The sequence below is a fragment of the Podarcis cretensis genome (genome assembly GCF_951804945.1).
Source record: "Podarcis cretensis genome assembly, chromosome: 6".
NCBI lineage: Eukaryota > Metazoa > Chordata > Lepidosauria > Squamata > Lacertidae > Podarcis > Podarcis cretensis.
The window spans coordinates 17,689,815-17,761,903 of record NC_137175.1 but is presented as its reverse complement, the minus strand read 5'-3'; the positions used below and the strand labels follow the sequence as shown (position 1 = coordinate 17,761,903).

General features: G+C 41.4%; 1 protein-coding gene and 1 long non-coding RNA gene across 6 annotated transcripts; one reads left to right on the top strand and one right to left on the bottom strand.

The window, feature by feature from the left end:
• Window positions 1-20,241: 20,241 nt before the first annotated feature.
• On the bottom strand, window positions 20,242-53,375 carry ZNF217 (zinc finger protein 217). 5 transcript variants are annotated; one of them, XM_079978992.1, is made up of 6 exons: window positions 52,904-53,375; window positions 32,152-33,917; window positions 29,324-29,449; window positions 26,829-28,367; window positions 24,107-24,233; window positions 20,242-22,896 (listed from the first exon to the last, which is right to left on the bottom strand). In XM_079978992.1, exons 2-5 carry the CDS (start codon window positions 33,551-33,553, stop codon window positions 24,124-24,126), a joined length of 3,177 nt encoding a protein of 1,058 aa, XP_079835118.1. In that variant the 5' UTR covers window positions 33,554-33,917; window positions 52,904-53,375; the 3' UTR covers window positions 20,242-22,896; window positions 24,107-24,123. The 5 variants fall into 5 exon arrangements, with proteins under 5 accessions (XP_079835118.1, XP_079835120.1, XP_079835116.1 ...); XM_079978994.1 differs by lacking the exon at window positions 52,904-53,375 and adding an exon at window positions 52,349-52,577; XM_079978990.1 differs by lacking the exon at window positions 52,904-53,375 and adding an exon at window positions 50,513-50,610.
• Window positions 53,376-63,819: 10,444 nt separating this feature from the next.
• Window positions 63,820-70,666, top strand: LOC307218186. The gene is made up of 2 exons (XR_013839865.1): window positions 63,820-63,994; window positions 70,418-70,666. It is a non-coding gene; the product is annotated as an uncharacterized lncRNA (long non-coding RNA).
• Window positions 70,667-72,089: the final 1,423 nt, after the last annotated feature.

The following is a 72,089-nucleotide window of genomic DNA, read 5'->3' as shown; positions in this document are numbered from 1 at the left end:
GCGGCTTGCAACAGAACACAAAAATACAATAGTCTATTAAACTTTAAAAGCTTCCCTAAACAGGGCTGCCTTCAGATGTCTTCTAAAAGTTTGGTAGTTATTTTTCTCTTTGACATCTGGTGGGAGGCCGTTCCATAGGGCAGGTGCCACTACCGAGAAGGCCCTCTACCTGGTTCCCTGTAACTTGGCTTCTCGTAGTGAGGGAACCACCAGAAGGCCCTTGGCACTGGACCTCAGCGTCCGGGCAGAACGATGGAGGTGGAGACGCTCCTTCAGGTATACTGGACCGAGGCCGTTTAGGGCTTTCAAGGTCAGCACCAACACTTTGAATTGTGCTCGGAAATGTACTGGGAGCCTACACCAGTGTAGGTCTTTTAAGACCGGTGTTATGTGGTCTCGGCGGCCGCTCCCAGTGACCAGTCTAGCTGCTGCATTCTGGATTAGTTGTAGTCACCTTCAAAGGTAGCCCCACATAGAGTGCATTGCAGTAGTCCAAGCGAGAGATAACTAGAGCATTCATCACTCCAATGAGACTGTCTGCAGTCTGAAATGCCTTCAGCTGGCCCCAACTTGCTTTCCAGGTTCCCTTCACCATCTAAGAGCAAAATAGTATCCCTGTTTTCATTGTAAAATATTCAAAGGTATGTATGTATTCTTTGTCAACCTCTCATAATAGCTCCAAAGATATTCCTAAACTCAGTTCATGTACACACACTCAAACACACACACACATGCACTCCATGCCCTTAGGTTGTTAAAATCCATATCTGGCGCTAGTTTTTGCACTTACTACTACTGCAGAATTTACGAAGCCCTGCTTATGTGACAATGTATTCATTATTTTAAAAGCGTGTTCAAGATTAACACATCTTGTTTCCTTTGAAATCTGAAAGGATATTAAAAGACATTCTGAAAATCAATAAGTTAACATATTAATGCTTCCCCAAAAGCATTTACAGGGGAACACTGTTAGTCAAAGATATTTCCAGCAATATAAATGAAGGAGAGCTATCTTTTTTCTTTATTACTTAACAATAAATAAAGTGCCATATGTACTAAGATATTACTTAACAATAAATAAAGCACCATATGTACTGGGATATAAATACTCTAAGCAAAATTAGACTTTTACAGCAAATGTTAATTTCACCTTCCCACACAAATGGATAAAAAAAAATCCATCAACAAGAAAAACGTATATATAAGTAAAGTCATTTCAAAAACTGCTTTAAAACTTATTTCCCTTTAGAATAGATGAGTGAAAATACATGTGATTCCTTGATGTAAGGGTATTTGCATAGTCTGACACATGATGTTGACAATTTGCATTTTAGCATACTAATGAACCTTTTACCTTTCTGAATTCCAACTTCTGTTGCCATTAAATAATTTTTGTCTGACCCCTTCATTTCCCAGACTTCTGAAAGTTTCAGTAGATGAAAAGACTGGAGGGGAAATCTTCAAAGCTGTAATTTTCTGACAACAAGAGAACAGATGTTAATTTTAAAAAATGATTACCAACAAACATTATATTTAGATTTTTTTAAAAAAAATCTTCCAAGCACCCAATCAAACAAGAAATTAATATTTGCAAAAAGGAGGTTGAAATCTAGTGAGCCATAACTTATTTTTCCAGAGCACTTGGCTCTGGAACTATATGTGCCTCAAGGTGTAAGTTTCAATATTGCAAAACATTAGTTGTTTAAAGCACATCCAACTCAAATTTAAAGCACATGACTTCCCCAAAAGAATCCTGGAAAATGTAGTTTCTCCAGGGCACTGGGGATCAGAGCTCTGTGAGGGGTAAAACACATTTCCCAGGATTCTTTGGGGCAGGCAATGTGCTTCAAATGTGAGTTGGATGGGCGTTAAATGCATGGTGTGAATCTGCCCAGCAACAACAAGGAGGAGGATGAGAACTCAGGAGTAGAGCACATATTTTGAGGGCAGAGAGCACTTGCATGAGAGACCCCTGTGGAACTGCTGCCTGTAGTGGTTAGAATGTCATACTAGGAGCTGGGAGACCTGGGTTCAAATCCCCCACTGAGTGGCCCTTGGGCCAGTCAATGCCTCAGAGCCTAATTAACCTCGTGGGGTTGTTGTGGGGCTTAAATGAGATGGGGAGAACAGCGTACGCCACTTTGAACTCCTTGAAGGAAAAGGTGAAATATCAATGCAATAAATGAATAAATAATAATACAGTCATAACTCTGGTTACGTAACCCTCTGGTTACGTAAACTTCAGGATGTGCACGCTGGAAACCCGGAAGTTTTTTACTGGGTTCCGCCATGCACGCATGCGCAGAAGCAGTCCTCAGGTTGCAGAAACCTCAGGATCCGACCGGACCTCAGGAACGGATCCCATCTGCAACCAGAGGTACCAGATGTAATAATAATAATAATAATAATAATAATAATATATTAACAACAACAACATTATGAAGGTTGTAAAGCAAGATGGTGTACCTATTGAATATTTCTCATTAATTCTAGTTACTATTTCAAGGCTTTGGTGTCTGGAACTCACGGAGCATTCAGGACTGCTAAATCCTGTGTAGACATTCTTATGGATGCCCCTTGTTGCACTGCAAAGTCTCATAGTCAAGCTGTTTGAGTTGCAATCTGCAATCCCCCAAAGAACATGAGTGAAAACTCAACGTTGACAGAAGAAGAATAAAAATAATTTTGATTCAACAGAATTATCTCGAGGTTATGCTTTACCTTTTGCAATTAAAAATATATATTTAAATTCCTGAGAAGATGATGTTGTAAGGGCAGGAATATCTTTACGGCAGAATTTTGAAAACGGACAGTCAAATGCTGTGAGGCTTTTTTCTTTTTTAAAATGCAGTTGGTTTTAATCCTTTTTTCCTTGCATCCCAGAAAAAAAGAGACTAGCAAAGGGAAAAGTTGAATGACTTCTGGTTCAAGACCACTAAAGCGTTTGGGAGCTGAACCCATGGGCTGACAGATGTTGCCAGACTACAGCTTCTATCATCCCTAGCCATAGGTGGTGCTGGCTGGGTCTGATGGGAGCTGGAGTCAACAACATCTGGAGAGGCACAGGTTCGCTACCCCTTCTGTAGCATTCAATGTCATTTGTGGCAGCCGAATAAATGTTTGCTGATACATTCTGCAGCCGATGGGCTGATGTGGACTGGAGAGGAATATGAAGGGGTATTCATTCTCACATTGGCTTCAATGACTGTACAGCCCTTGTACCTGTGTACACAATAGCTGAGCTCTCCAAATGAACAAGTGTGCCCTTTTTATTTCACACAAACAGCTTGTGCCTGTGTTCAGTGTAACCTGTGAGCAGCATTCCCTTCAACCATTGACTGAGGCCTCTTCCAGATGACTTGCTCATTGAGCATTCATTCCAATTTGTTCGTACAACGTTGCATCAAGCAATTTTGATATCCCATCCTTTCCGGTGCATTTCTCCATCACTTTCCTTCCTGCAAGAAGCCCATTTTCTACCCATTTGTGTGGCTTGGTTTCACAAGAGCACTAAATCCACTTTAATTGCCCAAACTGAATTTGCTTGTATGGCACTGAACCCCACCTGAAAACTAGCAGGAAGCACCCTCTGTCAGCATCACACAGCCCATACTGACAGTTGCCATCCCACCAGCAACTCTTTGCATACGTGGTACTTAACATCCCCTCTCTCCCCTGCCACTGTCCAGCGTTTGCTGCTAAGGACTATTTCCCCCATTCCCACCGATCATCCCTCCACAGTGGGAAGTTATGATCTACAACATACCACCTCACTTGTACCACTAGATCTTCCTGTAGCCTGTTGCTTATATGGAATTGCTACTTTTATTGACAGCAGAAGCCAGCATTATCAAGTCCATGTGAGGGGCTCTGAACTGGGACAGCTGCGCCGAACACCATCACTCCATAATACAGCACAGATGATGTATCTTATCTCGACATATTGGCTGTGTACACATTACCACTTACTCTGGCTGCAGCACGCTCCCACCCTGGGTGCGCGAAGCTGAGTACACATGGGCTCAGCCGCAATCCATCAGTATCCTGTAGTTTCTTGATAAATACTCAAGAATGTGTGGATCTGCATGTGCAGAAGACAGTTTCAGTGAATTGGAGTTGGGCATCAGGGGAAACCATCAGGTAATGGGCATCGTGTGAAGACATCCCTGCCCCCTTTCTGGTGTGAACAGCATCATTTTTTTTTTTAAGTGACTTTTCACATGCATGAGAGATGAATTTGCTGTGTTTCAAGCCACTAATGTGTACATAGCCGTTGTCTTCTATATAAAGCTTTACAGTTCTCTGTGGTGCAGAACACTGCTTCCTCCTTTAAAAGCTGGTCTGTTGATCAAACCGTTGATACTCTTAAAAGTTATTTAAATTTAAAATGACTGAGAAGTCACCCTGGACTCAGCTACATTGGTCAAAAAACAGAGTTTTAAATGGATTATAAACATGCAACACTAGATGGCACTTGAGAGCAAAAAAAATTTTTTGCGATTTTCCCATAGCGTTTTTCTTTTTTTTTGTATAACGATTTAATTTCTGACTTATTGATAGCATTTCCCCACCCCACCCCATGTGTAGATCCACCCTCTATCTCCAGGGCAGATAAGGCTGGATGGAAGCTTTATGTTTTTCACACCAGGCTCCTCTCCAGTTCTTTCTCTTAGTGAAATCAGGTTTTCAGCTGGTTTTACTAGAGAATAAGAAATCTAAGTCATAGGCTCTGTTTGAGTTGGCATATGGACCAGGCTTGGAAAAACAGATTTAGTGATGCTCCCTACATGCACTTTTTATTGAGTCCTTAATTCTGCAAATTGTATGTCGTTAAAATGAGCCAGCAACAACAACATCAACAGAAAAGCTTCTTGAAAATCCCAACGCAGATCCATCCCAAACAGGAAATGTATGTTTCACTGTTCAGGGATGGGAAGGTATGTGTGGAATCCTTTCAAAATATGCTGGGGAAGGGACAGATTCCTCTTGACAGAGATCTGAACTGATCTCTTGAAGAGCACTTCTGAAATCAGACCAAGGTCCTGCCCACCCATTTTATAACACTGTGACTTAATTAACTAGGGGTGGGGCTCAAATTTGAGAGCAGAGTCTCAGCTGAGAAACTGCCACTTAGTTATGCCTCTGCTGTTGAAAGTCCTACGTGGAAGTGTTTTCAGTAGCTCAATGATCCATATTATAGGCTGGGAGTGACTTACAAATTGACATGCTCCTATGTTATCTGCAAATACATATAAAATGGTAGAGGGGGAATAAATGCTTTGAGTCACATCAGGGATACCCAACTGTTGGTCCATGCGCTGAATCCAAATTCCCAGAAAGATGTTCGTAGTTTTCTTCTGGAGACTCAGAAAATTTAAATGGAGGTGTGATTTTTTAAAAAATAACTAAATATGCACAAATTTTTCTTTGTAAGGAACAGATTCTTCCCACTATCCATTTGTATCTAATGCTATGGGGCAGGAATAGCCATCAAAGTTGTGGGTCTCCACCTCCATTCCTCCCTGACCATTGGCCATAATCGTTGGGGTGCTGGGAGTGACAGCCCAACATTTGGAGGACACTACATTGACTATCCTAGTCCTAGCCAGGCCTAATTTCATGGTCCTTACCACAAGGGGCAACAACTTTATTATCATGGAGCCGTGAAGCGGGCCCATTGTGAAGCAAAATTCCCTTCTAGCACACACTATCTTGAGGTCTTTGAGAACACAGAAGTTTGCCATCCTTACCCAGCAACAGACAAAGCTTCTTTCTCCCCTTTAGGGTTTAAAGTCCAGTGTTTGGATTTATACTGCCATATAGACACAAATGGCGGGAACTTGAGTTCAGGGTTCTTAACTCTTGCATAACCTCTCGTACCATATGGCCTTTTGTCAAGCACATGGGTCTATCGCACATAATTATTTTAAGGTCTTTTATTTCCCTCCGCCCTCCTCTCATTCGTCATTCTTGTCTTGAACATCTCACAGTATGAATCATAAAATAAAAAACCCTTTCTTGTTTAAAACAACAGAGCCTCGCTGGAGAAAGCCCAGTAAAAACACTAGGTCCTTTCCAGCGCGGCACAAAACGCCTGCAGTCTTGTCAGCCAGCATGTTCTCTGTTGCACCTTCAGGATGCTTTCGACGACTTCTTCGAGCAGTGCTGGTAGACGAGCGAGTTCTCAAAAGAGCACTCCTCTTTGATCAGGTGGACAAGTCTGGGCCGCTCTCCCTCCATCCCCCCCCCTCTCTCTCTCACACACACACATACACACTCACACAGCTGTACAACTGACCCATCCAAGACTCCTTCCTCACCCCACACCCCCACTGAGAAATTACAGCAACTGTATCTGTAAGAATGTTTTGGTGCGTCTGCACTACTTTTGTTACAAACCGCATGCTGTATAGATTATATTGCTTGTATAATTGGGGCAATGTGTTCTGGGTGGAACGGGTGGGGTGGAGGGTTTTGCGGGGAGGGGAGGGGGCAAAAGGACCGGGGACAAGGAAAAGCAAGCTGCTTTCCTGTGTGCACTGCAGCTTGGCTGGATGGGAAACTCAAGCCTTTGATGCATTTTTTATACTGTACATATTTGTATATAATTAACTATATTGCCATGTTAATGAACACAGATTCCCCCCCACCCCACCGCCCCCCCCCCGGTCGCCTTATATTTGCTTGTTTCCATTTCCTACAAAACACAAAGTGTGTGTGTGGGGGGGGGGGGGGGGAGAGAACACCCCACCCTACCCTTCAACAAACCCTGGGCCATTATGCCTGCTCTTTCCGTTTTATCACAGTTGTGTTGTTTTCTTCGCTCATCATCTCTTAATTCCGCTATGAGGAATTGAAATGTAGCTTGTAGAGGAAGGAAGGAGAAAACAAGTCTGTATATGCATGAAACCTGCCCGGTTCTGGGGACAGGAGGGGAAATGATGATAATAAAAATAAAAACGGCGTCCAAGTTTCGCTTTGAAGGCATGCTAAACCTCCCATGAGAAAACTCATACTCATGTACAATTACCCTCTTTGTATTTTATCTAATAGTGCCTGAATTTATTTTATTTTATTTTCCTTAAAAAAGAAGGGGGGGAGGGAGTCTTCTCCGAAGAACAATTCGTAATTGTCAAAATTTGAAACATTAGCTTAATTTTGTTTTCATGACCTCACAGTCCTCCTTCTTATTTATTTTGTTGCTGTTCTAATGGGCCCCAAGGCCAGAGCTGACATTGTAGTACTGTTCCTCCACATTAAGGATGTTTTTAAAATTACGAAGATTATTGAGCCAACAGGCTGTTTTAATCAAAACCATGTTTCACTTGGTTTTGATGATTATGAATGGTCCTTACAGTTAAAATAAAAGGGGGGGAAAGAAAGGAAGGAAGAAAATGAAACCACAGGGCTCTCACATTTAGGAATACAGCACCACCTAGTGCTTGCAAATAAAATGATCTTGGATCTGAATCTTCCCAACATAAAATTCTTTTTTCCTTTTCAAACCAAGGAAATTTTTTAAGAGTAGTGCCCTGTTCAGCTATTGTAGGTGGCAAATCTCTATACACCTGCACTACAGTCAGCTGAATGGGATTCAACAATATTTTCTAATATGCCAGCAACTTTTGGAGAGGGTGGGATCACTTGCTTGGAAGATTCCTTACAGATTCCTCTTTTTTTTCTTTTTTGCTTCAATTGCTTTTTACAAAACAAAATTATTCTCACTGCTGATAAATCAGACCCAAATTTATCTAGGCTGCCTATTTGCAGGCGGATCACTTTCCCCAATTAAAAAAGAAAACGCCTGACTATTAACGGAAGTATTTCTGCATATGATTTCAGCAGACTGTTATATCAAGGGAATAATATACAATAACTTTGCAGCCTCAATTAACTTGGAGGTGGGTAAAGTTCTGTAGCTGGATCACCGAAAACACACCGGGGTTCCCCTCCCCACCCACAAACACTGAAAATAAAATTGTTCAAGTTCTATAGCAGCAATTAAAGTCCACAGCAACCTGCAGATCACACATCTTTAACCATTGCGTTCAGAAAGAGGAGCAGTAATTCTCATACTATGCATATAATCCTGAATGCCTCATTTCCATTAGAAAAGGTTTCTATACATATATTATTTACATTTTTTTAAAAAAAGAAGCATAGTAATTCTTTGCTGTGTGGCAGGGGGTAGAGAAAATAAAACCCACATCTCTTTCTCACCACAGTTATTGGAAAGCAACCATTCCCATCTGAAATGTTATCATAATTTGCATCAGGAAACCCAACTGCAGACATTAAGGGCTTGGGTGTGTTCAATTATAATTTTGCTGGAGGCTGCCCCTCATTTTAATGCCTTCCTCATTGAACTACCTTTCTGAAATCTAGCTGATACGGTTTGCCATAGACATGCTTCGCAACATCATTTGCTTTGCAAATAGCTTCATTTCAGTCAAGGCAGGCTTCAGTTTTGGCCAATTGTAAAATGGAAATTTGAAGAGGGAATAATAATTTAAAAAAACACACAGATGCACTTAAAAACATGAAAAGAATTATTTATATGATAAAAATATATTTAGATTTTCAAAGCACAAGACTGAACAGAAGTGCTCTTTTTATGCTTTCTGGAGATGTTAAAAGTCTTTATACATCAGGCTTAATAAATCTGTAATGACATTTGATGGATTGATTTCTCCCTATGTGTGCGTGTGTATTTTTTTCTTCCGCGTTAGAGACTAGGGAGGGGAAGGGAGGAGGTTCATCTGACCTCAAGAGGAAATAAGCCCCACAGACAGTAGCTCTTTCTACAAGAGGCTTACATTATTCTTTTCCCTGCGGTTCCCGTATTTGTGCAGTAACACCAGACATTTCACAGGCCTCCTCAGATATCAACCTTTTTTTTAAAAAAAAAAAATTCTTAGAAATGTCATGCCCACTATTTTCAAGTGCAGGAGAGGGTGCACCATCAAAAGAGCGCAAGAGTTATTTTGCACTTTGGAAAGCCTTCACAAAAAACTGTCTCCAAAGCCAATATCGCACTCCAGCGAGTGTTTACAGGCAGATGACTGAGCTCACTCACCATCTAGAGCACAAACGGAGAAACATCAGAATTTGTTTCTCAAAATGAACTCATGCACACTGGGGAAGGGTCATCATTCAGGGGTACAGCAGCTGTTTTGGGTGCAGAAGTTGTCAGGTCACGAAGCATCTCAAACTATTGCATGTTGTTGAAGGTTTTGTCCAACACTGCACAGGAGACTGTTCTGTGGTGATTTAAAGGAGGACAAGTCTTTTGGTTTAGTTTGTTCACAATATCCTTGTGGGATAAACAAAATTACTGTCAACTCCAGCATCTGCAATATGTTACATGGCACCTTGGTGTTTATGTGAATGAACCACACACATGTTCACACACACACATGTTTAACTACTAGAGACTTTGGGGAGGGAGCTGGGCTTTGCAGAATGACAGCTCCTGCAGCTCAAAAAGGTATCACAGGAAGGTGGGCAGAATAGCAAAGAATATCCTGGGGAAAACAAAAATACTGCTACACTTTGCTCTTCTGATATTCCAGTGGTTGTAGTGTTTACCCAGGTTTGGTTTCCTTTGGAGGAAGACCACTGGAGACTTGGAGAGGTTTGTAATATTTGAGTTTATTTATGGTTATACGGGTCAAGGGTAAGTGGAGAGGGACAGCTAAAAGATACCAACAAATAGCTGAATCCACAACCCAACACCAGATCTCCAGAGATGCCTAGCATCCCAGAAATGCTGTTAAGCTGCAAGAGCTCCAAACTCCTCCCTTCCCTCTCTCTGACACTCCCTAACTCAAATAGTAGGAGGAGAAAAACAGGCTTCCTTGGGGGACCTTCCAAGTATTTCCTAGCCTTTTAGAAAGCACCCGCAGAACATCCTGCCAAGAATCTCCTTAGCAAAAGATGTGCCTGGCTGCTTTGCCAATGACTATTAAGGAGCATTTGCTGTTAGCATATCCTGTCTTCCCATCTTCCAATCTATAGGAACTGCAATTTACCAGGATCATTTCCCAGAAAATCAGGAGTAGACTGCCCATGTGCCATAAGTTACAGAGGTCAGTCCTCTGTTTGAAGGACTATCCAGTCCAGATCCAGTTTATAGATGAAGAAGCATCAGGCACAAGAGTGCAGCAGAAAACCTGAACTTTTCCATCACTTCCCTGGGAGAGCAGACTAAGGAGGCAGCCTGGTGCCCTGTCTTCCCCACTGTGGTGAGATGGAGTGCATTTCTATTTAAATTATAGAAATTATTTCTATAGGTATGTATAAACTGGCACATGCAAATTTCATCCAATTGAAAAGTGTCCTCTTGTAGGGTGATTGCCAAAAGCATGGGTAGGCAACCTAAGGCAATCCAGCCCGTGGACGGTCTGGGAATCAGCATGTTTTTACATGAGTAGAATGTGTCCTTATTTAGAATGCATCTCTGGGTTATTTGTGGGGCATAGGAATTCATTCATTTCCCCCAAAAAAATATAGTCCAGCCCCCCCCCCAAGGTCTGAGGGATGGTGGACCAGCCCATGGCTGAAAAAGGTTGCTGACCACTGGCCAAAAGTGTTAGTCAAACACAGGTTTGACTAACATAAAAAGGGACCCATGAAATAGATATAACTTTATTCCCGATGGATTTTCGCCATATTTCATTCTGCGTGAACAATATTCACCAACAAGAGAAAGAAAACGAAAGAAAGCTGCGTTAAGAGGCATTAGCAGTGCCGTTTGTGAACGTGGCCTGTGTTTGATTCACACTTTTCCCATCCCTTCCTGTCTTTACTTATAAAACCCTAAAAAAGACTCAAGGTAACTCGCTGCTCGGCTACTCACTCTTTGTTTCTACATCTCTTTTTCCTTTCTCTCATTTAGATTCTCTGACCACTGCGGACTTGGGTTATTTATGATGCAATCTATGTAAGGCACTGGATTGCTGTCACACAAATTCAAGGATTGTAGGCCATAAACCAGCCATGATTGAGACATCAAGTACTCTCTTCTCCCCTGCTCTGCCCCAGACGGATGGTCCTGTTTAACACTTAGTTTCCCTAAGCACTCCCTCGTTTCCTTTAATGTTCTCTGCGAATAGGGCGATGCTTCACATCCTGAAGTTCTGAAGCAGAAGCCAATACTCTGAAAGGAATAATTTAGGTGTGAGTCATCGTCCCCCCACCTCCCCTTCTCCTCACTGGAGCAGTAGCAGGGACAGAGGCTTCCAAAGCCCTCTCATCAATAAATAAGAATGAAAATGCTTAATCACCAGACACAATGGCTTGCTGTAGCCTGCAGGGCAGTCTTTGCCAACCCGGTGCCCTCCAGGTGTTTTGGACTACAACTCCCATCGGGTCCACCCAGAATGCCAATCAGGGGCAGATCTACTACGAAACTAATGAAGTTTAAGGGCCCCTAATCCAAGGAGGCCTGAAAAGAGACTTTAGTCCACATTGCTTTTTAAAAAAAGAAGGGTTTAGCAGACCCAATTTGAGTCGCGCAACTCAGATTGATCAATTTGGGTTGTACTGTATATATTTCAAAAATCCCAAAGTCTCAGAGTCAATACCACAGATGATGTAAAGGTAGAGCATTGTGTTAAATTGCTTGTTCTGCTGTGGCTAATGCACCCCCCTTTTTTTAAGAGAGGTCAAGACCCTAGAGCAATGGTTTTCAACCAGTGTGCCGTGGCACCCTGGAGTGCCTTGAATGATTGTCGGGGGTGCCGCAGGCAACACTGGCCTCCGTCTCTCTTTCCTACCCTCCCTCCTCTGATGCCCTGTTGCATCTCTGCCTCCCAAAGGCTTGTGTGGCTGTTTGTTGCAGCGGCCCTGGCTACAAGCTCCCCAGGCAAATGGTGCCTCTGGGGCTGGCCAGGGGGTGCTGGTTACCAGGAGTGAGGTGGCCTTGGAGTAAACAAGCATGTGGGTGAGGAAGCCAAGCCAGCCAGTGCTGTTGGGAATGGACAAGCAAGTGGGAACCCAGCCAGGCAGGCAGGCAATGCGCTGACGTTTCTTGTGCTTGCTGTGTGCAATGCCTACCTGGGAGTGCCCAGTGTCAAAGGGGAGCCTTTGCACCATGTCGGCCCGGTGACGCCTGCTACTGCCACTGCTGCCTCCCAACATGAATAAGATGCTGGCCTCATGTTCACCTTCGGCCAGTCTCCATCAAGGAGGCACCTCTATTGGGGGTTTGGGGGTGGCTCAGAGACCAGGGGCAGTGGCCACGGCTGCCCGGAGGACTCACAAGGAGACATAACCGGGCTTCTGAGGCTCTGAGCGAGTTTCCCCACAGGGGAGCCACAGAAATAATATAGTTAGTCAAGAGAGACGTGGACTCAGAAAGGTTGAAAACCTCTGCCCTAGAGGAAGAAGAATGAGTTGATGAAAAGTGCTAAAGTGGATTCCAAAAACGCAAACTCGCAGAAAAATTGGGATCTGTCATAGAAAAACTCAGTTGAAGAAGATGGCAGTGGTTACCCAGACCTCATTGCTAGTTGTGAAGAGGCCCCCATAACAGTTTGGGCTTCAGGGTCCTTGAAATGTGAGTCCACCAGTGATGCCAATCCAGAACCCCCACTGGTGCACCTAAACAACACACCATCACTCTCCTCCCTCCCTCTCCCAACAGATGGCAGTGACTCTGCTGCTGGGAGGTCAGGTGCACAGCTATGGCCCTCCCTTCCAGCTGCTACTGGTCCTACATGCATATCCCCTGCCCATGTTTGTGTTTCTTCTGCACATCGAAGTGTGGGGCAGCCACACCTTCCGCTGGCATGCAGCCCCTAGAGGTTTTGCCAAGGGTGAATGTAGCCTTTGGTCCAAGTAAGTTGAGTGGTCATGGGTAGACCAGCTTTCCTGGTTCACCCCTGCAGCACCAGTACCCCCACTGCCTCATTCTTTTCCTCCCAGTAAGTGACAGCAAACTTCTTGTCAAGAAGTCAGTAGTAGCCCCTCCTTGCTACTACTGCTACTCCAGAGGAACAGAGGGTGGGAACCAATCGCAGAGGCTGGTTGGACAAAAGACAAGGCAAGCTAACAACAGGCTGAGCTAGGGGAAGGCATAGCCCAGAAGTCATGACAGGAAGAGCTCAGTTGTTCCAAATGAATTACAGAGTGCCCCGCCGAACAAACAAAGAGAAGCCTCTTTCACAGGGGGAAGAAACCCTTTAAGAAATTGAAGTAGAGGGTCTGGCAGAGCACAAGCAGAAGCTGAAGCAGAAGCACACAACACCACATACAGGTTTTACCCTTTTATGCTATCAAGGAGATGAAATGCTTTTCGGAAGAGCCGTGTGATTAAGAGGAACAAAAGGGGAAAGACACTTTAAGCTCACTTTGCAGCCCTGAAACCCACTTCACATACTCTAAAATACTCAATTTATGGTCCATTTTGAATCCCGTTGGTAATTTACTGCCCTAAGTGCAGAGGATATTTTAATACAACCTAGTTTTTCCTGCTTTTTACTAGCTCCCTCCCCCTTGTTGCTCTCTGTTCTGCGGAGAAGGTGAACAAACAAATATTTCAAGAGAGAATCCAAGGCCATGTTTTTAAGTGATACGGGAAGTTCCCCCTCTCCTCTTCTTTTCCATTAAAACATTTCTCTCCTAGAGAGGCCCAGGCACTGCTGGATTGAGAGTTCACAAGTTTAAAAATCCGTTTAACCCAATTTGCAATATTGCCTAGGATTTTCTTTAGGTTCTTTCAGATTTTTGAGAAGAGTGGATAACCCTAGGGTTTCTTTAGGTTTGCAGGCATTTGATAAGGTATCATTTGCTGGGCCTCTCTGCCCAGGGTTGTTATCCCCACCTGTGGTGGCTCCTTCTTTTCATGCACAAAACAGAGGGCAAGATCACAAGTGATCCTGTCACAGCTGCTAGGACCAGCAGTCATTGCATGCTTTCCTGCCCACTCCCTCTGGGCAGCATATGTCTACCCTAACAGCCATATGCTGGTATTCAACTAAATATTTGCACTAACACAATGGCTTTCCCTTCTCTCCATCCCCTGATTGCCCCAAATCTGCTCCAGAGGGCGAGGGGTAACTCCCAGAACAATGGAGGATTGCATGAAGGAAGGAGAGGGGGAAGAACAAGGATAAATCTTTGTAGGAAAGGTGGGCTTGGAATTAAAGAGTGTATTTTGCCTCCAGACGACTCTTTCTGTTCCTGTTTATTTTTGCACATCTCCCCCCCCCCCGCCTATCTTTACAAAGAGAAATGCCAGTTCCTCAGCCAGTTCCCAATATAGCAGAAGAAGAAAAAGGAAAGAGAGGAGATGGGATACAAACAAGCTGCTGTGCAAGTAGAAGGAGGTCCATTTGCACAATGGGACTTTCCTCCCCCTTCTCTTCCCTCCACCCTGCACATCCTAAATCTGTTCAGGATGGGGGGGGCTTGGGGGGGCCAGAACAGCTTTAGGGCATGTGTGGGAGGGCTGCAGTGGAGCAGGGAAGTCCCGTTGTACAAGTGAACAGCATTCCACTCATGCATACCCTGCTTAATGTGAAGTTTAATTCCACCCAACATAACAAAAGATTGAATTTGTGTATTTGAAACCGCCTGCTGAAGCAGCAGAGAGATCCAAAATGTATTGGATATTAAACTTTCTCCCCTACCCCTTTAGCTTCTGATCCTCTTCCTGCAGATCTTCATTTCAAAATGATATTTGAAATATATATAGATATAGATATAGAGACATATATACAGTAGATATATTGATGGTGGTGGTGGTGCTGGCATTTACTTTCACATTTATTGATAAGCTCAAGCAATATATTTAAATTGTTCAGAAGTGGCATGCATTAATTAATTCTTCAAATCACCCTTCAAATAAATCGGTATAGATTATAGCAAAAATTAATGTCTTCAGTACAGATTATCACAATCTCCCCTGTACCACTGAACTGCCTACGCTCCTTTCGCTGGTTAACCTCTAGCCAGTTTAGCCCTATGAGCTTTAAATGGCTGAGCACTTGAAATAATAGGGAAAGGGGAAAGATCACTGAGTAGTGCTTGATGTGTGGGGAGAAAGCCCCTTTTGGGCTCTGCTTGCTGCTAGGCGGAGGTAACTTTGCAGCTGGCATCTAAACACTCAGTAATATTTTCCCATTCTTTACTTTGTGTGCATTTCAGGTGCTAACATGAGCTCACACTGTCACCTTGTGGTCGCATGACTCACGGCACATTTGAAAACCCAAACATACTGCTGTTGATTTTAAAAGGAATACTTAACCCACCTAAATCTCTACGGAACAAGTTAGCTAAACTGGAGAACATTTCGCTGGGATAGGTAATTGAATAACCAGGCCTAAATCAGGTTCAGAATGGGTGACAGCTACAGATTTTATTAACCTGTTTGAAAGCATTTTTGTAACTCTCTCCGTAAGAGAGAGGAAGGGAATTGAACTCCTCTAACTCTTGCATAGATCATGTGGGATGTGGAAAATTTGGGGCATCAATAGATATCATTTTAGGTCTCTTGTTTCACCTGGTACATTTTACAGGACTCTAGTACCATTTTTGGTACTAGACAACTTGCCAACAAAGGTCCGTATAGTAAAAGCTACGGTTTTCCCAGTAGTGATGTATGGAAGTGAGAGCTGGATCATAAAGAAGGCTGATCGCCGAAGAATTGATGCTTTTGAATTATGGTGCTGGAGGAGACTCTTGAGCGTCCCATGGACTGCAAGATCAAACCTCTCCATTCTTAAGGAAATCAGCCCTGAGTGCTCACTGGAAGGACAGATCGGGAAGCTGAGGCTCCAATACTTTGGCCACCCCATCAGAAGTGAAGCCTCCCAAGAAAAGACCCTGATGTTGGGAAAGATGGAGGGCACAAGAAGAAGGGGACGACAGAGGACGAGATGGTTGGACATTGTTCTCAAAGCTACTAACATGAGTTTGACCAAACTGCGGGAGGCAGTGGAAGACAGCAGTGCCTGGCGTGCTCTGGTCCATGAGGTCACAAAGAGTCGGACACGACTAAACGACTAAACAACAACAAAGTACCATCTTAAAATAAGCATGGCTGTCAGTCACCTGGCAGATTATGAGACAAACAAAGGGCTCCCAATCCCCATGTTTGTCTCATTTTGTTTAACAGACTTTATTACTATGAAAACCTCTGAGTGGTTTACAAAGAAATCTAAATATTCATTAAAAATACCAATAAGAATTTAAAAACAGGTTCAACATAAAAATAAAAACCTTAAATAAAGCCAGCAAACTTAAAACCATTATGCATAATAAAATTAGATGTGAAAAACAGCATGTTTAAAACTTGCGTGCCTGAGTAGGCTTGCTGGAACAAACAAGATTTTAGCAGGCACAAAAAGCAATACAGCACAAAGGCTGTAATGGGGAGTTCCAAAATTTATGTACGGTACTTTCATGTACTTTCCCCCCAAGTACATACTTTTAAAGTGTTTTATTTATTTGTATTTCTTGCATTTATATTCCACATTTGTCTTCAAGGCGGTCTCCCCCTTGTTTAATCCCATCAATCCTGTGAGGTAGGCTCAGCTGAGAGGCAGCAATTGGCCCCAGGGCACCCTGTGAAGCTCATGGCTGAGAGGAGAATTTGAACCCTGGTCTCCCAGGTCCTAGTCCAATGTGGTTCATGAGTAGAGCAAGTGCTTTGCATCCAGGTTTGATATCTCCAGGCAAGGCTGGGAGGAACTCCTGTAAACCACCTGTAGGAAATCTGCAACATATAGACCAGTGTTTCCCAATCTCAGGTCTCCAGCTATTTTTGGACTACAAATCCCATCATCCCTGACCACTGGTCCTGCTAGCTAGGGGTTATGGGAGTTGTAGTCCCAAAACAGCTGGAGGGCCAAGATTGGGAAACACTGGTATAGACTGAATAAGCCAGCAAAACTATTTTTGACCAGCACCTCTCACTCACCTGACATCAGGCAAGGGACAGGTAAAGTCTTGGCACACATGTAAAGCACACAGCTTAGAGTGCACCGTTGTTCTTTTGCAGCAGAGCTCCAAATACAGTGCTGTTTAAACTTTGGTGCAGAATGCATGCCCCATTACTTTCAGCAGGGATGCAATCCACCTACTGTTATGTGACAACAGATGTTTGTACAGATGGCCAGCTCCACCCACTTGTTCCATTTGGACCATAGATGGCTGGTCGCTTTTTGACCCAGCCTACCGGCTGAAAGTGGTTACCCAGACCCTAGTGCAAACAATACTGAAGCACATGAAGCAATGGGTTAACAGCTTCCTATGTCCCCAGGTCCCCTTCATGGATCACTGCCTTGCTGTGACGAAGGGGCTTGAATAACTCAGAGAAGCTATGAGCTATGCCGTGCAGGGCCACCCAAGATGGACAGGTCATAGTGGAGAGTTTTGACCAAACGTGATCCACCTGGCAGAGTAAAAGCTACGGTTTTCCCAGTAGTGATGTATGGAAGTGAGAGCTGGACCATACAGAAGGCTGATCGCCGAAGAATTGATGCTTTTGAATTATGGTGCTGGAGGAGACTCTTGAGAGTCCCATGGACTGCACGATCAAACCTCTCCATTCTTAAGGAAATCAGCCCTGAGTGCTCACTGGAAGGAAAGATCGGGAAGCTGAGGCTCCAATACTTTGGCCACCTCATGAGAAGCGAAGACTCCCTGGAAAAGACCCTGATGTTGGGAAAGATGGAGGGCACAAGGAGAAGGGGACGACAGAGGACGAGATGGTGGGACAGTGTTCTCGAAGCTACTAACATGAGTTTGACCAAACTGCGGGAGGCAGTGGAAGACAGCAGTGCCTGGCGTGCTCTGGTCCATGAGGTCACAAAGAGTTGGACACGACTAAACGACTAAACAACAACATGTCCCTAGGTGCTTCTCTTTTCCTTTTCAGGCATCTTTAACCCTTCCATCTCCCATAGAACCTTGTAAGTAAAGCAGTTTACATCGTAAATATATGCACGGTACCTGAATCTGTAGTCAAGGCTCAACAGAACAGACAACCACACACCTGGGAGTTGCAACTGAGCAGGGGAGACAAGAGGACTGGCTCTCTGCTTTGGGGGCAGCCACTCCCTGCTATCCTCAGCTTTTGGTTTTTAAAGCTGTCCTCCAGGGATGGGGAGCCAGTGGCTTACCAACCGTTCTTGGTCTCTCGATTCCCATCAGCTGCAGTCTGAAAGGCCAACATCTGGTGAGGAGCACAGGCCCCCCATTCCTGATTTATTGTAAAGCTGCTGTGGCGAGAGTGAGTCAGGCAGCGAATGGGAGCACTGACCTGTGGTCTGATTTGGCATGAGCTACTTTCATCTGTTCGTTGTGAGCATTAATCAGGCAGTAGTCAATGCTCACTGTGCCAATACTTGCTTTAGAAGAAGCCGATGTGTACACTTGTAATGTGTGTAAAACTGCTTGTATGAAACATCTCTTGGATACAGTAGTCACATTAGTCCTCCGGGTTTCTTTTTGGCAGTGATCCAAACAGCTGCAAGGAGACCTTCTTCACCTGAGAAATATGCATAACCAACTCCAGCAGAAGCAAATGCCTCTAGGAAGATTTCGCTTCCCAAATTGCTACCTAATTTTGAGAGGGTGTCTGTCAGATACAAAAAGTGATACTTTCATGTTTCTATATGGAAGAGATGTATCCTGTTTTTTAAAGCTACTTTAATGTACATGTTTGTGGCCTTTTGCTGATGAGACATGCATGTTCCATTTGTGAATCACACTCGGAAGAAACTGCAGAGGAAGCTTCAAACTGGCTTTGTACGATACGGATTGGCTCAATGGAACCCCCGATAAGTTTTTCAATCTTTTCCCAGCTGATTGTACTTTTTAAAAAATGTGCCAAATGATTTTTTAAAAAATAATAATAATTAATAATAATAATAAAATAATAATAATAATAATAATGTGCGCTTAATTTTTATTTTTAAGGCAGATTGCCTGCATGGCACACAGAAGGAGACACAAGAACCAAATCTGCATTGGAATCGCTGATTATAAGATTAACAACATAGCAAAAGTGGGAGGAAATCAAACTCAGCTCCATGTGATAATTCTTTTGAGTGCTCTTTTTGGAGACTGTTTCTTAGTACTCGCCTGGCACCTTCATTACATATCTTTAGGAGCCAGACAAAAACATTATATCAATCTGTCTCCTTTTCAACTCCGTATGGAAGGTATTGTTTTTGTTTGTTATTATGGTATTTTTTGTGTTTTTATATTGATCTTCGGATGAAGGTTGGTATAGAAATTTAGTAAATAGTAGAAGTACAACGAGACATTTTCTTATTACTAATGCATACACCTGCTTGACCTCTGCACCCATTTTCTAGGGGGACGAATAAAAATGCAACTTGCGTGACAATGCTATACCTGCCTTGAAGATTAATACTACATTGTGGATATTTTGTGTGTGCAGTCAAGATGCATTTGAATTGAAGTTCAAACACCACAGTGATGTCAACCATGAGAGAAAGGGCTCTTTCCCTCTCTTGAGCAATGAAGTGAAACTTGGTATTTACTTGTATTAGTTCTAAAGTGAGCCCTTTCCATTTATTTTCACTTAACTACTGGGGCTGCATATAGCAGACCTTGCCCTTTCCCTCATTCAGATTCCAAAGAACTGATAATGAAGGAAGAACACCTATTTGTTGAAACAAAGGACCCCCCCCATAAAGTATTTTAAAAGTAATATTGACCACCAGTACCGCAAGCAGACCCCAAAGAACGACTGATTCAAGTACAGGTTAAGAATATAATTCGTTCTGGAGGTCCATTCTTAACCTGAAACTGTTCTTAACCTGAAGTACCACTTTAGATAATAGGGCCTTCCGCTGCCATCACGCCACCGCTGTGCGATTTCTGTTCTCATCCTGAAGCAAAGTTCTTAACCCAAGGTACTATTTCTGGGTTAGCGGAGTCTGTAACCTGAAGTATCTGTAACCTGAAGCGTCTGTAACCCGAGGTACCACTATATACGGTATATTTTAAAAAGAAACCCTAGTAAACTTTTGAAAACAACCGAGACTCCCCCCCCCCCCGCTTGACATCAGTTTTACTACTTCACTTTGGTCCATAAATCCCCTTAAGACACTCCTCAGTAATTTTCTTACTTTAGTCCTCTTGCATAATGACCGTTCAGTACTTGGAATTTTGCATGCAACTTGCGTTCAAACAAAAACCATGCAACCACCCTGTAAAATTTTGACTGTCTAGTGTTCAGAAAGTGAAACAAGGACGAGAGTATTTGCAAAAAAAAACACCAAGTTGTATTTACATCCACATGTAATAACATATTCCACTAAACTGAAAACACATCATAAATTAAATGACTTGAATTGGTGTCTACAGCCTGACAAACTTAAGGGAGGTTCCACAATTAAAACAAATCAAGATGGTAGGAAATAAATACAACAAATTGATAATTTGTACCAGTATACTCATTGCTATTGCAAAACAAAAAACCAAAAAACCCAGTAGTATCCCATAGTTAATACTGATGGGCAAAACCTACTTTGGAGACCAGGGCTGCAATCTACAAAGCTCTGCTGCTGCAGATCCTCTGTTTTGACAGGGCTTTCATGGCACTCCTGTGTGGAAATGCTTGGGTGCACAGCTGCAATTGAGGGCATCTCTTGTGTTAACATCACAATATATGAGCTGCGTTGTTTTGTGCTGCAAAAGGAGCACTGGAAACCCCAGGCCATGGGGAAAGGGTCCACCAGTGTCTCCCCTTCCGGAAACCAACCCAGCAAGTGCAGGACTTATGATATTATTTCTGCAGGGAAGGAAGAAGCTTGTGCTGGAGCAGCTCCAGTGACATAATAAAGGTAACACGATAGAGATGTCCCGAATCAAATTTGAAATCGTTCTTCGTTCTCTTCCATACTGAAAAGAGACTGAGAGTTTTAGAAAAACTGCACCAAAACTAAGAGGAAGATTCTTTTAAAAACATACAAACTATAGTTAAACATAGCCCTGGTCTTTTATATTTTAAGATTTATTACTTGAAAAAAAGGATACAGACATGTTATTTTACACATCCTATAAGACTCGTTGAAGGGTAAGGCAAAAATAGAATAACCATCTTCCACGCAAATTTATCTTCAAAAAATAGGCTATAAAAGTGCAAAACTAGGAAAACAAATCTAGATTTTATGTACATATGGCTCAGCTTATGAACAGGAAAATGGTAAATTGTGTACAATTTCCTGATACACAGCACTTCATTACATTGCCAGTTTTACAGAGACATCAAAATTACATATCCCTTAATACACAGGAAGTAAGAAATTAATTTAAAATGTCTCAAAGTTGCATATGGGGTTGTGGGGTAATCGCCAAGAAAGTCTGTGTTCTGCTGTTTTACATCTGATAAGAAACACACAAATCAACAGTGCAAAAATTATTTTTGAAACCATTTGTTTCCTGGAAATGTTTGACATCCAAACCCAAAGAAAAGAATGAGTCATTAAAGGCTTCACATGCTGTATCATCAATATGCACAGCACCATGACTGGTAACAAGACGGCTCTTCCATTCATTATTGTCATGTGCAATGGAAAAAATATTGGGTTCACACACACAAAAAAACCCCAACAGTTCCTTGACAAGGCTATCAAACCAACTTGGGGCTGCACTGCATGCACAGCACACAGTTCCAAATGTAAAGGAGTGGGTCCCTAAGTAAAGCCACCACCATTCCTCTTTGCTTTGGTGAATATAGCCCTGGGCACAATGAAATGTGCAAGCCATTGCCTTCAACATGGGAAGGCCCACAGTTGCCCCCATAGACGTATGGAGGAGTGGGGTGAGGTGGGAGGGGGAGGCGAGACAGGCCTTCAGTTGAAAGTAATGGCAGTGCACATGACATTATATTCTGGCCCAAAATGGACAGGAATGTTGGAGTGGGGGGTGGGGTGGGGAGTGGAATAGGACTTCATAGTACCATGTGGAAATCTTTTCCCAGGCTTACAGCTACATGAATGGGTGGGTCATGTCCTTGCTTTGGCTGCTGGACAAACAAGGAGTACTATATTTGCAAATATAAAGTTTTGTAACTGGTACAAGAAGTTGCATCAGGGTTCAACAGGAATGCTGTTTTCTGCTTCAGGCATATGTACAAAATATTTTTAAAGCTATGCATTTTTGCAATATGATCCATTTGTGGAGTCAAAACTGATTATTTAGGAGGAAGAGGGGTAAACTGAATCTCTCTCATGCAAGCACAAGTCCCTCTTCAGTAATAGCTTGGAGGCCAAAAAGCATTTTATCTGAATTGTGACTGCATGCCAAGGATTATGAGACGTGTTACTCCCTATTGATAGAAAATAAAGTACACGGTTTCTTTGAAAAGATTGTGGTACTTGTGTTAATGTTTTTGCCTTATTCCAGCTGGTATTTAAACTGCATAAGATGAAAACAAAAGTATGTTGTTCATTTGGAAACGTTTTCAAAAATGTACATAGGTTAAAGCACAAAACAAAATTTGACAAACTACTACCCTTATACAAAAATAATCCCAGTATTTAAACCAGACACACTCAATGCACAGATTTACCTGAGGTGCAAGGGTTACACACAGCTTCTAAATTGGATCTCTTTTCAGCAGCACTCAAGTATGCAAAAATATACTTTATACTGAATATTTGGTCAATGATAATTCTGAGAAAAAATATTATTCAAGATCAGGAACAGATGCATTTGCCAGTTCTTTGCAAGCTAGTCTTGAGAAGACAGTGTTTAGGTCCACAATGTACAAATGGGGTCAGACCTTCCATTACAGAACTGTAGTGTTTCTCTGTATACAACAGTACAATCACAGCTTAGTTTGGTAGCTTTCATCATTCATTATTCTCAAGAGATGAACTGCAAGGGAAATCAAAATTTGCATCTTCATACCTGGAACACACAAACAAAAAGGGTTCTATGGCAATGACTCACAACAGATACAAAAAAAGCAGCATAGTGGGGCTGGAAACTTCAGAAATAATACTACTTAGAAGTGATTACAAATGTAGGAAAAACTGTGTTGAACTTTAGGCTACAGATTATAAACTCTGGTGCCAGAACATGGAAAACAGCACACACACCCCTTGGCAAATTCTCCCCAATTACATAAAGGAATGCTTGATCAGCGACACATTGCCATTGTGTTACCCATTTCCCCTCAATCTTGCCTTACAAGAGTTATATTTTAGTTTTAGTGCACTACCAAGGACCTGAATGTTCCTGTTAAATGGCCTTAACCACATATCCTCTTGTAAACAAGTCAAATGGGGGGGGGGGTCAAGCAAGGTAAATGAAGGACACACACTTAGAAAACCAAGTAAGAAAACATTTCCAGGAAGGTGAAGAGGGGAATCTTCAGGTGAATCATACACTATTTGAGATATGTCAACACACTAACATTGTTACTTTAAAAAGTGTTGATACTTAAACTCTTAGGGGCAGCAATATAGGACAACCCTGACCGCTGGAATATCAAAGCTACTGGGCCAAAGCCATTCATTCAATAAGCCCAGCAAGAGTGCTTGGTAACTCAGACTCATATTTACATAACAGAGGAAATCCTCTCACACAGCACCCTTTTCTCCTTAAAATGGAGAAACCACACAGCTTAGGGCTGCACCCTAGTTTCTCAGACAGACAGGCAGCAGGACCCACAGAACAGAGAATATTTAAACTGAATAGTCCTGGGTAGCCATCTCAATTACAAAAGATGAGCATAAGCAAATCAAAGCATTATTTTAGATACCATGAGAACAGGAATAAACCAGTGCCATTCAATAAAGATTCTGTCCTTCGCATAAAGAAGCAAAGCTCTTAAAACTCACCGAAACTAAACTACAACAGGATGGCACAACATATAATGAACTGAACCTCACAAGCATGCTGGACAGTAACTCCTTTTTAGTTGTATCTCATGATATTTTTACATTTTGACCACTGACAAGCACATAATGCCCACTTTTTGTTCTGGGATAAGAGGGTCTGCAACAATCAATTCTCATTACTTTTTTGTGTTCCTCCTGCCAATATGTGAATTGTGGGGAGGGGAGAAGATCCTTATTCCCGAGGTTAATTTTTTTTAATAAAAAAAGTTGTTTACCATTCATTGTAGCAAAATCATGTTCTCTTGTCATTCAGTCGATTATGTGTATTGCCAATAAGCCTCTCGTAACCTCTTTTCTGCAGCATGGTGCTAGACAAGTGTTGATACGACACTGGCCTTTTTCCTAATAAAAAAAAACCCAGCACATTAGAAGACATTACCACTAAGGCCAGAAATAGCCACAAAACTAATTTCAAGAACTTAGTGAAATAACCATGGCATTCTTCCTCTGCCCTTGCTCAAATGAATAACTTGTCTATAAACACACTTTTTGCAATTACATTTTGATCGCTTTCATGAACTCAGCTGAATCTATCTTGAATGCAAAATGCTGGAAGAATTACATCAGACAATGATAATGATCTGCATACCTCAATGAAACACAATGGTCAGGACCCAATGAACCATGAAACTTTTTGCACAAGCTCAAGGCGGCGGGGGGGGGGTGCTATACAGTAGCTTTCCCCTCAAAACAGCACCAACTGCTTTTGAAACCAAAAGCAGTTTGTAGCATGACATGAATCCAATTGTTTTAAAGCTGGGTGGGAGGTGCAAAAAAATGTTACAAGACTAGCACAAGTTCCTTGCACAAGCCAAATCTAGCTCCCATTTTATGCACTGTTACCAATTTGTTTCCACAAGACAACTGACTTGCTAGTTTTATACCCAAATTTTTTTGGGGGGGGACGGGACTTGTGCTGGAATAATAACCACGTGAATGCAGCTTTATTGCAAAACAAGGCAGCGAGTTTGTAGAACCGTGGGTTCAAATCATCTAGCGAAAACCCTGGCCTGAGGCAGCAAAGCACTTTAGCTGCTGCTTGTCCCAACTCTTAGCATACATAATTTCCTGAAGTATTCAAAACAAATAATCCGATTGAGACCACTCTGGAAAATAGGAATAAAGAAGCTGCACAAGAGGGATCTGAACACATGGAGAAAGCCTCGTCACCATTACAGCCATGAAAATGTAGGTGCAGGCACTTCCCACATGCTTCCTCATGCTTTCTTTATTCTTACTTCACTGCAGCCAAGGGCGAATAGCAACTATATCACTAATGTAATTCAGGAACTGCTCCTGTGACAAACAACCACAGTAAGTCCATACCATTCCAGAGATAAAGCTACATGAGCCACTACCATACTACTGCTTCATGTGGTGTATCAGTCACATGATTCAGGCAAGTGCTGAATCAGCACACGGCATGGCTGGAAAAATCCCAGGGGTCCTGTAGCTGTTGATAGCATCCCCCTTCCCTTTTTTAATTTAGGTGGGGGGACCTGTGAAGGGCCCAGCAGCTCCAGTGCCGCCATCTTCACTAAACCCAATGCCCTACCCAAATGTGTAATCCCTCTGCAATTTCAGTTTGCAGCTCTGAAGCATTCTAGGGAAATGAAATCTGCGGCTGCGGCCACCTGACCGAACCTAGTGCTTCCCTGTGCTGAGAAACCTGGAGCTTCGCTACTTTCAGTACTGCATGGCCCCCAACTGCTGTCTGTTTCCACTTGTGCCTGTTGCTGCTCCCCTTGCACCTGGAAAACTATTATTTCAGGAGGGGCAACAAGGCAGCATTTTAGTGAGAGTACTTTGTCCCAGGTACTCTCAAGCGTTGTGCTGGCCCTGGATCTAAGTCCAGGTTGCACATCTTGTGCTGATGCTTTTTTCTTTGAGCTGGCATACATATACAGGCAGTCGCCATTTTGTCTGGGGGTTCCATTCCTGGCCCCCAAGTGCGCATAAGCCCATACTGTTCTGCCCTTGTTCTGGATTCAAACAACCCATATGTCACTGGTCACATGTCAACTGGACATGCGCAAAATGGTAACCACCTGAACCTAAAGACTCAGGCCAGCAGGTGTGGTCATCAGCTATACACATGAATTTGGCATGTCTGCAGCCTTCTCCAATCTGGCATAGGGCATAACTCATCTTTCTAGCTTTAAGAAGTTACTGACAAAGTTTAGAAAAGGAGGCAAGGAGTCCCACACCTAGCCTCCCCCAACCCACCCAGTGCTGTATAACAAAGAGCAGGAACTAGGGCTCTGTTCTCCCTCCCTTAATTTTTTTATTAATTGTTCTTTTTTCCTGCCCTGCCCTTCCTCCCAAAAGAGCATCCAGGGTGGCTGACATAAAATCTACATGCACAACAGTTTCTGCAAAACAGAAACTATGCAGCTTGAAGGCAGCTGCTCTTAGCAACATGCTGTGTGAAAACATAGTGTGGTGCCAAATCCCTGTCTTCTGGTAATGTAAGCCCTTGGGGAAGTAAAGGAGGCGGTAAGTGATCACTCTCATTTTTTAAAAAAGAAATTATTACTGGCGATTGGTCAGAAAAAGAAAAACAGAGTGACCTATCTTACAATGTCTAGATGGGAAATTTTTGGGTTCACAGTGGAAGCCATGCGTTGATCTCCTCTGGGGCAGAAGTCAAAATATCCCACAGAGAAATCCAAGTTTTTGCCATAGTTGTGATTGGGCACCACTTTGTAGCAGCAAGTAAATATATGTCCTATTTTCCCCCAGATACATTTAATAAGCCCAGGATTAATGAGACAACAGCAATCACATCCAAGTTCTTAAATACACACTGAGGATTAGATAAATGGCTGGTAAATTCTAGTTTTTGTGAGCAGTTCAGTCACTTAAAACATGATAATTTGATTCAGCAAGCAGAAAGCATTAGTTTGTTTTTAAAGTGCTGAAACACAATGTGAATACCTTCTTTTGAAGAGCTGGGGACTTGGCTGCTACTTGATCCACAGGAACTGTAATATGGCCCAGGACCATATGTTTCGTATGGCTTCAGAATAGTCACTGGATTTATAGCATCTACTTCAGAGCTCATGAGCCCTTGTTTGGCTGGGAGGAATGAGGCAGCAGGTTTGGTGTGTGAATATTCCTGAGGTAGCAGACCTGCATATCTGCCTGCAATATGTAATCTGCCAGCATCGTTCCCTCTCCGATACAGCATAGGGTCAATCTGTTCTGGAGCCAAAAGATTAGACCTTGCTCTTTTAGAAGGCAGTCCATCAAATTCCAAGTTTATATTCCCTGCAGGTCTGTTACTGAGAAACTCTATTCCTCGATTGCTTGACCAAGCAGATTCGTTCAATGGAGTCTCAAGAGAGCCATTTATGTTGCTGCTTGCTATGCCTAATTGAGAAGCCAAAACTCTTGCTTTAGGATCCAGCTTTTTCCCTCTATCCTGTACAGGAGTGCTACTGGGGCTGTTGTGGGTTTCACGCTGTGGTCTAGAGCTAGTAATCTGACCTCCAATCACTTGCAGTTTGCATGATTTCAAGTTACTTGGTGCCGAGCTGCTAGAGTTCAACGCTGAAAAAATGGGTGTTTTGCTCCGTAGAGTGGCACAATGTTTAGCCTCCACATGCGGGGATTTTGACTGGGTAGGCATGGAAGACTTGATTTTCCCAGGGTTAAGAGGCAGAGGGTGCACATCCTTTCCCAGAAGATAAGGTGGGCATCCAGTACGTCTGGCTTTAAGAGCGGCCCTATTTCTGATGCTATTTTTATTAGCAGCGTTGGAATTATTGGGGGGCTTATGCATCAATCGCCGGTGCATTATTAGAACCTCTGGATATAGTGTTCGGTAAGTACAAAAGGAGCAGGTGCTGGTTGCTAAGGAGCACTGAGAGGCAGCAGTTGCTGAAGCATCCAGAGAACAGCCAGTAGATAAATTTAAGGGCTTTTCTTGAGCTATTAGTCTGCATTTCGAGTTTTCTGAAATGTCGCTTAGAAGAGCCATGTTTGTTTCACCTTTCACAGCACCAGAATAAAGCACACTTTCTGGCAAAACATAATTCCTTTTCTCAGACCTATCAACGTGCTTGTTTTCCTGAAGCTCTATTTCAATTTTTCCCAACTTTAAGTTTTCAAGGCATGGAACTGATGCACCATCATTTGAGCCACCATAGTTTGTACCTTTATTTGTGTCCTGAGTGATATTATTCAGTGCAGTCTGAAAAGAGGAAAGCACTTCTTTCTGCTGTTTTACAGGTGGGCCTCCTTTAGCATCTTTGGCATCTTCCAGGAGCCTTTTCAGATTTTTGGTTTCTGGAACACAATCGCCGACTGGCAAAAAGCCCATCTCCTGAGAAGATAGCAAACCTTTACTGTCAATTTTCACATCTGCTGCAGCTTCTGTTTGCTTGTCCTTGTGGTGTCTCTCCAAGTGATATCGCAAAGATGTTTTCTGGGCTGCTGCATACTCACAAAATTCACATTTGTATGGTTTTTCACCTGAAAGAGTTGCAAACGAGAAGTCAGAGCTATTACCATTTCCCTCTGCTAAAAAAACACAAGCAGGAAATCTGTGCTATCCTTTCCCATCTCCACTAAATATGCTGGGGGGAATCAATATTTTGCCAAAATCTAAGTACCAAGTACTTCACTAAGTACTAATATCTCTTTGATTTAGAGGAAGTTTTAGCTGCTTTAGTTTAGATGACCATTTTGCTAAACATAGGATAAAAGTAAGGATAAACAACAAAGCATATAGCCAAGGTGATAATCCTCCCTATAGTTGCATACATTTTCAAGAGGTCAGCATCACTGGTTCACATATGTGAGTCTCTTGGTTAGCCAGGATTGAGCCATGTAGCAGTAAGCAACTGAAGCTGAACACTAAGGAGTGCCATCACATCCTTCTGGAATAGCATAAGGCATGTCAAGGACCTTTACCACACTCCCCCACCCTCAAGCAAGTGGCAAAGCAACTTGGGAATTTCCACGTCCTTCTACAAGCTAAATCTCTGAGGTGGGCTCTGAGCCATCAATGTTGATGAAGATGCTTACATTCCTGGAGTCAATATGGATGTGTAACAGCCTCTCCTCCCAACACACATATAGCTTCTAGCACTGAACATCACAGTTCTCTGGAGTTCACTGAACACCACATACTATGGAAAGAGACTAAAATCTTAAAAGGCAAGCAGCAGTGCTCTCTTATTTGTAAATCCCTCGATTTCCAATATCCTTTCCAGTTGGCTCACAATTCTGGACATTTGGAGTTAATAGCATAGCTCTTAACCACCTCATCTGTCTAGAGGTCACAACTAGGGCCTACTGTATTTCCTCAGAATGCAGTAAGTTGGTTCTGGGAAGTGTATCAAACATCAAAGCTGGAATTATCCTAATCATGAAATTTCCTTCAGTTCAGGCACCAACCATCATGAAGAGAGTTCAATTCATTTTACCTGTGTGAGTTCTGAGATGAATATTGAGGTAATAGTTTGAGCGGAAATACTTCCCACAATAGCTGCATTCTCTAGAGGCGCCAAGGTTTTTAACTTTTGCCCTTTCTATGCCATCTTCGTTCTTATCTTTGGACAGAGGAAGAAAAGAAAAAACACAGACAAACCATATTATAAAAGTGAATACAGTGGTACCTCGGTTTTCGAACAGCTTAGTTCCCGAACAACTTGGAAAATGAACACTGCAAACCTGGAAGTCAGTGTTCCAGTTTGTGAACTTTGCTTTGGAAGCCGAATGTGCTCCTGAGCATCCATTTGTACTTTTGTGCTGCTAATTTGCGCCCCCCCCCATCATAATTAAAGCTTCCTGCCTTCCGTTTGTACTGTTGTGCTGCTTATTTGTGTCCCCACCCCATTGTAATTAAATCTTCCTGCCTTCTGTTTGTACTGTTGCACTGCTTATTTTCGTTGTCCCCCCCCCCCCCCGCCCCGTAATTGAAGCCTTCCGTTTCCAATTGCAGTGTTCTGAGGTGATATTTGGTGCTTTTGTTTTTGCTATTTTTTTGCATTTTTGTTTGTGTGGCTTGTTCTTACTTTGATGGGACTTTGACTTGTGACTTCATTTTTGTGACTTGTTTTTTGGACTGGAACCCAGTTCAGCAACTCATTGATTGACTGTGTGACTGTGGAAATGGATAAAAGTCCCCCCTCCAAACAATGACTATCATCAGTGTAGGCAAGATTTTTTTTTTAATTTTTATCATCTACAATACTGTCTTATTTATTTTATAGTACAGTGCACTGATTATTGCTTTCATTTTATGGATCCATTTTATGGATCAATGGTCTTGTTAGATAGTAAAAGTGCTGTTTTAGGGGTTGTTATTAAAAGTCCGTTTTGCATTACTTTCTATGGGAAAACGTGCCTTGGTTTTGGAACGGACTTCTGGAACAGATTAAGTTTGGGAATCAAGGTACCACTGTACTGGATCCAAGCATGTTCGGCATCTATAATGACAACAGCATGTGTTATTGTGGCTACCACCACTAGACACATATGCAGTATGCGCCATGCATCTCCTACCCCTACTGCTCCTTTTCCTTTACTACCATGCAGTGTATTAACACACTATCAGCATCAACATCACTATCAATTGGCCTATGCGCTGTATTCTAACAAAATTAACTCTGAGTTAATTTTGAGTTTGTAAACCCCATGAGAACACAGATTCTTTCCCTTGAGATCTCCTAAGTTTCAAGCAATTTCCACCAGACGAGGTTTCCGACTGGGCACCTGAGAATGGAGAACCATACCAACAAGGGGGTGGGATCTGATGTTTTGAGTGGTTTTTAGTTTTAGCTTTTGACACAGCTTTAACTCAAGTCTATAGGTGGCCCAGCTATTCCTCTTAATCCCCAAATGACCTGATGCTATGTTGTGTTAGGGCCATTTTAAAGGGGGGAAACAGCAGGAGTCACCAGAATGGAGATTAAATATGTTTGTTTGGGACTTTTGTTGGCCATTTAACACACACACACTTCGGCTGGGTTATTGAGCATGCAACAGCAATACGTATGGTTGCTGTATCCCAGCCCCACCCCAAACTAGAAATAATGTTAAGTGGCATGGTGTATGTGGGCATAATGAGTTTATTAGACTTGCATTGCTAGTTCAACAATAGATGTACTGGAAAAACAAAATGTAAAGTTAGACTTCCAAGAGGAACAAACCCAAAGTGCACTGCACAAGTTGAAACAAATCTACCGAATCTATGGGGTACAAATATTATTATTTATTATTATTACTGAATGTACAGTATTAAACCCAACCCTACGGGAAGTATTTTAGTTCGACAGTAAACAGAATTTTGTTCAAATATTGTAATGCTAGTGTGGGACACCTTCATAGTTCATTTGCTTGTATAAGTCTTTCATAGTATTGGAACAGAAGAATTTCTCTTTTATAAAAATTAATTGTTTTGAGTAAAAAAAAATGTTCACCCTAACAAGTGCCTGGTTTTCTGTAATACATTTAAAGGAGGAAAATCTTTTGTTATCTGTTCATCACAGCAGGTTCCAGTTCTTCATTTGATAGTCATATAAACAGTTTTTTCTCTCCCTCCCTCTAGCTCCTACATGCAACTCCCAAGAAATAACACTAGAGGGCAGCAAGCACAGTATTATAATCAACAAAGGGAGTTTCAGGTTCTTTCTAATGCCATTGCTTAGAGGTGCAATTTCAGTTAAGGCTGCAGAATGGTGGTGCACACAGAAAACATGGACAGGAAATGCACCTAGAGCAATTTTTATCTTCTCAAAATTTTCATATTTTAAAAATTAATGCACTAGCAACTATGCACTAATGACACAACCTAAATGATCATGAATATATACAAACATGTCCCTATAGTGCTTGGAGCTCAGTACCAGTTGGCAAAGAATTGAGAAACAACGAAGTTTCTCCAGGTTTTATGGCAAAGAAACAAAAGTCATTCAGCCATCAACAGAATGGCTAGTGCTCCATTATACTAACCTGAACTACAGGTCTGCACATTGCTAGAAAGGGCAAGATGCAGTCATGTGTACATGGAACATGCTGTACAAAGGATTACGCAAGCATCCATCCCTTAAGTGCACTTACAAGAAAGGAATTATGCCATGACTTTTAAGCAGCAAAATGCCGAGTACCTGTACCTAGGAAGAAGGGTGTTAATATAGCATTACTAGCAAAAATCTCTGTCAGTGACTTAAAAAAAATGTGGTTTAGATAATGTATACGTGAACAAAACAAGTGAGCTAAAAAGGAATCACAACTTCTTAGTAGCTCTTACCTAAGGTCTCTATTAGTCCATCCTCTGATCCATCTTCAGAGCCTCCTTCCCCTCGTTCTCCTACTCCATTCTCATCCACAGTCCCGACATCTGTAAGGCATGCTCTTGGCTGCTTTCCTTCAACAGAGCTGGCTTCTAAATCATTCTTTCGGTCTCTCTTATGTACTCTTGAGTGAAGGACAAGCTGGTGGTAAGTTCGAAAGGCTTTGCCACACTCTGAACAATGTGTGGGCTTGTCTTTGTTCTGGGACAATTTTGAATCCATCTCCATAGAAGGCACTTCACGGCCAGGATATTTGAATTTGTCTTGTGGTATATTACCAATCGCTGTGAAACTACCACTTTTGCTTGCCTTGATCTTCCCCGTGCTTTCAATCTGGCTTGCTTTGTTTGCATTCCAAATTTCCCCAAGCTCTTCTTTATCAGAAGAGGAGTCATCATTGTCTGTACTTCCTTCATGCCCTGGCTCTTTCACTTGCCCATGGCCAGTAGCAATTTTTCCTTTGGTAGCCAGTTGCCATGCCTGATACGTACTGAACGGATCCAACTCTGCTATCCATTTCACAGGCTTTTCTTGCTTTTTCTTGCTAAGAGGCATACGTGGTTTTAAGTTTAAAAACTGCAAAAACTCTTCCCTGGGCGATCCATTTCCTTTGTCACCTGGATCAGCTTGTGAGCCATTATCACTGGCTACTGAATCTTTGGTATGTACTTTACTGTGCTCAATTAAACTTTCCTTATTCTGAAATAGGAAGCCACAAACCATGCAGATTTTGTAAGGTGATGTAATACTTTCAGTTACTTGGTCCTGTACAACCTCATTTATGGTTATAGGACTCTCTGATCCTTGAGGTGTCTTGCTTCTAGAACCAGGCTTACCAGTATGTGTTCTCATGTGATTTTTGAGGAACCATGGCTCCTTAAATCTCCTCCCACAAACACTGCACCAGTAAGTGAAAGAGTCCTTGTGCTTTCTCATGTGGGCCTCAACATCATATGCCTCCTCAAATGTTTGTCCACAAACCACGCAACTGAAATCTTGGCTATCCTTTTCATTGGCATCTGAGGGTGGCAAGTCTGTTTTCACTTGTCCTTTATCAAGATGGCTACGGTATTCCGCTTCTACACGCAGAACTGCTGGTTCGCAGAGTGTTGGCCTGTGCTGCATTAAGACATGCTTACCAAGATCTTCTGGATGCTTGAAAGTCTGATCACAAAACATGCAATCCAAAGGCATGCATCCTTCCCCTTGCATTAAGAACTTGTCTTGCAAGTTCTTGTACGAGATTGTGTTGGCCCCTTTTATTGGCATAGTGGCATCATTGTTCTCCATACGTGAACCAACAGTACTTGCTATGCCATCTGGTCCATCCATATATGCTAAAAGAGGTTGAGTAGGCATATTCCTTTGAAGATGTTAACATGGATTCTAGGCTTTTTTGCGTTGGAGATTAAGGCCACTTCAGTGGCTTCCCACCTGTTTACTCACAAATGTCCAAGCCCAGAGGACCATAAAGAGAAGTTTGCTGAATGTTTTTGCTCATCGGTAGGGGTAGAAAGCCTCACACAATACAAACTATTTATAAAAGTGTCCCATCAGTTCTCCAATGAAGGTATTGGATTGTTTATGCTCTCCGTGAAGCTTTTTCAGTTCATTTAAACTTCAAAGAAACTAGCCTGCATATATCTCCACATGTAAAAAAGTTAGCTCTTCTTAAGCCCAAAGAAATATGGAAATGGTTTAGCAGCACCAAGAAATTCACCACCTATGGAGAGAAGATTTAACACACAAACATTAACAAAGGAAACATGGATATAATAAAATACTTTTGTTTAAAAACAAGAGATTAAACTAGTATATTTTATATGATTTATTCATGTTTTATACTGCTACCAATATTCAGATTAAGTAATAAACTACTCCCTTAAGTCACCATAGATAACCAGGAATGTCAGGGAGGAAAATGTATGGAATTTGATAAAAGAAATTACAGCTTAGAGGAAAATATGTGTATTACTAGGCTTCTATGCTGGAGAAAGTGAAGGTCATTTCTCTCTACGCAGCATAGCAATGCAGCAGGGCTTATGGAAAAGGGACAGAGTGAAGTATTTCTCCTTGTCCAGTCTACTGCATTTATGAGCTGGCAAAAAGGGAGGCAAAGCCCTTTCTCTGCGATTAGCACAGAAATCAAGCAGGAAGGCAGAGGAGCAGGAAACACTTAATGCCTCCTCAGCCAGTCTGTTGCATTTCACGGCTTTTTACTAGCCTGATTTTTATTCATAAGAGAGGTTGACCATCTATCTATCCTACCAAGCTCCTCTTGCGGAGTTCAAAGTGGGCAGGTATTTCTTTTGTCTTATTTTTTGGCATGCTAGTAGCTTTTTATGGCTAATATTTAAGGCTGTCTTATAAAAAGTGACTTCTCCCTTTTAAAATTATTGCAAAACACACACATTTAGTCCAAACAACATTATTCTTCCTAGAATTCATTTAAAAACAACTGCAACTACAGCTAACAGTTTGCCCAGGCAAGTCTAAAAAACAATTCTGTGTATTCCACAATTAAATAAGTATAACACAGCTATTGAATTCAGATTTCAATACATAGTTATCTTTAAAATGATGCAACTGTCAAAGGAAGTTACTAATTTCTGCGAGGAACCTGCCCTAGGGAGTTACTGTTAACACTCACATCATGCTTTTATATTCATATGAAGGAAGCTGCTTCAGTGAAAGAAATCTAGTAAGAAATTGTTACTAAAGTTCTTTCGCCTCCAAAATCCTAAATCTACATTTCCATTCTGGCTGAAAAAGTCAGGTGAAGCAGAATTACATTCCACTGTATTGCATCCAAACAATTTGGATTGTTTTATATGAGCCCTCACCTTGCAAAAATGGTTGAACTTTTAATATTAATTTAAAGTGTGAGTAAAGCTCTTATTCATGACTATATGCAACATCTGCTGTGGATAGTGCCCATCTGGCAGCCATTTTGAAGCTACACTGTCTGCTGCTACTTCAACAGGCAGCCAACTCAGCAAATGGAGTTCCTACCCTTTGGATTACTTAACAGCACCATCAGCAGCAGACCTACCAGATAAGAGATTAAGACTACGTTAGCCCTAAAATAAAACTCTTCTGAGCAGCTGCATTTTGGTGATCCATTCTAAGCAATAACATGTTTAAATCTCAAGTGAGAAGCAAGCAGAATAAAAAAATTATTCTAATTTCACTGATCCAGTAGACCTGGTAATCCAGCTTTCAAGGCACTTATTCCTGATTTAATAAAGAAAAGAAAGCTCAACAAGTTGTACAGGGCTGCATTTTGGCAGAAATAAAATGGCATTTCAAAGTACTTCGGCTTAATTCTTGTCTAAATCACCCTATAAGATGGGTCAGTATTATTATCGCCATTTAATAATGTATTTAAATATTTATAAACTACTTTTGTATAAAAAGTGGGTGTATACCACACAAAGGTTACAACTATAAAAGCAAATAAAATGGTGAGAGTGGAGGGTCAGAGGTTGGAAAGACTGTCTTTCTGGAGTCCACCTAATGAGTTCATAATGACTGAACAGAAGACTACCAGCTTGTCCCCAAGTCAGTCACCACAATACACCAGCATATGCTGTTTAACAGGGAACAATTTTATCCCTATTTACTAGTATTTATACACGGTTCAGCTTTCTATTCCTCTCCAAGATGTGGGGAGGAGAGTATTGTGTAACATGCACCCCCCAATTGACAGGGGTTGGACTAGATGACCCCCATGGTCCCTTCCAATTCTCTTTTTCATATTCTTTGTAAACCACTTAAAGATGTTATTTACAGTTAAGCAGTATAAAAACTTTGTTAAATAAAGTGAAATGCTGACACAAGACTGGCGTAGACACCACAATTTGAAACCACACTACACAATGCATTCCCTCCAAGCGTACCAGGCTTATGCCTTCACTCACAATCCAAAACATATTAATAAGAAATGCTACATTTTTATCACACATTTCCTCCAAGGAGCTCAAGGCACTTAGTTCTTCCACCCTCACTTCATCCTCACAACAACCCTGTTAGGATATGACCCAAGTCAAGAGTGAGTTTCATGACTTGACAGGGGATCCGAACCCATGACTCCCAAGTCCTAGTCGAACATTTCTAAGCAAACCACCACATGGGTTCTTTTGATTAAACCAAGAGATGTCACTTGTCAATAGCATTATGTCTACCAAGAGTGACATGGATTGAGGAATGAAGTTGTAGTCCTGTAACCTCTTGAAGAACACAGGTTCCCTATCCTTCCATTACATGCTTGACGCCTATTCTAGATGTAATGTCTCTTCGCTTTCAGCTCCATGGATCCCGGTGCAGCTAGAATTTATTTGTCAGTACTGTATTAAAAAATGGTAAACACTGCAACCATTTCCAAATCTAAAATGACCTTGCCAAACATGCAGGCACACCACAAATTCCTTGTGGTTTGAAATCCAAATGTTCTAGTTACTACAGAAGCAACACCCAAGGCACCTGGAGTTTCACAACTCATTTCAGTGTCTTCTGAACCCACAACTCATAAATCCTTGATCAGATTTTCCACATGGGGTACTGGATGTAACTCTAAGTCAGCATGAAAAGCCAAAGCCCTTTAACACCAAATTGCCACTTCCAAAATTGGCACATGTACACACACTACATTTAGTAAAGTTAAAGGTAGAGGACCCCGGATGGTTAAGTCCAGTCAAAGGTGACTATGGGTTTGCGACGCTCATCTCGCTTTCAGGCCGAGGGAACCGGTGTTTGTCCATAGACAGCTTTCCAGGTCATGTGGCCAGCAAGGACTAAACCGCTTCTGGAGCAAACCACTTCATTTTAACACCGAGCAGATGACAAGTCATAAGGGAAGATATGACAAATGAAATGATCAGACAGGAAGCTTTTAGGAGCAGGAACTGAGCTTTTTATGCGGAAATGACACCCAAGCATACCACGGACTGTACTGAAAACTGACCATAGAAAATAAATCAACATGAGAATTTCTTGTAGCTTCAAGATCAAGTGTTCACTTTAAGCACAGTAAACAGGCTTTGGAGAATGATAGAAACCAATGGGAGATGTCAATCTATATTTGGAAACAGAACAGTCTACAATGCAGACTTTATACAAAATAAGGCACAAGACTGTACCTTTAAAAAAAAAATCTGTGTCCAGAAAACCACAATTAGGACAAATTTGGATCATCTTCTTTTCTCATTTTGTTGAACATTCACCCATGAAAAGCTACAGAACTTTCTTTCTCTAAAGGCAACAGTGCCAAACCACCATCACCATGCAACTAGGTTAAATTGTTCCTTTTTAAAAACTAGAGAATTTGAGTTAACATATTTAAAACTACAGTATACCATGTGTCTACTTTCAAGTTAGGAAAGAGTTTGCCTATCACTGGGAATCAAGGCCCACTGAAGTTCACATCACTTCATGATGGGAAGTGGCAGAAGCAGCAAGAGATCAGCACTGCATCTTCCTCTCTATAACCTAAATTCCAGTACTGCAGGAGCCTCCAACCCCCACACAAAGGCCTTTGGCACGTATAGGGGAGGGGAAGGGTCTTTCCTTTCACTTTACACCATGCTTTGGAGAACAATAGAAACTAATGCGTTCTAGGAAATACACAAGAGAGGGTGGGTGAGCAGATGGAAAAGAATCCTTGTGCTATAAATCCTGGGGGTATGATGAGTTGCCCATGCAGACATGACATCTGGATTTCTGGACCCACTTAACCTACCTATGTGAGCTTTTTCTACATTACAGGGTCAGTCATAGGATCATAGCCCAAACTGAAAGGTATCCATGCCCAACTCACTGTATGATACCCATAAATGTGCGTGTGTGTTTTTAAAGGTGCCATTCAACTAGCTAGAATGGGTATAGTTTTGAAAAAAGTTTCACTACCCCATTTTCATCATACAATATTCCTGTGTGCACACAAGGCACAGGATCATGCATGTTCCTGTCAATTAAATTCCTGTGTAATACACATTTGTGCTCATACATAAAATGTAGTATGTATCACATGCAGCTTTAAAAAAAGCAGTTTGAACTGCTCCTTTTTCCTCACAGGGAACCAATCATTCCTAGTGGTTTTCAGACATGTATCTACAGCAATCCTGTCCAACAGCTAATTCTTGTTTTGTATAGATTTCCCTTGACTTCATAACTAACAGAAACACTTTCATATATTGAATTTATGTCTGTCCTGTGATAACTGCACATTAAATTCATCATGTATTTAACAAGCTACCAGCAAATCCTAGTAATGAAAAATATCAATATTTTCTTAATTACTTCATCCAACAAGGATAATGGCTGTTTTTTGTTTTGTTTTTTGTTACTTAAGTCCAACAAACATTGGCAGATGTGTGCTATATTTTCTCTCTGTACACCAGTCAACTGACTTTTCTTTGTGAACAATATAATTGTGTTTACAGGCATTACCTTAGAAACCATTCATGTCAGTAGGCCCTTAAATCTTAAGCTAGATGCAAAACTACACTGCTCATATTTCTCCGATAGCTGAACAGACCTCTGTGTGCTTCTTTTTGTTGAATAACATGAGCCTGAAAGTCCTCTGTGTAATCTCATGTCTACCATTTGTAGGGCAGGGGGAAGGACAGAAAGATCAAAAATACCTTACAAATTTTCAATTCTACTTGACAGTATTCAAATCTATTTTCTCATTCTCTGGTTGTTAAAAATTACACATACAGTATATGAAGATATACCTTTTATTAACATAATAGTCCAATTGTTAGGCTTTTAATATAGGGTATTTTGTGAAAACAGAAGTGAATCTGTGGTACCTTCATAAAACATAACCAATGTATGTTATTGCAGACCACTTCTGTTTGAGAGAGTTCTACAGACCAGACTGCATTTCTATAGTGTAGCTTAATTCTGACCTGGCATTGCAGCACTTCCAATTTCCCTGTTAAGGGACCTTGACACCACAATGCATCTTGCAAGAATAATAAACTTTAATGAAACAACAGCAGTTTTACATTTTACTGTTGCTTCAGTTTAATGAGGAAATATGCTTTACCTCTCTATACTCTCTTCACACGACAGCCTTTAAGCCAAACACTCTGTTTCAGCCTTCCAGACCAAGGCCATTTAGTGCAACATCCTGTTCTTATAAAGGCCAACCAGATGACAATGGGAAACCTGCAAGCAGAATCTGAATTCTCCCACTTGTGATTCCTAGCAACAGGTGTTTAGTTGCATACTACCTGCAACAGTGGAGGAAGAACAATGGCATTCTTGTAGGGCTTCACTTTTTCATAAAAAAAGGAACAAGGAAGTTGCCTCCTGACCATTTCCCTTCCCTGTTGGCTCCTGAATGAACAGCAAGCAAAGCAGCTGGCTTCAGAAAGCAAAATAGCTGGAACACAACTCCCTTGTGCTTCTCAGTAAGAAAAGATGAGGCTACTTTGGAGTGAGTAGGCAGCAGCCAACACTCCAAGTTCTGGGTGGCTTCTGTACAGGTGCTGACTCACTGAGACGTCATGTGTGAACAGAGCAGGTATCTCTATGAATTCAGATGTTTAATTAAAAGTTCAACTGTGTAGATAAAGAATGTCAGTTGGGAAAACTCATCACATTAGTCCAACACTCAACTCTGCTGTGTATTAAGGCTCTTATTAAACAAACTCCAAGACCAATTAAGAGGCATTTGTAAAAAGGTAGCAAAATGCAAGGCACAGCACAACAACTTCACACAGCTCATTCAAAATTCTTGGGGTTACACACAATCTGTTTTGTACTCTGCATTGGATGAGCACAGACGATCATCTATTCAAATTCCTGTTTAAATTTGAGGTGCTACAATTTTTAAAGACCTGATTAGTACTCAGATTGAGTTTCTTCTTATAGAAGAGAAACTTAAGAATCTTTATATCATCATATAATTTTGTAAGATCTATTTCTGGGTAATGGTATCAGAGAACATTTGAAAAATCACTTGAAGTAGAAGTTTATAAACCAACTGAAAGTTTTCCTTCCATTTTATCAACCTAGTATTTTATATAATAACATATCTAGAGTGTAGGTAGGATCCATGATTCAGAGAAGGTATCTTTAAATACACACACATAAAAGGGAGAAACATTTAAATTGGACTTTGTGTATTACAGCCTACACTTTATTTATGGAATATATGCTGCCCAATTTTGGAACTATTTAACTCCTGTGTATGCATAGGAAACAAAGTATACTTGATTCAAAAGATTAAAATCAGTAGGACACAAAGCATAACTATTTTGTGAGAAAAAGAACTCCCTACATATTGTTTCAGCTGCAGAAGAGATCAAAATAAAATAATCTAAAAGTTTGGGCATTTGACCCTAACTCCCATGTAAATGTTTCCAACAGCTGCATAGTTTTAGCACCAACATTATTTTAAAATGCACTGATCTTACAAGTAAGCTAGAATAGTCATGTATCACTACAGGCACAGATTTTACAGCCATGAGCAGCTACAGCCAGTTGAGAGTCACATATTTTGTATCAATTGTTGACTGCCTTCATTAGAAAAAGCTACATTCCTTTTCTTTACTAAGCATGTCCATAAAATAGTGAATTCTGGTACTTAAGGACATTTTCAGGTTTTGCCACAAGAACATTTTACATGTTAGTAGGTTGCCAATGTACATCTCCATACACAAGTTCCATAAGGGTATCAGAACTGGAAAGGGCCTTTTTTTTTTTTTTGCTATAGCATATTGAGGGCACAATCATATGGTCCATGGGAAGGTGTCGTAAAGTCTGTAGGATTTTGAGAATCTCTCCCCAGGCAGTCAACCCTCCCAGTAGCCACAGAAAGGAGCACTGCTGTTGCTCCCTCTACTACACACACCATTTGGCTAAATGCAAACATTTTAAATGAATTCTTTCTACAAGTATTACCGCCACTTGAGCCAATTCAATCTACACAGTATCACAGCTGTCTTAGTCTGGCGCATTCATGCTTTTTAGTGTAGTGGTCAGGATTCAAAGAAGTCATTCCGTTTGCTTCACATGCCCAAGGGGTTTGGGGATTGATGTTTCTAGAAGGGCAGCCTCTGGGCCGCTTGGCAAACTACTTTTAATGCTGATGCAGAATTACAGAAATTAATGTGAGATATATCTCAAGGGCCTGTTATTTGAGAGAGAGAGGGAACCAAAATCCCACTAGGACTAGCCCAATTGAAAGAAAGAGGTTGCAATCCAAAGAATCACCAACACATCTCACTAAAACCAGCAAACATGCAGTAGCTTCCAGTTAACAATGGAAAAATATTCATGGCATGTAATGTGCCTAAGAATTGCCAGACATCTCTAAAAAAATTATCTTATCCCCCATATCCTTTATTAATCCCTTTCTATGTTCCCATCTGAAGTTTGAGACAGAAGAACACTATCACACTGGAGTATCTTTGGGATGGAGATACCTGTGTCTAGCTTTGAACAAGACACTAAACACATTCTAATTAGTACTAGAAGTTCCAGCACATACAGAGTAGGGACCAATTAGTTCTGTCAGTCCGACCCAGAGCAGAAACAAAACAGCTGAAACACTCCTTCTGTCTTTTTGTATCTGCCTTTTGTTGGGTGTATGGATTAGCATATTTGAGAGAATTGGAGCCTGGGCTAAAGAGTTCTGCATTTGGATAAGATACATTATGTGTGAAAACATTAAGACCTACCATTAAAATACTTCAGCCTTGAAAGGGGTGCTTTTTAAAAGTACCTTAGTCTAGGAAAAACAATATCCACTGAAGTGAAGGGGAATGTTTAGTATTTGGTAATCCTTTATATGTAAATGCTACAGGGCTGGCAGAGGCAGGGTGGAATGCAGGCTGGCTCCCATTTGAAGAGGTGCTACCCCTTACTAGCATGGGTCCTGGTAAATGCCCAGTGTTCTTTAGTTTCCTTATGTTAGGGGTTCTCATTCTTATATAGGAGCAGGCAGCACTTAAACATTTCTATGTCCTCAAAAAAGTTCTCAGACTCTCTGAATTTCCTTAAAATACTGCTTATAAAAGCGGCTCAATGTGGTGCCTTCCATAGTGTATCTGAAGAAGTCTGCATGCACACGAAAGCTCATACCAAGAACTAACTTAGTTGGTCTTTAAGGTGCTACTGGAAGGAATTTTTTTATTTTGTTTTGACTATGGCAGACCAACACGGCTACCTATCTGTAACTGCTTATAAAAGGTTAATCTAACTCCAACACCTCACTTTATAAAGCAATTTTATTTTAATAATATTAAGATCAAGCTTTAGCCTACCAAGAATAATTCTACAGTATAATCAAATACCTCCATGGTGATAATGTGCAGCTATCCTATGTCTCATAAGTATTGGATTAAGTACTAAAAATTATTTGTATCGATTTATTGCAGGGTATCAACTTTTAGATGATTCAGCCCAGTATTTAAGGCTCTCAACGGTGAAAAGGATTTTAAAGATACCCCAAACTGGCAAATAGTATCTAATTTCTTTCGGATGCTGTGTGTAATATTGCAGCAAGAAATCCTACTACTGCTATTACTATTTAAGGCCTACCATGTATAAAATACCAGATTTTGATATTGCTACCAGCCCTACATCACTTAAGGTAGAAAAGCTGTAAGAATTTCTGTTTGGCCTCATCTGTGTTTTGCCAAACCAGTTTACAACATAGTCAAATAAATTGCATGGCACAAAGTTACTTGGACTGTACCATTTTAAACTCTGGACGTTATTGGACATTCAAATGTTTCTCAGCATGAAATGAAAAGGAATGAAACACCAACTTCTTGCTGCTTTCCATATACTGTGATGTGTTTAATTTTGTTTAATATGGGCAGCATATAAACACATGATGCAACACCTGCAGGAAGAACTGGTTAATTCCCAGAGTTTCATTCCACTTTATTCATCTTTATTCCATCTTTATTCATCCCTACAGCTACAAAAGCTAGCAAACTTTTTATACATGGAGAAAAGATTCAACCATTTGATTCCCCTACCTGTAGTCTGAAGAGATACACTCCAGCAGAACATTCATCATGCGGGCCTCTAGCTGATAAGAGTGTGTCTTTGAGTGTGCCACTTCAAACATTCACACATTGTATGACACCTAGGAATTTCTACCATTTTGTGCTGACTGCAGAATGCAGTAAGCACAGAAATATTGTAGCTATAAAATCAAGACACACCAAACTCTTCCTTCTGAATATATATACTCTCAAGTTTCTTCTATCTCACCCTAGAAAGCACAGTCTTACTTGTTCATGGCCGACATATAACCTAAATTAACCAGTTCTATAGAAATCATGAATTAATATAGAACAATTTCTATGATTAACCACAGCTCTGAAAGATTATTGCTATTCTGATTAGCTGCAACTCTTCAAATAAAAACTAAACATATTGCCAAGGTTTTACTAAAAAAAAAAGGAAAAAAAAGGAAGGTACATGGAAGTAACTCCCAGGTGTTTATAATTCACAACCTAAACATCATTGCAGTACAACTAATATTTAGCAATACAGTTGGTTTCTTCTTTGTAAAGATCACTATGACCAATTTAACAATACACAAGACATAATTGAGCTTGGTGCTGTGGTTTAAACCACAGAGCCTAGAGCTTGCCGATCGGAAGGTCGGCAGTTTGAATCCCCGCAACAGGGTGAGCTCCCGTTGTTCGGTCCCTGCTCATGCCAACCTAGTAGTTCAAAAACACACGCAAGTAGATAAATGGGTATTGCTCCGGCGGGAAGGTAAACAGCATTTCTGTGAGCTGCTCTGGTTCACCAGAAGCAGCCTAGTCATGCTGGCCACATGCCCCGGAAGCTGTACACCTGCTCCCTCAGCCAGTAAAGCAAGATGAGTGCCACAACCCTAGAGTCATCCACAGCTGGACCTAATGGTCAGGAGTCCCTTTACCTTTAAGAAGGCAATGGTTGGTATTTGTGTTTTTTGACCAAACAACCAACATTTGTTAAAATAGTCACCAACCCTGACTTACCCAGCATATGCTGTAATCAACTTATCAAGCAGCATGATTTCAAGTTATATAATTACAATCACTCGGCCTTAATAAGAACAAAAATTATATTTAGTTAAACAAGCAAGAATATGATCACTTCACGGCATCTGTGCAGCTCAGGAGCCCAATAATCCTTGAAAGTATAGGCCAAAGATTTCCCAGTGGGTAAAATTATTTACTCCATTCAAATGCATTTGAGGATCATGTGAAAATATGTTGCAACAAGTTTTGTTTTATTCCAAGTACCTTTCCTACAGTTTAATTTTGACACCTACAAGCAAAATGTATTCACCAGTAAAGAAAAATCACATGCTAATTTGTTTTCAGAGTAGATGTTTACATAATGAAACTGTATCAAAGAACTAAATGTCTTCTCTGATATCTAGTACTGGGGAGGAAACAAGTCATTGTCCCTGCCCTAGATTTAGTGGCTCTGTGGGTTAAACCACTGTGCCGCTTGGGCTTGCCAACTGAAAGGTCGGTGGTTCAAACCCCCTGTCCCAGCTCCTGCCAACCTAGCAGTTCGAAAGCACGTCAAAGTGCAAGTAGATAAATAGGTACCGCTCCGGCAGAAAGGTAAACGGCATTTCCGTGCACTGCTCTGGTTTCACCAGAAGCAGTTTAGTCATGCTGGCCACATGACCCGGAAAAACTGTCTGCGGAAGCGGACAAATGCCATCTCCCTTGGCCTGTAAAGCGAGATGAGCACCACAACCCCCAAGTTGTTCGTGACTGGACTTAATTGTCAGGGGTCCCTTTACCTACTCTGGAGATCTCAGTTTCTTTTTAGGAAGACAATCCTACATTTAATGTTTACTGGACACCAAGCCAATGTGTCTGAAGCAAAACCAGAAGACTCCTAACAGCACAATCCTATGCATGTGTACTCCACTGTATTAAATGGAATTCACAGGTATGTAAGTGTTGTTCCTATGTAAGTGTGCATAGCACTGCAATCTAAATATATATCAGATGCAAGATCTATGCCAGGGGTAGGCAACCTAAGGCTCGGGGGCCAGATGCAGCCCAATCGCCTTCTCAATCCGGCCCGCGGACAGTCTGGGAATCAGCGTGTTTTTACATGAGTAGAATGTGCCCTTTTATTTAAAATGCATCTGTGGGTTATTTGTGGGGCCTGCCTGGTGTTTTTACATGAGTAGAATGTGTGCTTTTATTTAATATGCATCCCTGGGTTATTTGTGGGGCATAGGAATTCGTTCTTTTTTTTTCTTTTCCAAAATATAGTTCGGCCCACCACATGGTCTGAGGGACGGTGGACCGGCCCACGGCTGAAAAAAGGTTACTGACCCTGATCTATGCTTTCTAAACCTGGATGGTTATTTTCAATATTTAAAGTGGAGAATATGAGGTCCTTTTGATCAACCCAACTGACTAAGAGACTCATCTGGCAAAAAGGAATTTGTCATATTATCCAAAGTGCCAGAAATTGTTTCCCCAAAAGTGGAACGCCCTCATGAGCCAATTTATGTGCTACCCCCCTACTTTTCTAACATACACAAACAGGCAACACAAAATGCTATTTACTAACCTCTTTTGCTATGTCATTCAAGGATGCTAATTAAAGCTGCTGATATTAGTTGATGTGAACAGTTCAGGAGGTTGAGAAAAGGAGAAAATTCCTACTTGTGGAATTCTTCTAATTCTTGAACAGACCCAAGGATTCCTTGCTTACAGCAAAACGTTATTTAACTTTATTATGAACCAATTTTAAAAAGGTTAAACCAAGAATTCAGCTAACTACTGATAAACTACAAAACATACTTTTAAAGAACCACCACATGTTTCCCCCAGATTGGGAACAAGAATATAAATGCTACCAGCTCACTAACTTTGGGCTAGTAAACTTAAATTTACAATTGTTAATCCCCATTTACACACACAAGCTGCACAGATTACTCACCCAATTTCTAAGGTCCAAAAACTTGATTACACAAGACATTATACAAACATGTTTTCCCCAATTCAAATACTGTAAGTGGTTACAAATCTCCAGTGATAGGATCCAACCTTTTTATACTTTTCTGTATTATTCATCTGCTAATTTTTATTTGCTGGAGCCTTACACAGATTTGAGTGTCATTAAAAATGCTCAAAAAGTGTTCATAATGAATGAATATCTTTTATGCCAAAGGCGTAGCAAATGTAATTATGTGAAGGGGGGCAATTGTATTGGACTCCTGATGTTCTAATCAAGAGAATGAGAATAAAGGAGGGCTTGTAAGCTTAGTAATGGCAGCCCTGCTGTGGCAGAAATTTTGCTGATTTTCTACATTTAAATAGTAGGTTGAACTGGAAAGGATGACATGAGATAAATAAGTAAATGACAGTCCAATAACCTTACTTATTTAATCATCTGAATCTCTGTGGAAGCAAGTAAACTCAAAGGTCAAGCTTCTCTTTCAAATTTGCCTAAAGATAGGAAAGCTTAGTCATTTTAACTATAGGTAAAGAGCTGAAAGAAGTCCTTCATTCGCCAATAGAGTGTGTTTTTTTGTATGTGGTATGAATAACATTTCACCATACCTGGCATAGAAGTAGTGAGAATTTTCTCTTTTAGATATTTTTAAAACCAGGCCATATTTATCACTACAGTACTTCCCTGGCCTATAAAAGCCTAATTACAAAGTCTCAGTTTTACACAGCTGCTACCATACTGAAAGTCAAATGAGATCTGTAATTTCATTTTCAACTATTTTTCCAAGCAAACATGCAATAATTTGCACCTTGATGCTGAACATTCTGCTTGGAATTATACCACACTAATAGCAGTAGGACTTACTTTCAAGCAACACGATTAGTATCAGGGACGTGCTTTTCACTTTGATCTTGTACATATAGGAGGCAAATAAAATCCTCAACCGTGCAATTTCATTGATGCAAAGTGTAGCAACACTCTTAAGTAATGCAGCTAAGTGTTTGAGAGGCAGAGAGTTTTTCAAAGAAGCCCTAAATGAAACAAACAAATGTGAAAGAATAGTGCAGAGTACCTTTTTTCCAGTCATATCGCCACCCCCTCGCCTTGCCTTGCCAGTCTCCACCAAAACAAAGGAGATATTCCAAGCTACCCAATAGCTCTCCATCTGGAATCTAATGCAATTTCTCTTGAAGGAGTCAGTAGCAATCCTCTTAAAACCACTATAAATATAGCCTCCCTTCGCTATGGCACTTTTTAAGAACCACAAATTTATAAATAACACTGCTTAATTAAAACAAATCCAGGAAATGGCTTCCCATCTACTCTAAAATGGGTTACCATTATAAGACATGCTGTGGTTTGGAACAACAACACCAACTAGAAAACCCCAACATCTATAGGTCATGAAAAAGTTATTTATGTTGAAACTTTATAGAAAAGACACCCATACTTTAAAATATGTATACTGTATATGTAACTTGGGAGGAAGTTTTCAGTACTCTTCTTTATTTCCTTTAAGGAAGAGCTATTCAGTGGACAATATAAAATCTTTTCCCCCCTTTAAATGGGAACTTTAAATGTTGCAATTTTGCCTCACATAGAATTTCCATAGAGACACGTACCAAAAATAAGACTTGTTTCTCAGCAAGAATCGTCAGCTGCCATTAAAGCCACACCTTAAAAAGTTCTTACCACACAGCAGCCAAGCAAGTACAAACTAGTGGTGGCTCTTTTCAGAGCCAAAAAATAAGTTGAGCTAAAAGTTGGGATGATTTGGTATTTTAACATCAGATCTTAAACAGGCTGTGGTAAAGGCAGAAATATAAGCCATCTTTTTTTTTTAAGGCTCTAGTAAATGCATGGTTTGTGTGCGCTTTTTTTTAAACACACAAGTGTAGTCTAACAACCTTTCACAGGAATATAAATATTTAACATTTAAACCTGACAACACAGCACTAAAAGATAAAATGCCTTCCTGCTAAGAGCAATAGTGCCTCAGAACTGGAAGGCAGCTGTTGTTCCCCTGCCTTCTCTTTTGTTGCACCTAATCTCATGTCAAGTCATTCAAGCAGCTCCAAAGCGATGAAGACATAATTGAATCAACCTTATACATTTTTATTTTATATTTTAAAAAACCCACTATTATCAAATAGCTATATGTACATGCTAAGTTTTTCCAAACAGGCTAACACTCTTCTTTCTCTCCAAAAAACAAAAACAAATCCAATGCATGCACACACAACCACAATGAAACTGAAATCAACGACTCAAACTTTGCAGAAGGGAATATAACTTGGTATGTCAGATCAATCAATAGTCCACTGAAATATTTTCTCAGCTACAGCTGTTTGTTATGCATGATGATTATCTGAATAAACCCTCAACAGTAGCATCACTTCAAGAAAACCAAGGGAATTCTCCTCTCTCTCTTTCCCCCACCCCCAGATTTATTAACCATGCAACATATACATTTTAGTATTCTCTCAAGTGGGAGTTCTTAATAAAAAGAAGTAACTGATGTCCCATCACAAGCTGGCATGCCTATTGCACATATTAAATACTGACTCATCAATTCACATAAAACTGGGGGGGGGGGGGGAGAGAAGAGAGGATCAAACTCCACCTACTTTCCCTCCCCCACCTCCAAAGAAAGCAGTTTAACCTACTTTTGTGAGCCAATCCTTTCATGATGATCCAGAAAACAACTAATCATGAAGTCATAACATTATTTTTTTTAAAAAAGGCATCTCAAGTCCCAAATCTACAGAAGACCCCCTGAAGTGTAACAAAACATGGCGAGAGAAAACATTTGCAAGCCATTGTTATAAGAGCACTGTGCTCAGATACCTTTGCAGACACAAAAACCAGCCCCTAGCTGCCAACAGAAGTGGTCAGCAAGTCAATGCCTGCTATTCAGTGTAGTTAGGCGTTTTATTTCTCTGCCTTCCTGATCATATCAGGCAAGCTTCTCAAGGCCTAATACATTGTGAAGAATGATATGACTCTTCTCTCCCCCCCCCCACGACATATTTGTAAGTGTGTTATTTCCTTCTGTTCCCTTCACATGCAGAAACTTCCCTTTTCACATTCTTCTGTAAAAGATTTCACTTCATCTACATGATTAAGTTCCTATTTCTGCTTTTGGCTATATGCTAGATTCTTTCTTCTACTCGCCCCTCAGCCCCCCCCCCCCCCCTTTCCACCCATCAGAAGCAATGTGTATATTTTAGCTTTCAAGGTCATTTTAGGAAGGACAAAAAAATAACCACAAGGAACCTTTTCGTTTTGTTTTCCTTTGCAAACACTCCATCTGAACCACAATGCCGAAGTTATTCGAACATCCAAAAGCCCTTCAAGCTAGAAACCCAAGAGAGAAATTTTGCTGGCCACCACTTCAGAAACTCTTTTTAACACTTCGATTCTGATACTCACAAGGCGATTCACACACAGCATACATTATAATGGGGGAGGGGAGGGGAGGGGTGGGCACACGGGACTGCGTGTCGAATGACTGCTTTTGGCGAATAGGTTTTTGTTTATTTCAACTGCAGAAACCCTAACACACCCAAAGTGAAGCCGATTAGCCAATAATTAATGTCTCCCCATATATAGGTAAGGTATCCGTATACGGAAGTCAGTTCACATCACCAAACACACTTTAATGAATTTGTATTCTACTCCTCTCCTAGCAAAGTCTATTGTTGTTGAAGAGCCACAGCTCTTCCTTTTCCACTCCCCTTTTTTAAAAAAAAATTGTGTACACACACATCTATATACTGTATACACACACACAATTTGAGGTGGGGGAGAAATAACTCTGCAACGCCCCGGGGCAGATTAGATTCCGCAGAAGCAGCATTCAAAATGAAACTGACAAAAACGGATCAATAAACTTTTCATTAGCAAATCTGAAGCCCCCCCCCTGCACCCGCGCCCCCCCCCCCTCCCCAAACCATGAGCAAAACACATTGCAAACCTTTCCTCCAGGAACATCCCTGACTCACAAAGAAGATCCTTCCTCTTCCCCCCACCTCCTCCTCCTTAAGATCGACATATCGAGTATTGAAAACAAATACCTATGTCTCTAATGGAAGTTTCAAACCTCTACTTGGATGGCAGAGAAAGAAGGAAGGGAGGGTGAGAGAGACAGAGAGGCTGCAAGCCAGAAGAGACGAGGCAGAAATCACACACAGCAAGAAGTTTAGAGGAAGCGAGGCTAATCTTCCCCTTCCTCATCTATCTATCTTCCTCCCTTTTGGTGGGTGGGAGGGGTGGAAAGAAAGAGGAAGAAATATAGCATAACGACGAGACCTTTAAAATGGGGTGCTTTTTTTTTGAGGGGGGGAGGGAGGTTTCTTTTACCTGCTGCTGATCTTCCTCTGCCTAGTGGTGGCTGTTGGTGGTGGTAGGAAGAAGATAAAAACTGACACAACAGGAGTTGCTGCGTTTGAATGAGAAAGAAGAGAGGGAGGAGGGATTCTTGTGGGAGGAGGAAGGAGGGCTATTGGGAGTTAGCTTTTTTTTTTTTTAAGGCTGGTTGCGTGAGCTACAGCCACACACACACACACACACACACACACACACCTGATCCTTTTGGCTTTTCTCTTCCTGATACCATTTGGGGAAAAGGAGGATTTGGGAGAAAGGTTAAGGTAGGGCATTTCCCAACAAAAGTCATTGGAGGAGGAGAGATGCTGCAATGAGGGCACTGCTGGAAACCACCAGTCTTGAAAAGGGATGGGTGGGAGAAGAGTTAGGTGTATGCAAGCACACACCTGTCCACTTTTACTGGGGAGGGGGCGATTCCTCCCCAATTCAATGGCAGAGATGAATTAATGTGCCACCTTTTATATCCCAGGGTTTAGCAAGGATGCTTGTAAAAGGACATTTCATTTGCTTACTTTACATTAAACGTGTACAGTATACACTGCCTTAGTTCCAAAAGGAATGAAAGAGGAACATGAAAACATAAACAATCACACACTAAAATACTGATTAAAGAGTACATACACATGATCATCCCGTTGCCATAGTTTTCTCCATAATTCCCTACAAAATTTCAGGACAGGATTATGACCCCTCCCATATAAAATGCTTTTTAAAGTGTCTACATGCCCTCCCCAATTATTTTAAATTGTAAACATCATCATCATCTTATTTGTATGTCACCTTTTCATAGTTAAAGCAATGCTCAAGGTGGCTTACAACATGACAAGATTTACATAGTTACCAACATAACAAAAGTCTTAAGCAATAAATAAAACACATCAAAAAGTACACAACCAAATGGAAAACACATAAATCATAAAATCTAAAACTAAGAATATTCCTTGAAGCAAGGAATATTATTATTATTAAAATTAGTAAGCCACTTTTCCATGTAAATATGCTTACGACAGAACAACTAAAATGAGAATCAATGCATCATTACCATAACAATCAAATACTAAGCCGTTTCAAAACTTATCTAGGATGCCATGTCGCAAGGCTTTGCTGAGATCCACTGAGGCCCTGTGTAGCGAACAGTCCTTGGCACAACTACTAAGACGTTTAATAAAACAAACCTACAGAACACAATGGGATTTGTGGGTGAATGCGCCCAAAGGTTGCGGCCTAAACCCCTAATCCCATAACTCAACACCTCCTTCCAGAGATGCCTCGTTCCTCATCAAACACACTTGAGCAACAACAAAATAGTGGGATTATAACATATATTGAGGAACCAGGCAAAAAACGTTTCTGTATAACCAGGGCCTTTGGCTGAAAGAAACATTCTAAAGTCTTTTAAAGGTGTTTGTGGGAGGTAGGGGTGTGTGTGTGTGTGTGTGTGTGTGTGTGTTGGTTCGTTACACATTTTGTGTTATTTTGTATTTTGAAATTGCGACTCGCCCTGTGATCTTTGGATGAAGGGGCGGAATACAAATTTAATAAATGATTATGAGGATGATAACATTTCCCCAACGCAAAGTGCCAGCTCTGAAGGCAGTAATTCTGTTATTTTAATCCCTCTGGATGCAAGCAGGGGGCGGGTGGGGGCGGAATCCTTAAAGCACAGTCCTATCCCCGCCTACTCAGATAAAAAACCCCATTGAGTTCAATGGCATTTACTCCCGGGGCAGTGGTTACAAAAGCGTGGCCTAACGTTTAGTGGTTTGCCCATGGGCACATCCTCTGGAGAAAGGGGGGAAGGCTAGTCACCTTCGAGAGGAAAAATGACCCTCGAGCCATAATCCCCATAGTCAAGCACACAAAATCCCACAGGGAAAGGGGCTGTTTTAGTGGCCTTGCAGGTTCCCTACACAGTGACTCGCCCAAGCTGAGGAGCTGGCTTGTCGCCATGGCGGCCCACTCGGCTAGGCCCAGTCTCGTCGTCCGCCCCGCAGCGGGCAGGGCGCTTCGGCCTCCCCGCAGCCCTCGATCAGGGCCGCCTCCGCTCTTCCCTTGCCCTCGTGGCGCCTCAGCCCCAACAGCTCGGAGGAGGGAAACGAGAGATGAGGCCGCCGCGGCCTGAGGAGATCAAGGCACACACACGCGCGCGCGCGCGCCAAGGAAAGCGGTTGGGCCTGAGGGCGGGAAGGAGAAGAAGGGGTTGTTGGTGATGGGGCTCTTTCATCTAGGGCGGAGAGGGGGGCATTTTAAGAAAGTTTCCAGAAAGAGAGAGACCCCCCCCTCCTCCCTAGTCTGTGAGAGCAGAGGACAACGAAGGGGCCTTGGGTGGGGAGGGGGCACCTTAAAAGATTCAGCAAAATTTACCGTGGCGTCGGCTTCCGCGAGCTGCAGGTCGCTTCGCTTCTGCCGTGGGGATGCGGCGAGTCTCTCAGGCAAGACTAGTCGTGGCGACAAAGAAAAAGCGTTTATAGCGAACCCCGAAACAAAGAGGAATGCTATTTATCTTCCTTCCCTCCCCCATAAATTTGAGGAGGGTTTTGGAGAGAAAATGTGTGGGTTTGTTTTGGGGGGAGGGCCAAAGATTTCAGACATGGAATGAAGAACAAGGGAAGTTATGAGGCCAAGAAAAAATGCTTTCGGTTTAGCTTTGGGAGGCAGATACATTTGTTTTATATTTATTTACTGGTCAGGGTTGTCCCACTCCCCACTATGTGCAGACACCCAGCCACCCCTGAATCTGGCACACTGAGTAGTGCATGGGGCCACACCCTCACAGGCTCACACCCTTGTGAAGTAAGTTAGGCCTGCTGTGGGGAACCGTTGCCCCCCAGATGTTGCAGGGGGGGGGGAATGTTCCCTATTCATCTGGGAGGCCAAAAACTAATGTCTTATTGGACACTTATCCAGATCATGGGGGTGGATCTCCCCAGCGTTACCTGCAACCCTCTGGCCCTCTGATATATTATTTAATAGTTATAAAACAATATTTAAGCATTTGAAATGCCTCGCATTATCTCGGTAAGGCAGGCTAGCATTATTATTTCTAAATGGTAGATGAGGTCCTCAGGTTGAGTGATAGAGGTTTGTCTAATAGAATGGCTTCATTTGCCCCAGCTGCAGTATAACATGTTTCTCCCATGTTGGTCTCTACTTCCTCTACAACACTGTAATTCGCCAGCAGTTTGACTTTACCCCAGATAGCGCACTCTTCCATTGTCTCCCGAGACAGATAGATGGCAACCATGACGGGTGAGATTTGAATTCTGGACTGCCACATAAAGTGCAGCAAAACAATATGCTATCACTGTCTGGGGTGGTGCGTGTCTCCCAATGCAGCAGAGAACCTAGCATGGTGCAGTTTAAAATTGGTGGATGTGAATCAAAAAAGGCACTGCTAGTACTTCTTTAAATGTGTCCCCATTTATTCAGCGCATTTTAAGTGGTGTAAGAATTAATTTAAAAACAATGGAGGACCAGCAAGAATAAAAGGACTGAGCAACATGTAGGAGAAATAATGGTCACAACTGTGGTGAGGAGAATGGAGTTCTGTAATTTACTCCTTACTCTGACAATTTGGTCAGATAGAGCAGTACATTTCTAGAGCAGGCCATGCATTGGGCCTGAGCTGTTGTACCTCATCAATCAAAACAATAGCTTTCAAGGTTGCTTTGGAATAGTGACTAAGGTTATTAACAAAAGTTGAGTTGTTTCTTTATAAGTGCAAGTACAATTTGAGCAAACTCTTTTTCTCTCTGTGCATGTAAATTTCTTCTTTAAATAGTGAAGAGGACACTACTGTAAATTTTACTTTGTTTCTTCTATCTGACTTCCTTTGGCATAGTTTAGGTTAACAGGCACCCAACAACTGCAGCATTCTGTAAATTTGAAATACCGGTAATAGGCATTGTTGTTTTGATCTGTCCTCCAAGGCTACTGGAGCAACAATAAACAGCAGCTGTGCAGTTTTGGAAGACTGTGTTTTATGGTAATGTTGTATCCAACACTGTTACTGTCTTTACCTATTGGAATCTTGGAAGTGTGGCAGTCAGGCTGCATTTATTTAGAATACATTAACACTTTCCCACACATATCAATATGGGGATGAAACAAAAAGAGCAAAGACAGGTATTTTCCTGATGGCTGCCTAGCTTTAGATCTTTGAACACACGTCTACCCACTCAGTAAGGTGAGGCTGCACTTTAAAAGGACAAGCTGGTATTTCTGCTGTACTCTTCCCGTTTTTCCAGCAGCCCATCCCCATACATTTTTCCCAGCCAGGCTCACTTCTGGCATTAGAAGCCACAAGGCCAGAGCTCAGATAGGCAGATAGAAGCCGTTTTGATGCACCAAAAATACATCTGTGCTCTCCAGCTATATTCTAGTAAGAGCTGTTTGATAATGGCATGAACTTACTTGGGAGGTTGTGTACTGCCCTTCATTGGAGGTTTTTAAGCAGAGGACAGATGGTCATCTGTCAGGGATTCTTTAGTTGTGACTCCTGCATTGTAGGGGGTTGGACTAGATGATCCTTGTTATCCCTTCCAACTCTACAGTTCTATGGTGATGATGATATAGATGCTATGCTGCCTCAGGACTGCTGTAGTAAGTATAAAAATATTTGTGGTATAGAAATATTTTAATAAAAAATAACCAAATAAGGCACTTTGCTCCCAGTTCCACATAGAGAAGCTTGTCAGACTGGCAGCTGAACTGTATAGTGGTACCTCAGGTTACAGATGCTTCAGGTTATGTGATTCTGGGTTGAAAAATTAGTGGCATCCCTTTGGCATTTCCCCTCCAGACCAACTTGAATCCAAATTAGAACTAAAGAATGACCTGGCTATGTTTTAAGCCAGTAATGTGTACACAGCCTATGTACCCTGCATATTAAAGCGCATTATCCTCTTTGGCGACCTTCTCTGTGCAACCAGGTCACTGGCACTGGCTGAGTGTGCATGTTTTGTCTGCACTGGAATGTTGTCTCCAAGCACCTCACGATAGCCTTCCCCCCTAGAAATGAATGTCATCCATTAATTTCTAATGGATAACGTGCACACTCAGAGTCATTGTGAGGTTTTGCTAATGTACTGTGATGTAACAGAATTCAGTGGGAATTTCTGAGATCTGAGCCAACAACTCTCTGAGCAGAACTCCACCCTGTCACCTGCACATCCCTGGTCCAGGTTGTTTCTTAGCAGTATTACCAGATACATAACAATTCCTGTTCATATATAAGACTGTTTGATTGATTGATGCCCTGCTCTTCAGCCAAGAGAGTCTATTGCAAGACAGTCCCTGTTCTCAGCCTTGCATTTCAGATGACACAACAAAAAAGGAAAAAGGGATGTGGAGGGAAGAGGGAGGAGGAAGAAAGCAATCTCAGACACCCATTCTCAGAATTTCAGTTCTTATAAGGACTAGCCGCAATGGAAACTTCTTGTTGAGGAATAGCTGCAGGCAGATGGTCTCCTAGCACAATTATTCAGGGCTTCTTAGTGAAAAAAGCAGCACAGAAGGAATTTCCTCTTGTGTACAGGAAGACTCAGGCAAGATCATTACATGGGAGAATGTGCTGGAGACTGTTATTTTTTCCTAGTTTGCTACTGACATTGCTCCCAGCTGGGACAAAGGAGAGTTCTGATACTGTGTTCTTTCTCCTCTAACCACCCACAATATTTACATTCCTCTCTTTAGTGGAGGAAAAAGTTCACAAAAAATGAATTTAAAATTAGCATAAAAAACCTAAAAGGAATACATAAAAACCAGAATTTGGTGTATGTAACACAACAGCAAACAGCAAACCCTTAACACACTATGCTCCCCAAATATCCAATGGATTTTAAATTATATATACATTTGCCTCTGTTTGAGAAACAGCAAAAGAAAAAGAGAAGTGGACCTCCTGTGGGTCACCACTGAGAAAGCCCTACAGCGGAGAGCAGAATGTAGATCAAAATCTACTGCTAGAGTTCTGGGAGCTTTGCAGTAGATCAGCAAGGGATTTGCAGTAGATCTAGCAGTACTGCTAGGGAAGTGATGAATGAGAAGTTAAAGTCCCCACCCCCACCCACAGAGAGATATAAAAGAACATAGGAGGAGGAAAATCTTTAAACTATTTAGGCGCAGGGAGAAGCTTGTGGCCACAAAGAGGAGGGGGATAGAAGGAAACTAAAGTTGGTGAGTGAGTGTGTATGAGGTTCTAGCTATCAGAAAACAAGAATCTGTAGGCTTTGGGATAAATATCTAATATCAGTAATCTGGCAACACTGGAGTGTGACAGTATCCTGGATGATAAAGAATGCGAGAAAGAGAGAATGCTGGGAACTGCAATTATGTAGACAGATAAGAGTACTCCCTTGAATTTGGGAGGACTGCCTTGGACTAACAACAGCACTAAACCATGCAGTATGAGAAGCTGCACAGGGCACAGGCAGGGGCTATGATTGAGGCACAACCATGTATCCTCAGACAGGAACAAAAGGAGCCTGTGTTGACTCAGTAAAAAAGGGAACCATTTTATATCCTTAGCTTTGAGATCAACACAGCGCTCATCCTTGCAACCACCACTATGCAATGTTTTCCATAGTATCCCTGCCCTGTTCCTGCAAATACAGTTTATCATTCCATTTGCAATTTATAACTAGTGTTAACTAAGCATTGCATAGCCTTTGCCTGCTTGCTTTTGGAGGTTAAAATGTGAGTTAAGGAGAAACTCGGAAGCTCCAGGGTTATCCTTTGTCAAGTTGTAGCTTGGGCACACTACAGATTGCACCATGGAAACTTTGTTTATGCTTGCATATCTTTACATGGACTCAAAACTCAGAAGACACACATAATTTTGATCACTTGGGTAATGTGGTGTAAACGAATGCTGCTGTTAGTAGTACTATGCAAATGGAATGTGTTGTTCACTGGGGATTAAACCTGACATACCTGTTCTTGGAAAACTGTGTTCAGCTTTGAATCACAATTCAGTGGTCAGTAGGAAGTGTCATGCAAACCCCACATAATTTTACTATCTCACTTATATACTTTTCCCTTTTAAGTTTTAGCTCATGGATTCGTGAGATTCTTGGCTTTCATGCAGCTTAAAGACTCGAGGTTGTTGCATTCCTGACTGAGGAAACAAATTTGGAAATATTGTTTAAAATCTGTATGATTCATCATGTATTTTAGGAAGGGATGGTGTTTTCCCTGGTTCTTTAATGTTGGATAGTGACAGTCCTGGGCTGAGGATGCATTCATTAATTTTGCTGGTTGGGTATTTTGGTAGAAAACAGAAGCTAGTTTTACAAGTTCTTACAAAATAAAATGTAGCTCCATTAAAATAGATGAAACACATTATGGTGACCGACATATTTTTGTACGCCATCCCAATCTCTGAGCAGTGTGCGATTCCTTTTTAAAAAAAATTTCTTTATTGATTTTCATTAACAAACAAACATAAATACATAACACGCATTCAGCACAAAGAAATAAAAATAATATAAATAAAACAAACAAGACAAAAAAAGAGAAAAACAAGAACATCATACAACTAATTGACTTCCCTCCACCTCGGTTTTGGGTTATATAACAAAGAATTTTTCCTGCAGTTTCATTTTAATACATGTGCACGTCGTAAGGTTATATTAAGCCTACTGTGATCTTTACATTTTTTAAATCTGCTTCAGTATATGTAATAAATTTGTTCCATTCTTTAATAAACTTTGTTTCTTTCTGATCTCTGATTTTTTGTGTCATTTTTGCCAATTCTATGTATTCAAATAATTTATTTTGCCAATCTCTTACTGTTGGTATGTTAGATGTCTTCCAGTTTTGTGCTGTTAATATTCTAGCAGCTGTTGTTGCATACTGGAATAATATCTGGTCCTCTTTCTTGATTTCATTACCGATCATCCCCAAAAGAAAAGCCTCAGGTTTTTTGATGAACGTATATTTAAACATTTTTTTTAATTCATTGTATACCAACTCCCAAAACCTTCTTATTTTTTCGCAAGTCCACCACATATGGTAGAAACTTCCTTCTCTATTTTTACACTTCCAGCACTTTTTGTCACCAGTCTTATACATTTTTTCTAATTTTCCTTTTGTATCCACCTTTTACCAGTTGTTGCAGCAACTTATTTCTTCAGTATAAATAAAAACTATGCACAGAAGGGACAGGGAGGGTAAACTTTGTGCTGTTATTTGTCAGATCAGCCCACCACTTCCAACTTAAAACAACAAGCCAGGAGAGTAGAACTGTAGCTTAAGGGCTGGGAGAAACTTCTTATCTGTCCTGCTTACTAATAGGTATTTTAAATTACTACTTGCCCTTTTCAGATTATACATAAGTACAATAAGTGCATATGTGAATTTCAGTTTATAGTTTGAAAGATCAAAGGAAATTTAATTACTTATATTAGTATATTTATATAGAATGTAATGACATTCTGAAGTGTTTCACAGGGATTAAACAAATCATGTTCCTGGAAAAAAAAGGTTTCCCCTCTCCTCCCCTTAAGGTTTATATGTATTAGTAAAAGTATTGTTTAAATACTAGTAATGCATGTCCAAGTTGTATACCTTTCTTATTGCCTATGTAATCACAGGTTGTTGACCATTGTCATGTGTGGTTTTTTAAAAAAGTATAATTAAAAAATAGTATTAAAGTGCTAACTTACACATTACATAGGGTAGCAAAATTAGGTGGGGGGATCAAATATTTTAACAAATAAGTAACTTGCCTAAGGGTCCTCTAAAACTGGGATAAAAGCGAATGCGATAAAACTGTAAATGGAATATGCTTAAGTATTCATAGAATCATAGAGTTGGAAGAGACCACAAGGGCCATCGAGTCCAACCCCGTATTAATACTGATTTGGAACTGGTTTTGCTCCTTACTTTGCAAATCCTAAGTGAGGCTGCTGAGCACTTCCAAAGTTTTGCCAGCTGGCGCTGACCAGAACTTCCACCCACGCATTTTCTCCGAGCCACTAGTTTCAGGGAGGGGGCTGTTTATACCATTTCCAGGCTGATATGGATGGTAGTGGGTGGGCCCTGATACTGGGGACTCGCCAGAGAACCCCACTTCTTTCCCACCTCCCATAAGACCACATTACAAAGCCTAATGCCAGCTACCACTGGTACTAATGCTAAGCCCAGGGAGCTTCTCTCTGCTAGTTGTGGGGCATTTCTGCACAATCCTGATTGCCTCCAGCCAGCATATCTGGGGGGGGGGGGGTTAGGATTGTTCTGATAGGAACACTAAATGTCACAGTGTGCCTGTGTGTGTGCTCTTTATATATTAAATATAAGACCATTCTTGTAAAAACATCCTATTCCAAAAGTTCCATAGAACATATTGTTCAGAACTCTGCAGCTGCACCAGGAAATTGTGTGTGTGTGTAGAAAGAGAGACTCTGCCCCAGATACCTAAGTTAATTAATCTCACATGCCTATTAGTTTGACCAAAAGATGGGAGGATAAACAGGATTCTCTTTGGAGAAGTCTACAGTATTAAAGTCTTCTAGGTAGAAATTATCTTCATTTGCAGTTCTCAGGAAGACTGGGGGGTTCTTTGCTTGTTTCTGAGCTGTTTCAATGTTAACTCAGTGGCAAGTGGAATAAGGAAATGCAAGCACACAGCTTGGTTGAGTCCTGCAGATTTCTTTCTTTCTTTTTGCCTCTGTTAAGGATATACACAGTAGTATGTTTACAGGAAGTGATTGCTATGCAGACAGTTTGCCATTCTTGATGTGGTAGCAGATTTGACTAATAGACTCACATGATTACATTTACAAAACTGTAGACAAGAGCTCTGATGAGAAGGCTCCAAGTCACTGCATTCTTGAACCATCAGCTAATCACATGATTAACTGCTTTCCCCTCTGCATTATGCTCTTCTTTCGTGGTGATCAGTAAACAGGCATAGGACTTTCAAAACCCTCCCTACCGCTGGAATGTGATCCACAGTTTCATGAATGCTGTGCCAAAATATGCCCTACAATTACTCAATAGTTATCTTCCCTTGCACACAAAAAAGTCCTCAATTTTTCTGCCTCACTTTTAGGATGCTTTAGGATTTCAGTAGATGTTGTGTTTTGAGTTTACCTTAGCATTGCAAAGTGGCACAGGATTGTGGGTTGTGCTTTTTTCGTTCCAGGGAATGGTTCTCCAAGACTTAGCAGCATACCAGGCTGCCCATGCTTGCAGATGTGAAAAAAGCCCCATGGGTGCAGCTACCTCCCTCTGTCTCCCTCTTCACATTCACTTTACTTAAACGTGTTAATTAATTGTATTGCTTTTAAATATTTTTATGTTGTTGTACACAGCTCTTACGTTTTGGGGAAGAGCAGTATATAAATACTTGTATAAATAAATAAAACAACCCACTCTTCATTGCTCACACAATCCCAGAGCGGGGGGGGGGGGGACACCATATTTGCCAAACGTTTTAGTCGCTTTAGCCCTGTTTTTACTCCCTTTCTGAACTCCAAGGTAAATACAGTGGTACCTCGGGTTACATACGCTTCAGGTTACAGACTCCGCTAACCCAGAAATAGTACCTCGGGTTAAGAACTTTGCTTCAGGATGAGAACAGAAATCGTGCTCCAACGGTGCGGCAGCGGCTGGAGGCCCCATAAGCTAAAGTGGTGCTTCAGGTTAAGAACTGTTTCAGGTGAAGAATGGACCTCCGGAACGAATTAAGTATTTAACCCGAGGTACCACTGTTAACGCGGGTGGCACTGTGGGTAAAACCTCAGCGCCTAGGACTTGCCGATCGCATGGTCGGCGGTTCGAATCCCTGCGGTGGGGTGCACTCCAGTCGTTCGGTCCCAGTGCCTGCCAACCTAGCAGTTTGAAAGCACCTCCGGGTGCAAGTAGATAAATAGGGACCGCTTACCAGTGGGAAGGTAAACGACGTTCCGTGTGCTGCACTGGCTCGCCAGATGCAGCTTGTCACGCTGGCCACGTGACCCGGAAGTGTCTGCGGACATCGCTGGCTCCCGGCCTATAGAGTGAGATGAGCGCACAACCCTAGAGTCTGGCAAGACTGGCCCGTACGGGCAGGGGTATCTTTACCTTTACCTTTACCACTGTTAATATATTTTTCTAACAACATTTATTTACTGCTTAATTGTAATAAAACCCCAAAGCTGTTTGCTCCCCAATTAAATAAATATAACAATAAAATTATCAGTAAAATATGCAGTTAAAACCAAGTATGTATAACATCAACCCGCCCCCCCCCCCCAACAACTCAGTCAACTAAAACCAGATTAAAACGCATGATACCTTCTACATGTCTGGCAGGCTTGCCTAAGTAAAAATGTTTTTAGCAGGTGCTAAAAAGAATACAGTGAAGGCACTACCTGATATCAATAAGCGGGGAGTTCCAAAGTGTGAGTGCTGCCACACTAAAAGTTTGATTTCTGGGAAGGGTGCAGAACGTAGACCTCTGGTGGGGTGATGTGTCAGATGAAAGAAAGGTCATATCCACACCGTCCATTTAAAGCAACCTTATTACAAAACCTTTCAAAGATAAACACATAAAAGCAATATCCTTCCCCAACCGTAATTTTCTCTCCCATTTGATAATTTTCAAATGCAATTTTTTAATTAATTGCTGGGAAATGGTCCCCCAGCCATCCCCACAGGAAAAAATTTCACCACAGCACTATTCTCATAGATCTATCACTATTTTTTAGTTTATTATAAATAAAAAGGAAGTGCAACAGAGATCTTCAATTTCACGACCAGCCTGAAAGGTAGATTCAGTGAAATTTATTTATTTATTTATTTATTTATTTATTTATTTATTTATACTTACCATTATTATGTCCTTCACCCTAGGGTTCCAGAGCAGGTCAGAAGACTTTGAATCGCAACATTAAAAGCAGTTTAAAACAAATTACACACAAGATCTCAAGAATAGGGTAGATCCAAAAAATATACATCTCAACAATCAAAGGCCAGGATAAAGAGGTGGGGAGAGAATTTCACAGCTTAGGGTCTGCTATCCCAGATTCTAAGGGCAGTGGAATTATCAAGAAGGCCCCCCTTTGGTGAGTGAATTTCATGGCAGCACAGGATTTGGACCTGCATCCCAAAGTAATCACAAATGTGTCAACCATTACACCAACTTGTTCACTTCTCTTTTGATCCCCCTGTAACGTATGGCAGAATTCTTGTTCTCCTCTCCTCTGTAGTTTCCTTGAATCATCTCTGTCTTTTACAAAATGTGTGAACTGTGGAAGAAAGTCCATGCTTTGTTTTTAAAGGGCTGTACACTTTACAAACATGTAGTTATCAAATTTTGGCAGAAGCGGTACAGTCTAATGTACTCTAGGTTTAATGATTGTCACGTGCTTTCTTCTCGCAGCTGATAGGGGAGTCATTCGAGTTATTTCTTGTTTGCTCATTACAGCAGAGCCAACGGCAAAGGTGCTGATAAATTTACATCTAGTACTGTACTTCCTCTGCCAGTGCATTGGCTTTAAAAAGGAGACTTTGAAAAACTGCTTTGCTCCTGCAAGAGATTCCAAAGTTTGAGGATTACCAGGGCTAAGCAAGTGTGTGCTTCATTCCGTTTCTGCTTTGTATAATTGGTGTTTTTTTAAAAAAATAAACAAATCCAAGCCAGATAATCTAATTTAGAGAGCAATCCTTACCCACATGGATGTTAATGGCTGGGGTGGGGGTTAGTATGAAGCACTGCTGATGGAGGACTGTGCTGCTGCTGCTGCAGATGCAGGACCTCCACCAAAGTAGATGGAAAGCTACTAATTTAGCCAGAATTGGGTCCCAAAATGGGGTGTTTAAGAGACAGAATGAGGCTGGCCAGACCACTCCGCCCGGAGGCAGCACAGCAAAAATCCCTTGCCCTCCCCTCAAAAGAAACCCTGTCACTATGACCAGCAGGAGCCAACACTGTTTTCAATACAGTGGTACCTCGGGTTAAGTACTTAATTCGTTCCAGAGGTCCGTACTTAACCTGAAACTGTTCTTAACCTGAAGCACCACTTTAGCTAATGGGGCCTCCTGCTGCTGCCACGCCGCTGGAGCACAATTTCTATTCTCATCCTGAAGCAAAGTTCTTAACCTGAAGCAATATTTCTGGGTTAGCGGAGTCTGTAATCTGAAGCGCATGTAACCCGAGGTACCACTGTACATCATTAACTCTTCACTCTGATCACCCCATGGTGCTGTTAGGATAGTTCTAAGAATAAAGCAGTTCAAAGTATCAATATTCACTTGGATAGTCTTAAAATTATTGTGCATGCTGATGTTTTTGCCTCTGCAAGTTTGCTGAAAACCTTTTCCTGACTAAAATAGGTATCTTTCTAATAATACACCAGTTTGGTGGTTTAAAGCAATGCAGGAACAGTTTTACCCTACATTTATATGCCTTTCCTTTCCTTTTCCAAATTGTGGTCTGTGGACCACCAGTGGTCTTCAAGCTATATTCAGGTGGGCTGTGGCATGTCTGCATTAAGCAATAATAATCCTGTTCTCACAATGGCCTGTGGGAAACTTGCAAGCGGGACATAGAATTCTCATACAATATAAGAAATAAAAGAAGCAGTAAAATACACTGGGGGAAAATCATACAGCATCTACCATAGCACATTGCAATTGATACAACAGGCAGAAAGATCACGTGGGGGTGGGGAGTTTGGTAACCACTGATCTAAGCCAAAACGTACAACACATCCATCAATTATATGCAAATTCTTTCTACCAGATGCACCTTTAATGCGGCCCATAATTGAACAAACACTTCCCAAAGAATTATGCAAAAGATCTGCAGCTATATTTTACAGAGAAGTTCATTAACCTTTTCATATCTGGGCTTATATCCCTTTTGTGCCACACTACCAAATGGATCATACCTATATTTATACTAGACAATGATGTATTTTAACAGAGTATCCTCAGTGGTTCTGCATAGCTCAACCGCATTCAATGCCATTGGCCAGTGTTTCTTGTCTCTACAAATGGAAACAAGGGATAAAATAATTCTCCCTTCTCCATTACTTGTTGATTGTTTTCAGATGAAGCAATGCATAGGCTCATGTTCACCCAGAAATAATGCTGGAAGAAAATATTTCACATTTTAAAAGAAAGCTAAACAAAGTTTCGAACGTTGACTGCTTCACACAAAAATCCAAAACCTGTTCTGCTCCTATGGAGGCTAATGACAGCTTGAGTATCAGCTTTGAAGCATTAAAATATAAATGTGAAGACAGGCTGGTAAATGAAGAAATGTTATTGCATAAGAAGAAGCAAATCTGGTTGAAACAATCCATTCTCTTATTCGCAAACATTTGTTAGTGGGATTAGTGGATAATTTTAGCCAATAAAATCCTTGCCCCTATTGATATTTTATAGGAGGAATCAGATTCTTAGGACACCCATTCAGTTTTCTCCACCTCACCCTAAAAAAACCACCCCATTCAGAGCCTAGTAAAAGGAAATTGAATTCCAAATTTGTAAACTCCTAAGCTAAGAACTTGTTTGTTTGTTTTGAAATGTAGAGCTGTTTAACAATGCTGAAGCCAATTAGCTACAAAAGGAAAATAGCTTTTCTAAATGACTTTTCCTGTTTTGTTTCAGAAAAAAATATAAGTTGGTAGCTGCAATGAAATGTTGCAGTATGGGTGTCACCTTGTTCAGGGTTCAGTCATAATCTTTTCCAAGATAATCCATTCCATTCCCCCGCATCTCTCAGTGGCCTCATAGTCACTTATTGCACAATTTTGAGGTCCCTCCCAAATCACCAGTATATACTTACATAATTTTAATTTATTTGTTTATTTAAGGCAAAGATAGCAAAGACAAGTAGAATCTGCAAAATGCTGAAAGCAGAATAGGTGTGGGATGATCTGTCAGTTTTGGTTCTCTCATTTTTTCATCTTTTCAATCTTAAATTCAATTTTCCACATTTCTTTAACAATCTATGACTAAATTCTCATGAAAATTATTGAGCATTTTAATATGAATTTCTCCTAATGGACACATTTTTGTATGCAGTTTTGACAAATGTGCATATTTCCACAAACAACCTTTACTAATATAACACATTTTTGTATGTTCTTTTCACTAATATATTCATTCATTTTTAGGCACAGTTTACCCTAATATGTGCATTTTTGTTAACATCATTTGGTTGGAGAAGCTGCATTGAAAAAATAGGGATTTTGAAGGATGACTATGTTTCAGTTCACATTTTGTTTTGAAAAGTTGAAATATGATAAATTAAGCTTTAAATGTGAACTGAATTGAATTCCTCATTCCGTCGGCTGGAGTTTCAGCCAACTAGCCATTCTGTCTTGCTTCATGGGGTGCCCCAGTAAAATAACAGTGATGGAGGCTAATTGGGAAAGGTGAGCTAAGGAGGGCAAGCACCTACCCCCCCCCCAAAAAAAAAATGTCTATGCTAGAATTGGAGGCTAGATTCTACTGGGCTGAATCTTGCAAGCTAACATGCACAGTCTTCTTAATTGTTATTATTTAATTAAAGGGACTTCCACTCACCTGGAGAGTTAAGCCTTCCACTTGCCACCTGGAGAGTGCCCGGGAAACCTGGAGACTTCAGGTGAGACCTGAAGATCTGGCAGCGCTAAAACATCCCATGCCGTCTCCTTTTCTAAGCACTACACATTTATGGGAGAGAAATTGAGGAGGAGGAGAAGAAATCTCAGGCACTTAATGTAAATAATAAAACACATTCTTGAATGAATTGGCAATTGACTGAAGACAGAACATAACTCACAGCCCAGTTTAGTTGAAGTAACAGGATTTAAACTACGGTATTTGGCACTTCTGCAATAAACACATTTACTTGGAAGTAATCCTCACTGAGGATTCAGTGGCATTTATTGCCAAAGAAGTGTGATGAGAATTTAATCTGATTTGGGCTGTGATCCAAGTACTTCTGACCTACTGTGGCTGCCTAGATTTTTAAAGAAAAAGGGAGGGGTGAGGAAGCCTTGATACACATTGTACACATGTAGAGTTCAGGTACATATTGTAGTGTCACCCAGTAGGGCGTTGTCCAGTGACTGAGAAACAGTGTTTGTGCTACACAACATATTAGAGGGTGGGGAATGTAAAAGCTAAAAACAATGCATTGCATAGTGCTATTTTAAGCATTCTGTGATTCTGGATTGTAGCTAAAATTTATATGGTATGCCAGTTCATTTCTGCAGGGGCAGAATGACCACCTCCCACTTAACTCTCTAGAGGATTCGACATTCTTGCTGTCCATAGTTTCAGGGTAAAAAAGATTGGTCGCAGCATCAGTTTTTATTTCTTTTGAAACTACCGGTAATATTTTACTCTTCTTTTATTCCTTTCTTAGCTAATTGCAGCTGCTGTTTCTGTCCTGTGAAAAGTTCTGCAAAAATATTTTAAAACCCAGGATCTCTTTTTAACCTTTTGGAATGCAGTATGGCAAAAATGTGCTGTTTGCAAGATTGTGCACATAACAAAAGAAAAGGAGATCTATTGAAAATGGCCTATTAGCATGAGAGACTTGTTAAAGGCAGGCCTGGTTACTGGATTCCATGAGCTTCCAGGGTTTGTTCTTGAGAAGAAAGATAGATTCATAGAATCTTGGAGTTGGAAGGGACTCCAAAGGTCATCTAGTCCAACCCCCTGCAATGCAAGAATCTCAGCTAAAGCATCCATGACAGATGGCCATCCAACCTCTGCTTGAAAACCTCCAAAGCAGGAGAGTCCGCCACCTCTCATGGGAGTCTGTACCACTGCTGAACAGCTCTTGCTGTCAGAAAGTTTTTCTGAATGTTTAGTCGGAATCTCCTTTCTTGCAACTTGAAGCTAGTGGTTCGAGTCCTACCCTCCAGAGCAGGAGAAAACAAGCATGCTCCCTCCTCCATGTGACAGCCCTTAAGATATTTGAAGATGGCTATCATATCTCCTCTCAGTCTCCTCTTTTCCAGGTTAAACATACCCAGCTCCTTCAAGCACTACTCATAAGGCTTAGTTTCCAGACCCTTGATCAGGGGTCGGCAAGGCTTACCTTGCCTGGGCCAGTTCACTGCCACGTGGCCTCCTCCATGGGCCAGATATTGGGTGCGTGTGAGATTTCCAGTATCTGCGTCTGCACAGACGCAATTTCTGGCGTCTGCATCTGTGCAGATGCGATTTCTGGCTTCTGTGCATGTGCAGACGCGATTTCCAACACCCCGGAAGCAAGTCCCCATGCCACACTGCACCGGTTTAGTGCAGCGCACTGGGACTTGCTGAGCGGCCAGTTCGGTGGGGGGGGGCTCATGGGCTGGTAAAATGACCCCCATGGGCTCCTTGTGGCCCATGGGCCTTAGGTTGTCAACCCCTGCCCTTTATCATCTTTGTTGCCCTTGTCCGCACCCGTTCTTGTCAACATCCTTCTTAAATTGTGGTGCCCAGAATTGGACACAGTATTCCAAGTGTGTTCTGACTGAGGCAGAATAGAGTGGTACTATTACTTTCCTTGATCTGGACACTGTGCTTCTGTTGATGCAGCGTAGAATAGCATCCGCATTTTTTGTTGCTGCATCACACTGTTGCCTCATGTTAAGCTTGTTGTCCACCAAGACCCCTAGATCCTTTTCACAAGTAGTACTAGTAAGCCAGGTGTCCCCCATCCTATATTTGTGCATCTGCTTCTTCTTGCCTAAGTGCAGAACCTTACATTTGTCCCTATTGAAATTCATTTTGTTAGCTTGTGCCCAGTACTCCTTTGTGATTCCCCCTTTCTTCCATTTCTTATACATGCCCTTCTTAACTCTCAGCTCATCCGTGAGCTCCTTATGCAGCCACACTGGTTTCTTAGAACCTCCCACTTTTGTTGGTATAGATAGAGGCAACTTACTTAATTTTTGTTTTGTTTTGTTTTGTGTGTTTTAAATAAAATTTTACTTCAGTGACTGGCTCGTTGACTTTCTGCATGCTTACAGAACTGCAAGTTAATAACTGCAATAAAATTGTGGAGAATTTGGCCCTTATGACTCTTTACTCACCCTTTCTTCCCTGGCAGGGAGGGGCACAGTTTGCCCCAGGTGTCAAAATGCCTCATGCTAGCCCTGGGTCCTGGAAGCCTCAGGCTTTGAGAGTGCTGCTGCGTGCAGTTCCTGCTTGCATGCTTCCCAGAGGCATCTGGTGTGAGAGCAGAAGTAGATGGACCACTGGCCCGATCCAACAGGCTCTTCTTAGGTCCTTCTGCACCATAGCCTAAACAAATAGGTATTTACTGTATTTCTCCAACATGATAGCAGCCTCTGACCCAGCCCGCCAGTGGAATGCGGTCTTTGGAAGGTTATCCATGGGGGAAGTTCAGCCCTTTTACTCTGAAAAAGGCTCCCCATCCCTGTTTTGTCTGCTAGGCTGTTTTATTTTCCATATTATTAGTATTATTTTTTATTATATTTTTTTGCTAATTTTGTGTTTTGTGCTGACCAGATAGAAAGGTAGGATGTGAACACTTTGAGAAATATGTAACTAACTAACTAAAGTCATTTTACTTGGCTTGACTGACTTCAAGAAAGGGGGATAGTGTAATAATAATAATAATAATAATAATAATAATGTGTACTATTACAGGACAAAAAATCCCTTTCTCTGAAGGTTTTACAACAAGGCATCATGAATGGTTGCCATTTGGAATTCTGTCTCCCTTAGGTGGGGTTGGTGGGGAAAGGCAGCAGTTGCTGGGAAATCTCCCAAGTCATGGGCCTTCTGTTATCAGCCTCCTGGAAATTCTGTGAGTGCCACCCCAATGAAGCTTCCCGCCAGCCATGCAATAAACTGCCATCTTCCAGCTGACCTTTGTGACTTTTGACCCTTTGGGGGGGGATGAGAGTTCATCAGCTGTCCATGAGACGGAAATCAGGCAAAGGATTTTTATAGGAAGTTGCACCCATTGACTGCACCAGTTTCTGAAATCATCCTTTCCCATCCTTTGAGGGTTTTTATTTATAATCAGGCGGCATACACTTAACAAAAATAAATCCATACCATACGTTTAAAGCACCATGATCCCACTTTAAGCAGTCATGGTAAAGAATTCTGGGGAGTATAGTTTGATAAGAGTGCTGAGAGTTGTTAGGAGACTCTTATTCCCTTTACAGAGTTACAATTTCCAGAGTTCCTTGGGAAGAGGGACTGGTTATTAAACTACTCTGGGAACTGTAGTTCTTCGAGGGGGAATAGGGTTTTCTTAGCAATGTTCAGCACCCTTAAACTAGTTCTCAAAATTCTTTGGTGGAAGTAATGACTGTGTAACGTAGTATCATAGTGCTTTAAATGTGTAGGGTGAATGTGGCCTCTGTCTACTGCTGCTGATACTGCATCTCTTTCACAATCTGGTTGTAATAAAAGGCTTGTAATGTGCAGTTTCCCAGCTCATTTGCAGAGAGTGCAGCAGTTGCCTCCGGGTGAGCGCAGGAGTGTCAAGCTACTCACCCATCTGCTAGCCACACAGGACTGCTACTGGGCCTTTGAGGCTACAAAAATAGAGGAGTGCAGCTAGCTAAATACTGCCCTGCATTGAACACAGTGGAGTGGACTGGGTTCATGGAGATGGAGAGAGTATATGACTCTGAGGCCATTTCCAGACAAATTGTTTACTGAGCATTTGTTTCAGGGAGGATAGATGAGACTGGCTATTGGCTGCCTTTTCCCATCATTTCCCTTATTGCAAAAAGTCCAGGGTGGTGGGGGGGAGCAGATTTCATGGGGAATAGTTTGTACAACTTTAATTTGCTGGTATGTAATTGAATCCCACCCAAACACAGTGATGGCCTGAAAGCACCTTTTGATTTGTAGTGGAGCTTTGTTTTGCTGCCATTCCCATTCCCCTTTTTACCCCTCCCTTTTGTTGTTGTTTAGTCAATTCGTTGTGTCCGACTCTTTGTGACCCCATGGACCAGAGCATGCCAGGCACTCCTGTCTTCCACTGCCTCCTGGAGTTTCGTCAAATTCATGTTGGTCGCTTCTATAACACTGTCCAACCATCTCGTCCTCTGTCATCCCTTTGCTTATTGGCCCTTTAAGAACTTCCAGAAGCAAAATCAACAAAGAGTCTTGCAGCATCTTTATGTCCACAGTTATTCCGTAATAAAATATGTTAGGATGTTTCTGACTGGGTGTTTATTGTGGGATCAGTGCAAGTCATGCAAACATTTTTTTTGGGGGGGGGAGGATTTTCTTTTGCAGAGTCTGTACCCCCCTCCCCTTAATCTGGTTCTATTCTTTCCTGGAAAAATCTGATAAGTAAAAATATGCAAACCTGTTGCTAATGACGCATTTGCAATATCTCAAGGACCCAGTTGCAAATTAACTCCCCCACTCTGGAGTGCAGCCTTTATTGTTAAGGTGCTACAATATTCTATACTGATTTTGCCCCTTTAAGGAAGAGGAAAAGCAGGGGAAGCATGAAGCTAAAGTGGGCATAATTGATTTCCACAAACTGAGTTTATTTCTTATCAGTTAAGAGAAATATGGTACATTTGCATTACACCTTGTTGATCAGAGAACCACCATATTTCTTGTAAGGATACCACAACCAGTCTGCTGTTCAAAAGATTGGCTGCTTTTGGATCTCCCAAGATCAGCTTCCAGCCTTGAGAAAAGGCATCCTTAGCAGATGCAGCTAAATTTTATCTAGTACTATAAACAATGTGAATTTGAAAATGCTTCCTGTTGCAAGCTTCCGGTATTTTTTATAGACCTTGTAGCAGAGCATATTTTCCCACAAACCTTTATCACCACCCTACGGTGCTACAAAGGGGTCAGTTGTGAAAAAACACTTTGGAACTGAGAATGGCTCTGCAAGAAGGCAGAATCGTCAGCTCTCATACTGCATTATTAGTTTGGAGGCAAAGTATTTCCTTTATGCTAAGAATATCAGAGGGTTGGGAATTTAGTGTCTTGTGGTTGAAAAGCTGAACTTGAGCACTTAAAGTGGTGTAATCTTATTTCTCCTTCCTCATTCGTATTTCTTTTTAAAGGACCTTTCAAAATGTTATTTGGGTTTGGGGAGTTGAAGAGTTGCCAGCCTGCTTTCTGTAAAATTGTAGTGTCTATCCAGGAATACACAGACTCTGCTCTGCCAGTGCTAATCATCACCTGGAACTGAGAAGCTAATTCAGGAACAACCCCCCTCCCCTGGGACGTTCTGCATACATAGCGGATGCTCTTGAGACTGAGCTACCACCCTTTCCCTAAAATAGCTATTGTTGATTTAGTAGTATTAATGTCAGCATATTCGCTGCAGGATGTGTGTGTGTGTTTCTGTGTCTTTTGCCCATGAGGCTCCAAAAGAAAGCAAGTAGCAATGGGTAAAATACCTTTATTAGGATCCACTGACATGTTCCTTGGAATTCTGAGGGTTGTTACACCTGCATGCATGCAAAAAACAAAAGAGTGAAGGCGGGCGAAGAGTTGGGGAAGTGAAACCACGAAACCCACGAAAGGTGCTGAAGAAACGTATTCTTTATACGCCCTCACATTTCTTAATGAGGCCTAATATGTTTCAAGAATAAGTCAGAAGCACCAGTCA

What these genes read in the sequence shown, in the direction of transcription:
- ZNF217 (XM_079978992.1), bottom strand. Translation starts at nt 33,553, where the DNA reads ATGCCTACTCAACCTCTTTTAGCATATATGGATGGACCAGATGGCATA. An exon ending in TGGACTAATAGAGACCTTAG is followed by an intron (nt 29,450 to 32,151) that starts GTAAGAGCTACT and finishes CTCTGTCCAAAG; the next exon opens with ATAAGAACGAAGATGGCATA. An exon ending in CCCCAGCTCTTCAAAAGAAG is followed by an intron (nt 24,234 to 26,828) that starts GTATTCACATTG and finishes TTTTTTTATTAG; the next exon opens with GAAAAAGGCCAGTGTCGTAT.